The sequence below is a fragment of the Schistocerca americana genome, chromosome 7, assembly GCF_021461395.2.
Source record: "Schistocerca americana isolate TAMUIC-IGC-003095 chromosome 7, iqSchAmer2.1, whole genome shotgun sequence".
NCBI classification, from domain to species: Eukaryota; Metazoa; Arthropoda; class Insecta; order Orthoptera; family Acrididae; genus Schistocerca; species Schistocerca americana.
This window is the reverse complement of record NC_060125.1, coordinates 391,282,930-391,355,018: the sequence shown is the minus strand read 5'-3', so window position 1 is coordinate 391,355,018 and position 72,089 is coordinate 391,282,930. Positions and strand designations below refer to the sequence as shown.

Sequence of the window (72,089 nt, the reverse complement as noted above, 5' to 3'; positions counted from 1 at the left end):
ATGATTTAATCCTTGATGTACACTTGACAGCAAAAAAAGTGGGTCACTGCCGAATACAACCAACATAACGTAGCTGTGTTGCAGGTCCTCTAAACACCAAAACCTCAAGGGGTACAGTCGTTTGACTACACACAATGGGTACCGCAAGAGACTACTAAGAGACCAAGGGTCTTTATGGCAGTCAGTCTAAGCGTCAACTAATATCGTCATACAAACCATATTAGAAAACACGTTCTTAGCGATGAGACACCCCATAACACTCATAAACTAACCTTAATTACAACAAGTGACATTCCAAAAGTTCTGAGAAAACGAATTATTTTACATATATCGTACAGTAATCCTTAGTCAAAATTAAATACTTGAGACAATATATGGAGTTACAAAGCTGTACGGCAATTGGAAAAAAGTTTTTCGCTCTCTAAAAGGTTTTCCATCCACGTGCTGAAGGTCGCTCAACGGCGAGTGGCTCTGGAAACTGGATATTGGACGAACCAGTAGAAAAACGAGATTAACGGCAACAAGCACTCTAAGGAAATCTCAACATTAACAGTGAATCACCAGTATTATCATTGTTCTCGTAACACATCAACAACTATGTGTACACAAATTTGAACTTTAAATGACATGACCAACGTCGTCATTCTGGACCTGGATTCAAACCCAGCACCTATAGCCATTGCTAACTAAGCTAAGCTTCGTTTGTGCCTTATTGAGACCGGATCACTAGGCATAAAGAGATGTGAAGTATAGACGTTTGCACCAGTACCAATTATCAACTCAGATCCTGTAAATAAATGACGAAAATGTTTGTACTGAACTGGGAATCCTGTCATAACAGATACCGTCCTGGGAACTACCCCCAACGTCGTTTAATATGGTGTCATTCACAAGTAACAAGGTATGCTCATGTTTAAAATTGAAATGCCATCGTATAAAGCTTGTGACAGGGATGCGAACCCAGCACCTAATCGGAATGTTAACGAAGTACAGTCATGCTCAAAAGTATCCGAACGGCCTGGATTCCATTTAGCCTGATTCCCATGCAACCCACATAACGCAGCTGTCTAGTAGGTCCTCTAATCGCTCCTTGATACAGTCGTTTGACTATTGAAAATGGTTCCAACAAGTCACCACTAGAAAACACTGCTCTGTATCACAATAACTCAGGATGTAAAGTAATACCACGATACTAAAAATATCAAGGAACACCTCATCACGGATAAGACTGTCCTTAAGGCTTGTAAGCTTGCAATTTATTGCAATTACTGACATACCTGAAATGTTAGCACTCTCATTATTACGTCAGATAGGTAATGCACGTAGTAAGTTCGTCGTATTCATGATTTCCTTTTCAAAGTAACATACCATATACTTGTTATTTAACACAAAATGTCATTAAAAATTTACGTTATTCACGAGCAGCTAGTTGAGAATATGTATGAACTTCAAATGACACGACGAACCGACTCGTCCTGCATATGGATTCAAATCCAGCTCATGCAAACTAAGATTTCATGACTGACGGAAATTAACAGTCATTCCTGACTAGGCATAAAGAGAGTAATATACCTCGATTTTAGACAGTATCAGTTAACAAATATCAACCTTAAATTACATACCGTAATATTTTTAACAGACGCGAATTCCTACCAAGCATCTATTGTCCCTGTTAACGAACTACGAGAGATGTTAAATATTGCTTCTTCAGAAGTAACTTACTTAAAATGCTGAGGTAAAGCTTTGTGTAGGACAGGGATTCGAACCCAGAACCTAATCGGATTGTTATCGAAGCACAATCAACTTTGACATATCGAATTTTCTCGACAGTAGCTAGATGTATTAACTGAAATGACGAGACGAGACATTAAATTTTTCCTTCCCAGGACTCCAACCGGCACATATCGCAGTTATATTCTAGAGAAAAGGAACGTTAAGTATGGGTTTATTACACCAGCAGCGACATAAGAGCATGTTTGAACTAGAAATAATATCACGAAGAGTTCAGTGCTGACTAGGAATCGAACCCCACACATATCGTTGTTGACTACACACAAAGAGACGTCAGCTACCGAATTTTTCTCCACCAGCAGCTCGGAATAACTTCCTTGAACTTACAGTGATCTCGCAAATAGTTCTGTGTTTCACTGGGAGTCAAAATCGTCAGATATCGTTGGTGTTGACAACGAATGAAAATGCATTAAAAATAAAAATTATTATCCACCAGCAGATAGGTGTTCTCATTCTAGAGCCTGATAATACATAGTGAAAATTTTACTGCTGGGCCAGGATTCCAACCCATTCATGTGCAATATGTGGAGATGTTGAAGAATCTGCAGTTTTGAACAAACAACAAGTTGTAGTCGAGCTGTATTGTCACGAAGGGATCAAATTCCGCGGTAGGGGCGGTCTGAGTTACATTCCCAGTTCAGAGCCAATTTTATCGACATACGGAAGCTCAAATAAAAGACGGAATAAGTGTCCTGTGACCATACACAGGGTTCTTTTCGTCACTAGAAATAAATAACTAGTATAAGAAAGGTTACTGGTGATAGTGTTTCTACATGTCGCCACTTCTTACTTTATTGTGGTTCCACCTAACTGGCCGGCCGAAGTGGCCGTGCGGTTAAAGGCGCTGCAGTCTGGAACCGCAAGACCGCTACGGTCGCAGGTTCGAATCCTGCCCCGGGCATGGATGTTTGTGATGTCCTTAGGTTAGTTAGGTTTAACTAGTTCTAAGTTCTAGGGGACTAATGACCTCAGCAGTTGAGTCCCATAGTGGTCAGAGCCATTTTCCACCTAACGTCTACTTGGCAGAGAAGGAATATCATGTTTAACGTGATTTTCAGACCACAATGTCATTATACCTTCTTCACTTGGCGTAGACAGAAGAGAATAGAATCTGCCTCTGCCTATCAAAAAACATCGGCAGAAGTTGGAATCGAAGCGAGACCATCGTCAGATGAAACTATCATCAGTCCAGCACACCACCAAACCCTCTTCTCCACGACTCATTTCTCTATCATAACACCGTTGCGCACACAAGATGAGAATTCTGACACACAGGTTCCCTGTAGTGGTTTGCAGGAGGTATCACCAAAATAAAATAACGTAACTGCCACCTACACAGAACTGCCAACAGTGTAGGATGCAGAAATTTAAATAGGAAGTGTTCCTTTCCATTTGAGCTACTCTATTGCGCTATCTGTTTGTTGAAACCATCGTGCAGTGCAAAAGAAATGCTGTAACTGTCTGTCTCTCAGAAGTCTAGATCCAGCCATATGCATTATCTCACAGCATTGTGGAATGCTGAAGTTCTGGAGGAACTGTTGTTTACTTCCAGAGGTGCTGTAGCTACGTCACAGCTAGTAGCGTAACGGTAAGCGTCGCGCACTGTTGGTAAGACGTCGCGTGTTCTATTACATTCGTTACTACATTTTCTTTAAAACGCAATTCTGCTGTCAGCTGAAGTTATCAATTTAATGGATCTTTGAACATAATTCTCTTCACTTCTCAACCCAAAATAGTCGAATGTGGAAAAAAGGCTAACTTCTGCGTCATTTTGTTCTTTTCAGGTTTAATAGGCGGCCAGGCAGCAGATGCGTCTCGAAGCTTTTGTATTATGTATGGAGAGAGCGCATAGTGCCAAAATAGTCACAAAAGTATTTTCTACATTATCTGTCGTCTGGTAGTGGCATTTTCTTCTTGTTCATACCTTGTTTGACAGCTTCAACTCAGAACAAGTTTTCTACATGCTTGTAATCAATAAACTGCATGTGCATTGTCAGACTGTTATAGATAACATCAGAGAATGCGCATATATCGTTAATGATTAATTTCTCTCTCATGTTTAGTATTGTTTTAACAACGCTAAAAGAAACCTTACGAACACTGTGCACTGTATTGTAAGAAATGAAATAAAACTACCCACGATAACCTTACGACGAAAGTAAGTCTGTTTTAACAAAACTGAGTACCTGTACACAAGCTTGCCTCTATCTGCACGAATTAGAAAGACACTACTCACTTAGATTTCGATTGGGTCTGTGTTTAAGTGGTATGCTGTGTCATACTCAACAGGTCTGCAAATGTGGCATTTCATAAATAAAGTTACGTATTCCTAGAAACCCAAAATTTGCTTGTCAGCAGCGGAAAGAGGCGTTATCTGTTGTGCAGCATTGTAAGTTTTTCACCATTGCACTTTGAGCTGAAAGTATTTTCTTACGATTTGCTTATCGATGTTTGATCTGACTGTATGCAGCTCTTACACAGAAGGGATAAAAACGTTACATTTATCGAGGGTGGAACCGTGAACCGTAACAGCCGCGGTTCCACAGGTCAGCACGTCAACACAGAGCTAGTGGATAGATGCGCTTTGCGCGTTCCTCTCAGGAGGCCAACAGCGGCTAGAACTCGTAAACCACTATTTACAGGACGAGATTAGTTGCGATTGCCACGTTCAATGACTTTGCTGGGCTGAAAACCGTAAATTTACAATCTTCTGTTACACCTCAAGCGATAACAACTCAGGTTATTCAATGGAAATGACAAGAGAAATCAAGTGAACTTTGAGGCTTAATTCCGTGCACACCAGGAAGTAACTCGTCGATCACAGAGTTGCCAAACACACCTTGAGTTGTTGCCAAATCTCAGTTACATTACCAGCAGGAAGAAGACGAACAGATGTGATCCTACAGCGGGCTGGGAAGTGACCATAGCTGGCGCCTCAAAGACGCGGCCGCTACGGCACCCGTAATGCGTCTTATTCGCATTTCTGTAACTAGGTTTAGGGACTGGAGCTTAGTTACTAATAATACTCAGAACTGACTGCTACTAAGCATCATAAATCAGTAAGTCTCATAGTTGTTTTTATATTTCTTTCGTAACTGTACTCAAAACTAAGAAATTCATTCACGGACGTTTTCGTGCCCCGCCGATAGTCGAGCGCAACAAACAAATAAAAATAAAAAGAGAATGTGGGTGTATGTGTGTGTGAGAGAGAGAGAGAGAGAGAGAGAGAGAGAGAGAGAGAGAGAGAGAGAGAGAGAGAGAGAGAGGGGGGGGGGGGGGGGGGGGGGGGTAAAAAATTCTTGTAAAGAAACTGAATACTGGTATGTAAAGAAATCTTTCATTAAAATGACTCGTTCCACATCATTACGAAATGCCGCATTCATGATCTATGGAACAAGTATTAATCTAATCTAATCTAATCATATCATATTGCTGACTATCCATGAAGAGTCATGAAGTACCGAAATTTTCGCCTACATCAGTAACCAAATCTAAACTTGAAAATAAAAGACGACAGTTTTTGTAATAAACCAGGACTCCTATCAAGACCCTTTCATCCCTGTTAACTAACCATGAAAGATGTCTGATATACCTCAATTCAGAAGTAACGACGTGTGTATGAATTTAAAGATGAAGTGCATGATGTGATGTTCTGCGACGGAGATACGAACCCAAGACGTAATCGGATTATTATCTAAGTAAAATCAAATGTTACGTATAGGTTTTTCTTGCCAGCTGCTAGGTGTTTAATCTAAAATAAGGACACAAATTTATGTGCCTGAGCGACAATCGAACCGCACTCCTATCGTTCTTCTTTATTGTCCACGAATATTGCTTAAGTATCAATTGCTTACTCACCAACAGTAAGATGTGTGCGTGTTTGTCCTGAAATTGCTGGCAACATGAACAAACATTAAAAATGCACGTTAATTTTCACTAGCAGGCCGGTGTGCACGTGATAGGGCTTGAAATGAAATTATGAATATTTTTGTTCTGGATCAGGGTTCGGACCCACATATTTACCTTTGGAGGAGACCTAGAGAAGATTGCAGTCTTGGGAAAAGGAATGAAATGATTGAACTATACTGTTCCGAGAGATTCAGATCCTCGAAAGAGGAAATACGAATTCGAATCACAGTGCAGCACCAAATTTTTCAACGTCTCTAGTTCAATCAAGTACAAGTAAAATAAGAGACCTGTTCCTTAAGACGGCTATCAGTTCATCAAATAAAATACAATTTTCTAATATAAGTAAGTTTACTGGTGACAGTACTTCTGTTTACCCTGACCTCCACCTATGTCATTTTCCAACGTAAAGCAGCTCTGCCCAGTTTGGAATGAAGGAACGGGATGTTTAATGCGGATTCTGGATTATAACTGCTTTCTCTTGAGGTTACCGAAGGTAAAGTAAATCTGTTTGTGCCTCTTAAAAGTAAATGCCTGAACTCACGCATTGGACTTGTGATAGTTCGTTCCACCAGACCATTGTGTTCACATTTCCCAGCGCCAGGAGTGTGCTGTAATGGAAGATGTGCTTAGCTTACTAAACTAGTCACGGTGGAAAAAAACGCGAGTGTATTAAATGGTTAAGTAGAAGCAAGCTTCTGACGTGGAGATTATGCTATTCTCATATCAGCAGGATGTAAAGACTTTTCTAGGCGTCATAGCCTCGATTTGAAGCCATTTTGAAATGTTCACTAATTCAGGAAATTTCTTAGTTCGAGAAAATCCACTGGGAAGTGTGAAGTTACCGGATAATTCTATTATCACCGTCATTATTACTATCATTGTCTTCATACCGCTGCTGGAACACCATGTGCTTGAAGATCATTTAAGTCCTTTTGGTCATTATAGAAGTAGTTGCCGAAGAACAAGTCCTTTCCCTGTCTACGGAATCCTTTTCATGTTAATATCAAACATCAGCAATTACTCGTAGATACCATTAAAACTAAAGTAATTGATGAAGACCTTACTTGATAACGAAAACACGCTGCCTTTCTTCATTTACTTGCGCCTAGAAATGGCTGTCGAATACTGCCAAACCAAAAGCCAAGCGATCTTACTGCCTTCCAATATACGTCGCTGTCGGTTCTTCCATATGATTTGGTCGACGTGACCTGTTTCAAGTTGTGTATGACGCAGAATGTTTTAGAAAATCAATTGTTTTCCTTTGCAATAAACAGATTTTCATTCTAAGCTACCCAAGTCCAAAATTTTCTCAATATTAGTTCAAATTTAATATTCGCTTCTATAATGTAGGAAAGTATTTCACAGTTGCAAAACCCGCATCCGACTCACTCTCCTTACACTTAGTCGCTGGCCATAAATTCTAGCTCTAAGTGACGCCAGTTTAAAAAACCTAATGTAGCGAAGACTGTTTGCCAGTGCTCTTTCTCACGGGAAAATACGCAATTCACTCATTGGGCTCCATAAGTACACTGTAACAGTAATTTCTGTGTGTATGCAATGCATACGGATTGTAGAATTTAGTGGTGCTCTCTCTTCCACTTCTGTGTACAATATGCCTGACCTAAACGGGCCCTTTATCATTACTGGCCCTGGGCGGTGCAACATCAGATTGACAACAGTAATGTGCTTATACTGACAACCTCATTGTTCGTTTTACCCGATTTTGTAATCATTTAAGTAAAACAACATGACCTTCGAGTGGGAGACATTTCGTCCCCATTTTCCTTCTGTGAAATTTGTCAGTAAGCTTCTTGGCTTCGAACCAGCGAAATGCGGCAGAGTACGGCTGGTAAAAGATTTACAAACCACGATTTAATGCCGTTAACACGATTTCTTTAAATATTGGCGTATCTGAAGGAATTTAGTTTCTTCTAAAAACGTCTGATGCAGTAACGTTCACAGATGTCTCAAATAGAAAAAGCTCTTTATCCAGGTACGAAGGTTGTAAAACAAACTTCCCACAGTTTGCGCCAGGTTCATCTTTTCGTCTGATAGCACTGCGTAAGTACTTTGTCTAAGAGGTATTGAAGTAGTGTTCCTGTAGCTGTGGGAATCATTGGTAGAAAACGAGTTTCACACCAATGGGTACAGTACTGATAAATATTCAAAATGGTTATCAACCTAAGTCTGCGTTCATCCACAAACTGAGGCGTATTTGTAATATTGAAGCAAGACTATGTATCCTTGTCTTCCTTGAATGGGCATTGGAAGGCTTTTACACACACGTATACGAGGGTAATCCCAAAGGTAAGGTCTCCTAAGGGACACGCAAGTGCCAACGCAGGCACAAACGAGAGATCGTTAATTTTAATGGTAAGCAGAAAGCACAGTGTTGGCTGCACGGTGGCAAGGTGATAAAGAGCAAGACTATGGATACGAAGGTCTCAGGTTCTATCCCTCACCAGTCCCACGATTTTTATGTGCCGTTTTACACATATTTCCCCTCGGGCAGTGTTTGTTGATGTAAAAAAAGCCGAGTTGCACTGTGGTCCGAAAGCCACGTACAACTGTAGGTTCCCCTATTAACTGGCTAGGTAAGTCAACTCAAAGGTTGGATGAAAGTAACAGCATACCACCTACAACACGACCGTGCTGTGGGGCGGCGGGTGGAATAATTGTTATTTTAAAGGTTTTATATTGTAGAAAAGATGCATTTCCCGGCTGATTAGTAACATATGTGGGGTGTCGGATGGATTAATTGCTAATGATTGTTCCTATTATTTATTTAATGCTTTTATTTGCCGTTCTCAACACTGGCTCTCTAACTACAATATTGGCAATCAGAAAGTGATTAGGAAAACGTGAAGCCTGTAATTAGAATTCTTAGTGCCCACTTCATCTGAGAAATACATTTATAGCTACAGCTTATAGCTCTGAGGAATTAGGAGATTGTCTGGGATTCATAATCAAAAACGATTCTCTCTAAAATGTTCACTATATTCTGAAAGTCACAGACCAAAAAGAATCCACACAATCAAACTACCAGAGCAGTTCAGAGTCTAATGCGCTGATGCAACTATAACTGTTCAAATTAAATGTTTAAATGAATGCTCGCCATAATTTGATGATAATGTTCATCAAACGCCACGCTAAATAATGGTAGAATGTCTGTCCCACGGCGGCACTTGAAAATACGACATACGCAAACTGAAGATAGATCATTAAAGTCATCCCAGAATTAACACTTCACTCGAAAACGATTTCATGGTTACGTGTATCCTGAGTAACTTATTACGGCATCCGAGGCTGTTTATAGCAATGATAGCGACGCGACTCCCGGCACAGGTGGTGCGCTAATCAGCGTCTGGAGAGAACTGGGGCCTTTCTCTCTCACACAGCGTTCTTACATATAAAGCCGCGGTGCGGACGGCTATGGGAACGCCTGATCAAATCCGCTCTCCCGACTAGCGGCTGGGCTAGTAATGCACCACTTTAAGTTATCGAATAAATCATTGCTTCCTTTGCTGATGGCCGATGAAGCTCTCAATGTAAATGTGCAATCAGCACACAGGTAAGTAATCATAATAAAAGTCTGACGTGGCTAAGTCACGCAGTAGACAAGCTCTGAACTTGCCCTTTGGAGAGACGCTATCGCTATAGTTTTATAGTTATTCAGTTGAAACTTCTCACATCTTTATGATTATAGCGGATCTACCTTCTACTTAAATTTAAACATCCTAGCTTTATTTATTCGCCTACTTAATCTATCTTGCTTCCTTAATTTCTAAGACAAAAACCAGAAAATCATGAATTTCAACTAAAATTTTAATTTGTGAGATCCAGAATACTGTTTCTACTAAATTATTATGAAAAAGTAATCTAAATATAAATTTTTAAGTTTCTAGCTCTTTTCTGTTGCGCCAATGACTTTTACAGAAAAACGTCCAAATTTCGAAAATGGTTAAAGTTATTGAACTGATATTCAACACATATTGATTTTGTTGTGGCGTAACAAGCTTGCTACGCCACACTGGAAAGGGAGCCGAAAGAAAGGCACGCGTACACACACGCCGACTGGCGTCAAGTCTGGAACAGGATAACTATTGAATGGTAGTAAGAAAAGTACGTAGCTGCTTTATACTTAACTTTTAATCTTTGTTGGTTTACACATTCTTCTTGAGACATTTATACGATAACTCTCAAAGTAGGTAAGGCTAATGGCGCCTTGCTAGGTCGTAGCCATGGACTTAGCAGAAGGCTATTCTAACTGTCTCTCGGCAAATGAGAGGAAGGCTTCGTCCGTATTGTCGCTAGCAATGTCGTCGTACAACTGGGGCGAGTGCTATATCGTATCTCGAGACCTGGCTTGTGGTGGCGCTCGGTCTGCGATCACACAGTGGCGACACGCGGGTCCGACATGTACTAAATGGACCGCGGCCGATTTAAGCTACCACCTAGCAAGTGTGGTGTCTGGCGGTGACACCACAGATTTAGTAATACTCCTGACATGCTAGATACGTTTCAGGTTATTTACTTGATGATTAAAGTATTGCGCAACATTTATGACGTCAGAGCTAGTTACAGCGGACTGGCTGGCACACAATGGAAAGACTGATGTGAATTTTATATGGTGTATGCTTCTTCCCTACAGTGCCTATTAAAGCACTGTGGTGTTCAAACCACTTTTGCGACTGATGACTGCTTTACTTTCTATGGGTTCCAAAACTAATGATCTTCGGGTTATTAACATTTTTGAGTTTTCATGCTGTAGCTTTGATACCAGTAAACGTAAGTAACCGGCCGAGCACTGTCACCGTTCGAGTTGTCAAGGTTGTAGACGACGATGCTGTCGATCGCAGTTACAATTTTGGTCATGGCTATGTTTCAGTCGAATACCTCAATGGGCCTTTCTGCGTATTTCAAGATATACTTTTATACACTTGGTACGCTTCCAAATTGATATCTGATAGAGCTGTATTTAGCAACATGAATCAGATACGTTTTCCGTGCAATATATCGGACAACATGTCAGTGCAGCGAGATTTCGTTTATGTGTTGCGCATGGTCCAAGAAATATTTGTGTTTTGCTTTGCTTCTGTGATAGATTTCACTCCACTGAATGTGAGCAAGCTCACGAATAGACTGTCAATAACTGGAATTATGCAAGAACACGCTTAAAAGTTGTATTTTTGCATTATGTATCCCGATGAAAATAACTGTAAGCAGGTTATATGCCTACTTGCTTATTATCGCGCTTCTCGATGCTTTCCTCAAAAAATAAAAATAAAAATAAAAAGAGAGAGAGAGAGAGACGGAGAGAGAAAACAGAAATGTATTTCAAGTGTCACTCAGTGACGCCATGTTCGTCTCGTGATGTAAAGCAACGATAGCTGATAGGTAATGTCGCGTTGTACTAGCGATATGTATGTCTACGGGGTTCTTTGTTTTCTCTCTGCAAACAATTAGAACAGAAATCGGTAACAAAGTGGTAAGAACACCTACTCAGTGCGCCAATTAAACACTCAGCCATTCTTGGTTATTTTGTTAATCGTCTGTAATGCAATAAACATCCTTGATCATTGATTTGTAATTACTACCATTGTTATTGTTATTCGTCACCCCACAACGGCTTTCCTATCACTCATTGCCGCCGATGCACGTAACGAATGGATCAGGATGAATGGAATGTGGGATGTTTCGTCACGGAGAATATACGCATTTATCTCGGCGTCTTGTGTCAGGGTAATATGAAAATCTCAATAAGAAAAGACGACAATAACACCCAACTATTTCTGTCCACTTAACACCATGACGACAGACAAATTGGCGTCTCACTTTATTTTGATTATAATTCGTTAGCCTTTTTGCGACCTCATTTTAATACCTCGTGGAATCAGGCATAATATTTTGCTTTTTGAACACCGAACAATAACACACAAAGATAGTAGATGGAAGGATACAAAGAAAAAAATCAGACTCATGGGTGTGGATCCAGTTCATCATAACAACACTAAACAAGAGGGAAACATTACGAAAGCAATGAATGCTCTGGTTAGTATACATTATTTGTATAGATCTGAAGATGAAAAATCGCAGATCTGCACAGTGCCCGCATCTGCACTTTAGTTTTTGTCTTAATGGGCTTAATTTTTAGTTTCTTTTCTTCTGAATTATCAAATGAATTGATTATTACGTGGTACAGAATAATTAGGTAACTGTGTTTCTTCCATTGGCACCAACATTTTTCCACAATCTCGTGCAATTCATGAAATTCTACTCGTATGATCACAAGACTGCACAGAGATGCAACCGATTTCGAGGTGCAAAGTGTTTGTTATCTTACTTTTCGTGACAGGTTGGCAAAGTTGAATTCCAAAGACTTTTTATTGTACTGAAATAATCTTTTGTAACAAAGTAACAAGGTAAGTGTTTTATTCGTATATATTTTGTGGGAAACTGTAATCGTGATGGAAGATTACACTACTGAATGTTTGACACAGCTGGTAGGAGAAAACGCTGCATATTAACCAAACCCTGCGCCTCCTCTCCGTATCCTCCTATGACACGAGCACAGGATTCTCCTCCTATAACGCTACAGAGCTGTTCCTAGCATAGCTGAGAATTGGCAACATCGTCACAAACATTTGGCAACACTGCGACAGTGCAATCACTTCCGGCTTGTGGTACTGAACTGACTCGCTAAATTCACTTAATTTCCATTTGAATGACTCGTGGTATATAATCCTCACTTAAACTAAGACACTGAGACAGAAATTTCAATTTTTTGGCTAAAGAAATGCTATTCTTCGCATAAGTGACAACTTTTAATATCTTTCACGATGCGTTATGAGGCTGAGCGACCAATACCATGATGAGAGTTGGGTGCTGGCAGCAGTGTGTCCGTAGCCCCGTGGTACCGCCCGTGTCTCGTGTTCCAAAGGTTAAGAAAATCGTCACTTCTAACCGTGGTAGGGGGGGCACGTGTATTATTTCATGGAGTTGCGAATTCCCAGAAAAAATTCTGTAACAAAATCAGAAGAAAACCTTTACACATCAAATCCTCTTGGCAGCTCGACTCAGTAAGTTGTGTTAATGGTCGTAGATCTCGGCTTTCTGACTGCCAAGCTGCTATACAATACAAGCGTATCTGAAGAAATTCGAATCGACCGTCAACGATGCGAAATTCAATAATGTTCCTCACTTAAGACTCCCATGCCAGGGTGATAAGTATGAAGGAAATAAATTGATTAGCAAATAGCAAAAAAATACTTTCAGCTCAAAGTGCAATGGTGAAAAACTTACAATGCTGCACAACAGGTAACGCCTCTTTCCGCTGTTTACAAGCAAATTTTGGGTTTCTAGGAATACGAAACTTTATTTATGAAATGTCACATTTGCAGACCTGTTGAGTATGACACAGCATACCTTTTAAACACAGACCCAATCGAAATCTAACAAGGGAACCTCCCCATCGTACTCCCCTCAGATGTAGTTATAAGTTGGCACAGTGGATAGGCCTTGAAAAACTGAACACAGATCAATCGAGAAAACAGGAAGAAGTTGTGTGGAGCTACGAAAAAAAAAACAAGCAAAATATACAAACTGAGTAGTCCATGTGCAAGATAGGCAACATCAAGGAGGGTCTGAGCTGAGAAGCGACGTGGTCCCGTGGTTAGCGTGAGCAGCTGCGGAACGAGAGGTCCTCGGTTCAAGTCTTCCCTCGAGTGAAGAGTTTTAAATTCTTTATTTTCGCAAAGTTATGATCTGTCCGTTCGTTCATTGACGTCTCTGTTCACTGTAATAAGTTTAGTTTTTGTGTTTTGCGACCGCAAGGCAAAACCATGCGATTAGTAGACGAAAGCACGTGCCTCTCCAATGGGAACCGAAAACATTTGATCACAAGGTCATAGGTCAACCGATTCCTTCACAGGAAAACACGTCTGATATATTCTATACGACACTGGTGACGGCATGTGCGTCACGTGACAGGAACATGTTGTCGACGCACCTAACTTGTACACTTGGCGATTGCGTAAAAAGATTCTTCTACCTTGCCCGATTTCGGTTTTCTTGTGGATGTGATAATCACTCCCAAAAAAGTGATGAAAACATAAGAGTTTGTCACATAAACTGCAACAAATGAATGCTACAGTTTCACTGTCGAACGGTTTTCCCTGTGCTCTGTCAAAACATATGTTTTTAATGTTTTCAAATTTTTTCGTGTGTAGACCGTCAAATCCTGCATATGTCCAAGCAAATCTGAACATGTCCTGGAATTTTGGAGAGCGAAGTTGATTATGTGTGAGTGCCTGAACTTTGATAATTGTCTGAAAATATAAAATTAAAGCTTTCGCTCGTGGGAAGACTTGAACCAAGGACTTCTCGTTCCGCAGCTGCCCGCGCTAACCACGGGACCACGGCGCACCTCAGCTCAACTTCTCCTTGAAGTTGATTATCTTTGCATGAACTACTCAGTTTGTATATTTTGCTTATTTTTTTTCGTAGTTCCACATATCTTCTTCCTGTTTTCTCAATTAATCTGTGTTCAGTTTTTCAAGGCCTATCCACTGTGCCAATTTATAACTAAATCTGAGGGGGGTGCGATGGGGAGGTTCCCTTGTAAGTAAGTGGTATTTTACTAATTCGTGCAGATAGAGGCACGCTTGTGTACAGATACTCAGATTTGTTAAAACAGCCTTACTTTCGTCTTAAGGTTATCGTGGGTAGTTTTATTTCATTTCTTACAATACAGTGCACAGTTTTCGTAAGGTTTCCTTTAGCGTTGTTAAAACAATACTAAACATAAGAGAGAAATTAATCATCAACGATATATGCGAATTCTCTGATGTTATCTATAACAGACTGACAATGCACATGCAGTTTATTGATTACATGCATGTAGAAAACTTGTTCTGAGTTAAAGCTGTCAAACAAGGTTTGAAGAAGAATAAAATGCCACTACCAGACGACAGCTAATGTAGAAAATACTTTTGTGATTATTTTGGCACGATGCGCTCTCCCCATACATAATACAAAAGCTTCGAGACGCATCTGCTGCCTGGCCGTCTATTAAACTTGGGAAGAACAAAATGACGCAGAAGTTAGGCTTTTTTCCACATTCGAATATTTTGGGTTGAGAAGTGAAGAGAATTATGTTCAAAGTTCCATTAAATTGATAACTTCAGCATACAGCAGAATTGCGTTTTAAAGAAAATGTAGTAGCGAATGTAATAGAACACGCGACGTCTTACCAACAGTGCGCGACGCTTACCGTTACGCAACTTTTTTTTTTTTTTTTTTTTTGGTTGGGTCTCCTTCCTCCCCTTCAACCCATCCTTACGCTCGCCAATTTCTGCCTTCTCGGCCTGGCTTCTATGCCGTTAAAAGAACGTTTAATACAAAGGATGCTTCTTCTGCATCAAGAAAAGAAACAGTGTTGCCACTGCAGTGGAAATTGCAAGATGGGTTGATTCTCCAGCAAAGGAAACATTTCATTCCTGTTGATGACACTTGCCTGCCAAACTTTTATTTTCATCTTGTTTAGTTTATTTTCTTTTTTTGTTTTTTTAATTATACAAAAAGTTTTTAATTTTTTAATTTATAATTTTTTTTATTTTTTTATATATATTTTTTAAATATTGCTCGCTTCCACTATTCTTTGCGTGAGATATCTCGGCTTATTGACGGCACTCAACGCCCGTCTTCTCGAGGGTTGCCTATTATGGTGTACCCCAAGCATATAGCTTGGTCTCGTTTCTTTTTCACCATTTGTATGTTATCTCCTATGTCAGCAGCTGTCTTCTCTTAGGACTGAGTGCCCAATTGCCGGACGCCACACGCTGGTTGTGATGTGGAATATATGGACGTGAAAAATAAATAAATGAAAACAATAGAAATAAAAAATAGTTAACACACTGCCATCAACGTTATTAACAGTCGGACGCAGTGCATACATCTACTTCGTCGTTCCTAGTTCGTTTTTTTTTCCTTTTTTTTTTCATCGTCTTTGTCGTTCATAGTGTCGTTATTCTCAGTGCTGGTATATAGTTCGAACTTTTGTCTGTATTTGTCATCTTTCGTCAGCAGTTGTGCTTGTGTGTCTAGATATACTCTGTAGCCCCAGTAAGATGGCGCATCTTCGGCTTGAATTAGGTAATGCAGAGTATGTCCTGTCAGCCATGTCCATATATTTTTCTTCGAGATTTGATAGTAAGTGCCAGCACGTTGCAACACCGATGTGATGGAGATTGTCTGTCTAGCTCTCCTGCAGATAGAGGCAAGGTTCATTCTGCACCATTCCCAGACCAATTTATTTTCCCCGCAGACACATCTGTGTTGCAAGTTGTCTATGAGGGCACACTCCACACATCTGTCAGTTGCCGACAATCGTATTCTGTGTAATTTTTCTTTCGTAGGTATGGTTTCATTAACTGCTTTATACCAGGTTGATCTGATATTTGTTCCGAGCACTTTGTTGTGGATGTTCTTCCAGATTTGAGCCCAATCCCGTAGGGGATATTTCGTTTCCATGCGGTTTACTCTTCCACCAGTATTCATTATACGGTATAGTTCGGCGGTTGTAAGGTCCTGTAGTGGTGCGCTCAGTTTCGCTCGGAGGTAACTAACTTCGAGCAGAAACATCATGATGTGGTTGGCTTTGTAGTGGGTTTCCCCCAGGTTTATCGGCATTGCAATATTAGTAGGTGTATACGTCCGTGGGGCCATATGGAGCGCGCTGTCTGGGCAGTCGTGACACAGCTGAGTAGTTCTCCGTATAAGAAGAGCCTTGCATTTAATTTCAACATCTATTAGCCCTAGGACCCTTTTCTCTGGTGGGAGAGCAGTAACATTAATTCCCACTTTGAATATTTCGCCCCTCCAAATATACCAACCAATTGCCGTCATTATTTGCTTGGAAATGCTGTTGACCACAGGGATTGTCTGCCCTACATACCATATTTTCGAAAGTATCATTTTATTGATAAACTGTACTCTTTGTATGAGGTCCTGTTCCCTGCCTTTATTTTGCTGGAGACAACCTCTCGTCATAGCCAGAAGCTCCTGCCAGTTGTCTGTAGTAGTTTTCAGAGGGCAGCGACTCATTCGTATTCCCAACAGCTTGATACTCTCGTGTACTCCATATGGGCAGTTGTCATCGGCATTAGTTTAGTCTTTCTATAGTTGACCTTTGAGGATGAGGCTCGTTCATACTCCCGTACACTATTAGTGACTTCTTGTAGGTCTCGCTCCGAACGTACGATGACACTTACGTCATCCACGTATGCCACACATTTTACAGTCGTCGAATACAAGGTTAAACCCTCAAGTGTACGGTTCAGCAAACGAACAAGTGGCTCAATGGCAATGACAAAAAGAGGCATTGACATTGGGCACCCTTGTCGTACAGATCGCTCAATAGTTATTTGCCGGGAGAGTTGCCAATTGATGACGATCCTAGAGCAAGCAGAGGTGTAAATATTTTCGACCATCGTAATAAACTGTCACCAAAACCTAAATGGTTCATAATTTGAAAAAGGTAGCGGTGCGAGATCCTCTCAAAGGCTTTGCATTGATCTAGAGCTAAAATTGCTTCCTCCGGTTGGGTAATAGCACTAAAAGAGATGATCTCCCTATAATCTGCGAGACTTTTAAAGGTCTTTCGACCAGGGACGGCTCCTGTCTGGCTGTCATGTAAGATTTTCAGTAAAACATGTTTAATTCTCGCTGCTAGAACGCGGGCCACAATTTTATAATCGGAGGAGGGAAATGGGACGAAATTTATTGACATCATCTGGTGGGTATTTTTTGGGGACGAGCACAATTAGACTATCACTGAATCCTGCTGGTAGTTGCCGACCTGCTTCAATTTCATTACATATGTTCAGGAAGCAATGTTCGAGTAAGTACCAGATTTATTACCCTGGGCCTCCCTCAAAGCCTCCCGAAGTTCTTCCTCAGTGACATCACTCAGTAATAGTTGTCTGTCCGTCTCGTCGAGGGTCGCTGTAAGGTAGTTTTTCATGGTCGTAATTGCCTCGTTATTCTTGGGCTCTGACCTGTACAGCCGTTGGTAATAGTCGGTTATACACTCCTGGAAATGGAAAAAAGAACACATTGACACCGGTGTGTCAGACCCACCATACTTGCTCCGGACACTGCGAGAGGGCTGTACAAGCAATGATCACACGCACGGCACAGCGGACACACCAGGAACCGCGGTGTTGGCCGTCGAATGGCGCTAGCTGCGCAGCATTTGTGCACCGCCGCCGTCAGTGTCAGCCAGTTTGCCGTGGCATACGGAGCTCCATCGCAGTCTTTATCACTGGTAGCATGCCGCGACAGCGTGGACGTGAACCGTATGTGCAGTTGACGGACTTTGAGCGAGGGCGTATAGTGGACATGCGGGAGGCCGGGTGGACGTACCGCCGAATTGCTCAACACGTGGGGCGTGAGGTCTCCACAGTACATCAATGTTGTCGCCAGTGGTCGGCGGAAGGTGCACGTGCCCGTCGACCTGGGACCGGACCGCAGCGACGCACAGATGCACGCCAAGACCGTAGGATCCTACGCAGTGCCGTAGGGGACCGCACCGCCACTTCCCAGCAAATTAGGGACACTGTTGCTCCTGGGGTATCGGCGAGGACCATTCGCAACTGTCTCCATGAAGCTGGGCTACGGTCCCGCACACCGTTAGGCCGTCTTCCGCTCACGCCCCAACATCGTGCAGCCCGCCTCCAGTGGTGTCGCGACAGGCGTGAATGGAGGGACGAATGGAGACGTGTCGTCTTCAGCGATGAGAGTCGCTTCTGCCTTGGTGCCAATGATGGTCGTATGCGTGTTTGGCGCTGTGCAGGTGAGCGCCACAATCAGGACTGCATACGACCGAGGCACACAGGGCCAACACCCGGCATCATGGTGTGGGGAGCGATCTCCTACATTGGCCGTACACCACTGGTGATCGTCGAGGGGACACTGAATAGTGCACGGTACATCCAAACCGTCATCGAACCCATCGTTCTACCATTCCTAGACCGGCAAGGGAACTTGCTGTTCCAACAGGACAATGCACGTCCGCATGTATCCCGTGCCACCCAACGTGCTCTAGAAGGTGTAAGTCAACTACCCTGGCCAGCAAGATCTCCGGATCTGTCCCCCATTGAGCATGTTTGGGACTGGATGAAGCGTCGTCTCACGCGGTCTGCACGTCCAGCACGAACGCTGGTCCAACTGAGGCGCCAGGTGGAAATGGCATGGCAAGCCGTTCCACAGGACTACATCCAGCATCTCTACGATCGTCCTCATGGGAGAATAGCAGCCTGCATTGCTGCGAAAGGTGGATATACACTGTACTAGTGCCGACATTGTGCATGCTCTGTTGCCTGTGTCTATGTGCCTGTGGTTCTGTCAGTGTGATCATGTGATGTATCTGACCCCAGGAATGTGTCAATAAAGTTTCCCCTTCCTGGGGCAATGAATTCACGGTGTTCTTATTTCAATTTCTAGGAGTGTATATTCCTTTATCTCATTCTGGGTTGTAGCAACACTGCCATCTTCTGTTTTTAATCTGTGAATCAATTTCTGTCTTGCGCGAGGTTTCTCTTTCGCAAGATGGAAGGAGGATGGGCTTTCGTCATAGGCTCTGTTACCATCGCGAGAACGTATTTTAATTCCTTCCAGTTGTCTTCGTTTTAATAGTGTTAGCTTCGCCTTAATCCTTTTGATCTGTACAAAGATCTCCTGTGTGACATGAGTAGCAGAATACAGCTCCCGGAGATATCGAAAATAAAATTCGAAAAGCTCTTTCTGCTGCCGGCTCCTTTCATAGCTGTAACCTTTCAGGCAATTAATAAGTTTGGGCTTTGCGCAGCGGCACCACCACAGCGTGACCGACAGGAAAGTATGTTGGCGGTGTGAGCAGAGATCCCATACTTGCTGCACCCGTTCTCTTAAACCTTGATCATTGAGTATTGAAACGTTCAGCTTCCAGCCTGCTCTGCCACGGTACGTTCCCTGCCGTACCATTCGGATTGTACAGTGATATGCCTCGTGGTCGGAGAAGTACAACGGCCACGTCTCCGTTGCAGAGATCTTGTCCCGCAGGCGTTTTCCTACATAAGTTCTGTCTATTCGGCTGGCAGTTTGAGCGGTAAAGTACGTAAAACACTGTCGGTCCCCGTTCAGGATTTCCCAGGTGTCTTCTAGGTCCATCAGTCGGACTGTTTCGGCAAGTGTCGCACAACCGTTAAAATGCGGCCATTGGTCTTTAGGCCTTAAAACACAATTAAAATCCCCGCCGAAGACCACGTCCTCCTCATTCCTCTGTAAAAGATACAATAAGTCATTGGCGTAAAAATTTGCTCTGGCGGCTCTATTTTGATTCCCCGAGGGAGCATATATGTATATGAATCGAACTTCATTAATAAGGCACGAGATTCCTCTGCCAGACTCTAGTCTTTCCATGTCAGATACAATAATACCCTCTTTGAATAGCAGAGCTGTGCCTGAGGAGCTATCTGGGATGGTATTTGTCAGTACGTCATACCCAGAAAAGTCAGGTAGAAAATGGTGAGCCACCTCTTGCAGCATCGCGATGTCTGCATCACAGCTATACAAATAATCGCGCAGACTGTGTATCTTCTGCTGTGAAGTTATTTTGTTTATGTTTACAGTGACTATCTTGTAGTCCTGAAAAGGAGGCATGAAGTTCTCTACGTTAAAAGTCGCTGACCAGTCAGCACAAGCATGATGTCGGTGAGGAAGTTAATACGTATCCGAATCATCATCTTTTCTTAGGTTCGTTGAAAGCTGTCGTGTCACAATTAATTCCGCTCTCCCGGTTTGCATAGCCTCCTTTGGTGGTTCAGATGTAGTCAGTCCTCGATCCACCGACGTGTCCTCGATATCATCAGCCCAGCTGCCTGCCTTGGACATGTCCATCTTCTGATCTGAGCCCTTTCCCGTTGCACACTATTCTTTTTGCCCCTCTCTCAGAAGCTGCTGAGAGACCCGATCTTCGGCTGCTGCAGCGTGATTTCCAACCCCAGAGTTCGGCGTGGTCACTGCTATCGCCTGGTCGTGGTCACTCGATTGCTTCGCATCTGTCCTCCCAAGAGCTGCGTCAGTTAATTCGCGGGCAATTTGCACACCTTTCTCGCGCAGCAGTGGAGCTGTTTTCGCAGCATCCTTGTGAGCGATCCGTCGCTTTTTGTGTTTTTTAGGAGAAACGTCCGCTCTTTCATTTGCCACAGTCACTGAGGAAGAGCTGCAGACTGGTAATCCGGTGTTGCCGTCGCTTTCCATTGATTTAAAATCCGCTCCTTTGTCGGTGCGTAGATCATTCTCGACATCTTGGGTTTTCTCGCCAACCTGGGCGCTAACCAAACACGTAGCCTCCGGATCGTTCAGTTTCATCGTCACGTCGGGGATGGTGTCAGCGTTGCCCTCTGGGGTGGCAGTATCCATTGGTGTCTGGTCAGCTTCGGTGTGTAGACAGTTGTGTCCATGTGAGTGACCTCCGTCGCTGCCATGGTCGAACGGACTGCCGCCACATAAGTTAGAGGCATTGATGACATCCTGTTACTAGGAAACTTTTCGCCTGGTGGCAACTGCGTCACTCCTCTCTGTACGCATTGTGCGCGAACATGATCAGTTGCACCACACCCAGAGCAAATGCGGGGCTGACCATCGTATATAACAATGGCCCTGTATCCACAGATCGTAATATATGATGGAATGTGTTTCTCCAGTTCTATTTTCACCCGTCGGACACCGTTCAAGACAGGAACTTTGAAGGACATCCACTTCTCCGCAATATTTCTGATAACCGTTCCATAATTTTTCAATACTGCATTTATTTCGTCGGCAGGAACTTCAAAAGGTAGTTCGAAAATTCTAACTGTGCGGACACTAAATCCTGCACGAGATACCTGAACTACGCCAATATTACCATCGCTGTGAGTAAATTTAAGGCTACCACCGCCTGAATGAACAATCTGATGGCATATTTCAGCGGTTTTAAACTTTATGTGCATCGTACTGCTAACGATCGAAAGATGTACACCAATTATTTCATCAAAAGATCGTTTCAAAACATTCTCAATCCATGCTTCGAGTTCGTAAGCTTTAGGTCGTGCATATTTCGGATCGAAACTTAATTTCAAAGTATCTTTTCGTGTTAGTTCATTCATAGTAAATTCGTGACATTTTTCACACAATAACCCTTAATTGTGTACGCTACAAGAGCGTCAACTCACCGTAAACAGCGCTCAGCCGGCAGCAGCAGAGACGTAAATACCAGCGCGCGTCCGCTCGCCACGGCCGCCGAGGGCCGACTGCGCAGAAGTTAGCCTTTTTTCCACATTTCGACTATTTTGGGTTGAGAAGTGAAGAGAATTATGTTCAAAGTTCGATTAAATTTATAACTTCAGCTGACAGCAGAATTGCGTTTTAAAGAAAATGTAGTAGCGAATGTAATAGCACACGCGACGTCGTATCAACAGTGCGCGACGCTTACCGTTACGCTACTAGCTGTGACGTAGATACAGCACCTCTGGAAGTGAACAACAGTTCCTCCAGAACTTCGGCATTCCACAGTGCTGTGAGATAATGTATATGGCCGGACATAGACTTCAGAGAGACAGACAGTTACAGCATTTCTTTTGCATTGTACGATGGTTTCAACAAACAGATACCGCAATAGAGTAGCTCAAATGGAAAGGAACGCTTCCTATTTAAATTTCTGCATCCTACATTGTTGGCAGTTCTGTGTAGGTGGCAGTTACGTTATTTTATTTTGGTGATTACAAAATAGAGTCGAATGTATGCACTGGGTAGCCAAGGCAGCTAGTACATGGTGATTCGGTCAACCAAGTAAATGAATGTACAGAACATCCTGCAACCACTACAGGGAACCTGTGTGTCAGAATTCTCATCTTGTGTGCGCAACGGTGTTATGATAGAGAAATGAGTCGTGGAGAAGAGGGTTTGGTGGTGTGTTGGACTGATGATAGTTTCATATGACGATGGTCTCGCTTCGATTCCAACTTCTGCCGATGTTTTTTGATAGGCAGAGGCAGATTCTATTCTCTTCTGGCTACGCCAAGTGAAGAAGGTATAATGGCGTTGTGGTCTGAAAATCACATTAAACATGATATTCCTTCTCTGTCAAGTAGACGTTAGGTGGAACCACAATAAAGTAAGGAGTGGCGACATGTAGAAACACTATCACCAGTAACCTTTCTTATACTAGTTATTTATTTCTAGTGACGAAAAGAACCCTGTGTATGGTCACAGGACACTTATTCCGTCTTTTATTTGAGCTTCCGTATGTCGATAAAATTGGCTCTGAACTGGGAATGTAACTCAGACCGCTCTTACCGCGGAATTTGATCCCTTCGTGACAATACAGCTCGACTACAACTTGTTGTTTGTTCAAAACTGCAGATTCTTCAACATCTCCACATATTGCACATGAATGGGTTGGAATCCTGGCCCAGCAGTAAAATTTTCACTATGTATTATCAGGCTCTAGAATGAGAACACCTATCTGCTGGTGGATAATAATTTTTATTTTTAATGCATTTTCATTCGTTGTCAACACCAACGATATCTGACGATTTTGACTCCCAGTGAAACACAGAACTATTTGCGAGATCACTGTAAGTTCAAGGAAGTTATTCCGAGCTGCTGGTGGAGAAAAATTCGGTAGCTGACGTCTCTTTGTGTGTAGTCAATAACGATGTGTGTGGGGTTCGATTCCTAGTCAGCACTGAACTCTTTGTGATTTTATTTCTAGTTCAAACATGCTCTTATGTCGCTGCTGGTGTAACAAACCCATACTTAACGTTCCTTGTCTCTAGAATATAACTGCGATATGTGCCGGGTTGGAGTCCTGGGAAGGAAAAAATTAATGTTTCGCCTCGTCATTTCAGGTAATACATCTAGCTACTGTTGAGAAAATCCGATACGTCAAAGTTGATTGTGTTTCGATAACAATTCGATTAGGTCCTGGGTTCGAATCCCTGTCCAACACAAAGCTTTACCTCACTGCATTTCAAGTAAGTTACTTGTGAAGGTCGGCCGCGGTGGTCTAGCGGTTCTAGGCGCTCAGTCCGGAACTGCGCGACTGCTACGGTCGCAGGTTCGAATCCTGCCTCGGGCATGGATGTGTGTGATGTCCTTAGGTTAGTTAGGTGTAAGTAGTTCTAAGTTCTAGGGGACTGATGACCACAGATGTTAAGTCCCATTGTGCTCAGAGCCATTTTACTTGTGAAGTAGCAATATTTAACATCTCTCGTAGTTCGTTAACAGGGACAATAGATGGTGGGTAGGAATTCGCGTCCGTTAAAAATATTACGTTATGCAATTTAAAGTTGATATTTGTTAACTGATACTGTCTAAAATCGAGATATATCACTCTCTTTATGCCTAGTCAGGAATGACTGTTAATTTCCGTTAGCCCCGAAAACTTAGCCTGCATCATTGGTTTAAATGGCTCTGAGCACTTTGGGACTCAACATCTGAGGTCATCAGTCCCCTAGAGCCTAGAACTACTTAAACCTAACTAACCTAAGGACATCACACACATCCATGCCCGAGGCAGCATTCGAACCTGCGACCGTAGCAGTCACGAGGTTCTGGACTGAAGTTCCTAGAACCGTACGGTCACCACGGCCTAGCCTGCATGACCTCGGTTTGAATTCATAATCAGAACGAGTCGGTTCGTCGTGTCATTTGAAGTTCATACATATTGTCAAGTAACTGCTAATGAATAACGTAAATTTTAATGACATTTTGTGTTAAATAACAAGTATGGTATGTTACTTTGAGGAGGAAATCTTGAATACGTCGAACTTACTACGTGCATTACCTATCTGACGTAATAATGAGAGTGCTAACATTTCAGGTGTGTCATGTATTCAATAAATGTGAGCTTACAAGCCTTAAGGACAGTCTTATCTTTCAATAGTCAAAAGACTGTACCAAGGAGCGATTAGAGGACCTTCTAGACAGATGCGTTATGTAAGTCGCATGGGAATCAGGTGAAATGCAATTCAGGTCTTTCGGATACTTTTGTGCACTACTGTACATAAAATCAGAAGTTAAATATCAAATGTTTTCACCAATAGCGAAATGCTGGAACCTTAATTGACGATAGAATTGTTTTTGCCTGACTGAGATTCGACCCAGCATCTAGCACCGTCGTTTTCTAGCCAGGAACAGACGATAAATAGCTATTGTTTTTTCACAAGTAGCGAGATGGGCGCATGTCTAGCTAGACATCAGGCGACGGAAAGTTCTATACTGAATGGAATTCAAACCCCGCACTCGTGGTCATGAAGAAACTTTAACTATCAAATTCTTTTCCAATAATAGCTAGGAATGGCATGTTTGTACTTTCAATGATGTGATGGAAAATATTCTGCTGGATAGAAGTTGAATCCACAACATGTCGTCGTTGATGATCACAACGAACAAAACGTCATACCCAATTCCGTTTTAACCAGTAGGATGGAGAGGAATGTTTGAACTTGAAAATATGTAAGGAAACGTTTGATTTTGTAATATTGTGATAAAAAGCTCATCATGTGGCTGTGAGTTAAAACGAACACGTTACAGCTGACAACGCACGAAGAGACGTTGAAAATGCAACTATTTTTCACCAGTAGTTCGGAGTGCACATGCTAGGGCTTGAAATGAAATAATGAATATTTTGTGCTGATCAGGGTTCGAAATCAGATAGGTGCCTTTCGAGGACGCCTAGAAGAGTTTGCAATCTGCGGGAACACAGTGAAATCGAATTCTAATCCCAGTCCAGCACCACAATTTTCAACGTCTCAGTTTCAAATAAAGAAAGAGCCTTGTGAAATTACATGGCCATTGGTTGATTAAATGAAATACGTTTTCTAGTTTACGACGGCTTGCTGGTGACAGCGTCTCTGCCTTACGGGGTTTCTCCATCTGTCACAGCTCAAAGGATTGCCCAGTCGGCAGGGAAGGGATGTTACCTTTACTGCGGATATTGAACTAGGAGCTTACTGGCGTTCTGCACTTGGCGTTACTAGGGGTGAAGGAGAGCTACCTGTGTGTGTTAAAAATCTACGCCTGACGTGAGATGTGAACCTACACGTTTTACACATCAATACAAGATTAATCCACCAGACCACAGACCCCCCCCCCTGCCAAGCACATAATTATGAATTGCAGAGTATTCATTTAGATGTAGATGCAGCTGTCAAGAGACGCGTAACAGGAAGGAGGGCGGGATCTGGGAATGGATAGAAGTGCAGAAGTGCAAAATATAAGCGTGAAATGCTTGCAAAGTATTGCTTACTCAGATGTGTGCCACAGTTCGTTTTATCTTAGGACCGAGAGATAAGGAAGGACTGTTCTCAGAACGAAGAAAGGGTTATAGGGAAGGGGATATCAAAGAACACGGTTTCATAGGTGGTGAGAGGAATGATAGAGAGTAAAGACAGCAGCAATTAAAAGATTTGTTTACAAAGTTTTGGGGGAGTGTAATAGAATAGCGCTTGCGGCGATAGTGTCAGAGAGAGAGAGAGAGTGTGAGAGAGAATAGAAGAGATATTAACAACGAGTAAACATAAACGTTCAGATGTGTGTGAAATCTTATGGGACTTAATTGCTAAAGTCATCAGTCCCTAATCTTACACACTACTTAACCTAAATTATCCTAAGGACAAACATACACACCCATGCCCGAGGGAGGTCTCAAACTTCCGCCGGGACCAGCCTCACAGTCCATGACTGCAGCGCCCCAGACCGCTCGGATAATCCCGCGCGGCGAGTAAACATAATATGAAATCGTTGGCGTATTGTGTGGAGGACGGAGGGTGTATTCATGGATGGAGGGGAAGAGAGAGACGTATTTGAAATAACAAAACTACTGTGACAGAGTCCATCTACGCGGATTAGTTTGTAAGTATGTAGACAGGGTATAAATGAAATCAAAATAGAATACTTAACAAACTGTATATTCAAAAGAAACCCACTTGAATTAAAAGGGCAACTGAAAGGAAAGTTAACCCCTATTGTATCTTTTCTGTTGGCACGCGATCTTCCATTGGCTCCCAATGAGGAAAAGTGACAGAAGACATAACAAAACATTTTAAGAACTGTAATATTTTATCCAGAATCCTTCATTATTTTGTACTTCTATCACGCGTCTTGGCATAGAATGTATAAGCCGCCGGACGTAACAACCTGAAGAAGCAACTTCCTCCCAGGCTTCCAGGACGCAGTCCCAAAGAGCGTCCGCAGTAGTTGGTTGGTTTCGTGGGCAGTTCTCTGTTAATGTTCTGGCGACCTCAGCCCACATGTTTTCCATGGAGTTCATATCAGCCGCCCGTGGCGGCCAGTCCATGACGCTGACGCCAATCGTGGAGAGCCACTGCTGAACAAATGCAGACTTGTGAATGGGAGAATGGTCCTCTTCCAATGTGACGCCCCTTCTGCGTACAGCATTCGCACTGACGGAAGCATCACATTTTCCAACATGTGGGCATATTGCGCGCTGTCCAGATTTCTTTCTATCCTGTGAAGAATTCCCGCCCCTCTCGCAGAATTCCAACCCCAGCAGGTAACAGATAGCCGGCCACTTCTTCTCGTCGTGGTTACATATTCGCGTCGATGGCGAGTCCCTTGCGACCTGTAAACGATTCGTGGATCGTCGTTATTGGTGGAAAACACCTTCTCATCAGTGAAAATGACGTTGTCCCACGACGCCCTCAGATGGAGCTCCGCAAATGCTAGCCGGTATAAAACGTTGTCTTCGCTTAGCTCTTGTTTCACGGCTCATCGTCGTGCATGCAGTCCAGCGTCCCTCAGCCTTCGGCGAATCGTGTCACTGGAGCCAGGGAAGTTGGTCTCCCGCCGCAACTGCTTCGCGTTCAGAAAGGGATTTTCTCTGCACTAGGTCCCTGTCTTCCTGCAGTGAGATCACTCTCTTCCTGCCTAAGCCAGGAGCCCTGTTGGTGGTGCCTCTTTCAAGGCAGATCCTCCACCATCTCGTTGTAGTGGTATGTGGTACGCCATACCGTCTGCCAGCTTCTCTGATGGAACATCCTCCTTCCACATTGAGAGCGACGACTCTACCTCAGCCGGCCGGAGTGGCCGCGCGGTTCTGGGCGCTTCAGTCTGAAACCGCGCGGCCGATACGGTCACAGGTTCGAATCCTGCCTCGATGGATGTGTGTGATGTCCTTAGGTTAGTTAGGTTTAAGTAGTACTAAGTTCTAGGAGACTGATGACCTCAGATGTTAAGTCCCATAGTGCTCAGAGCCATTTGAACCAATTTTTGACTCTACCTCGAATAGACCTCTCCCAGTGAGCCATTACGGCAGACAGCCTGATGTGTATTTCTGCTTGCCGCTCTTATACTGATTCCAGGAGAGGAGGTAAGCATATTTACGTCAAACGGAGCGGCAGAGGCAGAGGCATTTGCGTCTCGCCTCGGTCAGCCTGGCTGGCCCGTAGCTCGCGAGCCGCGGCTAATACAGACCCGAGCCGCATGGCCACGATCACCCCTTCAAGGATCAAAAGTTACACCTAACCTACCCAAGTCTGTAGTACAAACAAGCGCAGCTACAGCTATTATGCTATAACATGTGCAGGCACACTTACAGTTGACTATTTATTCAAATATTTGACGAACAATACTTTCAAATATACATTCATTTTAAACGTAGCTACCACAAAATGTTTCACCTAGCTAGCAATAGCATGGCGCAGGAAACTATACTTTCTTGTAAGCGCTGTGCATTAGATGTAGCCTTAAGAAAACCTGTATTCAACCGCGACAACTAAGCGGAATGTAAAAGTAAATAGGTTTAGGCGGCAGCTTCTACAAGTGATAGTATATGCTTAGTATATAAAACACGTTTTGTGCACTTATAACATGTACTCAGTGTCTCTGAAACAATATGTGCTGCACGACGGAAATTACTTTCTGCTGGGGTGCTTCATTTACATCTCAATGATACACGACTACTAGAGAATATTGCTCTTTACGGCAGTCAATCCACTTGTAAATTAACATCATGATATCGCAGATATGAGGCAACACGTTACTAGGGATGAGTAAGGCCGTAAGGTTTGCAACTAAACATGCTACTCCTAGCTACTACTGAATATGAAGTTGATTATTAACGTGTCTTCATAACCATGTGTGCGGCGTCCGACTCTCAGTAAGCATATACGTTTTCGTCACCTTATTTCTAGTTAAACGTGTGCACATCTCGCTGATGGTGGACCAACATTGGACATTTCTCGTCTGTTCCTGGTTAGACAACGACGGCGGTAGGCGCCGGGTTCGAATCCCGGTCAGGCAATACAACTTCAGTCGTCATTTAAGGTTCCAACCCCACTACTGGTGACAAACTGTGATATCTACATTCTGATTTTACGTACTTCAACAATCCGATTAGGTGCTGGGTTCGCATCCTTGTCCCCAGCATTACATGATGGCATTTCAATATTTAACATGTGTATCCTTTATTCCTTGACAATGCTACACTATACAACGTCTTTCGAGGTTAATTACCAAGAAGGTAATTGTCAAGTTAGGGTTCCTGCTTTCGTACAAACATTATCGTCATTTACGTTCAAATTGAGAATTGATAACTGATACTGGTGCAAACGTCAATATTTGACGTCTCTTTCTGCCTAGTGATCAAGTCTCGATAAGGCACAAAGCTTTGCTCGGTTAACAATGGCTTTACATTCTGGGTTTGCATCCGGATCCAGACCGAAGACGTTGGTCATGTCATTTAAAGTACAACTTCGTGTACAAGTAACTGTTGGTGAGTAATGTGAACAAAGATATTACTTGTGATTCGCTGTTAATGTTGGGATTTCCGTAGAGTGGTTGCCGCCGTTAATCACGTTTTCTTTTAACTGCTCAGTATTACATAAAGTTGATGGGAAACCACTCCCCATTGAACGTTGAACGACATTCAGCATGTGTTGAGTAAACCTTTTAGACAGCAAAGAACTTGTTTCCGACTGCCATACAACTTTATAAATCCATATACTGTCTCAAATATTTAATTGTGCCTAAGGATTACTGGACAATTTATGTGACAAAACTAGTTGTCCCATAACATTTGAAATGTCACTTATTGTAATTAAGTTTAGTTTACAAACGTTAAGGACTGTCTGATCTCTTCTGTACTGTCGTGGTGTTACTTTACATCTGGACGGACTGTCATGAAGACCGGTATTCTCTAGTAGTCTCTAGCGGTACCCATTGTGTATCTTACAATGACTGTACTGTGGAGGGTTGCGACTATGTGCAACACAGATATGCTATGTTGGTTGCATGCATTCAGGTGCAGCCTACATGTTGGAATTCAGGGGTGACCCACTTTTTTTGCTGTCGAGTGTACATACAGAATTATCTTTTCTCCCTAGAAAATGTGTAACATGCCGTCTTTATTAGTTATACATAAACTAGGAACCTTCAAAGAAGAAGAGCTACTAGCTGCTGCCCGTTCTAGTTCGGATGTCTAAAAGAATGTACCAGAAACAAAAACAAAAGTGCGCATTATGTTCTGGGACATATGCGAATTTTGGCTTCAGGTTTTCTCCTCTTTGCAGTCAACAGCGTTTAGTACAACTCCTTCCTATTGACGCCAAATGAATAATATGCGTCGGATGGAATGATCGAATATTCCTAGTGTGTTTGGCGCTACAAGTCTACCAGACTGCACGAATTCTGTTGCTTGTGAAACTAAAATCACACTTCGTTTAGGTTTTCTGTGATTTCCCTAAATCGCTCCAGGTAAATGCCGGAATGGTTCCTTTGAAAGGGCACGGCCGACTTCCTTCCCCATCCTTCCCTAATCTGATGAGACCGATGACCTCGCTGTTTGGTCTCTTCCCCCAAACAACCCAACCCCAACACTTTGTTTATTTTAGCTTGATGGCCCATTTCACAAGTTTGTCTGAACCTATTGTTGCACCCAGACAGAGTTACGTCAGAAGCAGCTTATGTTTCCGTTACCCTCAAGAGACAGGCTTGAGAAGAAGTTTCTCGCGACATGTGCTCTCAGTTCCCAGCTCCCCCAGCAGGTACCAGATGGTACCAGAAGCATCGTACATACAGGAGATCGTCCTATTCCAACGACGAGATAAATATTTATGGATGTAGAAAGAAAATTAACGGAAGCATTGATAAAACTCCACAGTAAAAACTACCTAGCTGAAGCCCAAATCACAGAAAACGTCAATTCTGTGCCTTACACTTAATGGGACGTTAATTTGTTGTTAATGATGAAAAATTTAATACCAGTTGTTTGCGTTTTTGGTTGAAGAATAGGTTATAGTTCCCAGAGAATATTGCTACAAGCAAATACATTTTTCGTTTTTTAAATTACGACAGATTAGATGTTTAACTTCTCTGGATTCTCAGAATGAATAATGTTCGATATCGAAATTCTAATGGCATAATTTGGATTCTCCACAAATTTCTTTGTATTTATAGTGTGAATTACTTCGGTACCCATTACTGTTACATCGGACAGGTGCCATAAAAGCAGATTCTGTTCCAAAAATATTGTATGTATATTCGTGTATAGGACGCAGTTTCTGATTTCAGTGATGTTTACGTATCTTCAAAATTATTTCTCGAGGGAGCAGATGTGGGAACATGCTTATCGTGCATTACAACTCTATGCAGCCTTTATGTTACATGAACAAAAATGTGGTGGGAAGATTATGTGTTCATTTAAACAACTTCGTGTGTTTTGATTTTTTCTTCATCTCAAATTTTTACTTTCTTAGGTCCATTTCCCCAAAATCTGTTCACAAGAGTTGAATGAAATTTTGAGATTGCCTTCCTGTAGCTACCAGCAATCATCTAACGAACCAGTAGAGAGGCCAACAAATTAAAAATTGAGAATTATTAATTAAAATTGTTTGTAGAAACATATAATTAAAAGTACATTTTGTTTTATTACACTGTATTACACCTTATGTTCCTTAAGAACACATTAACTGTGATGTACGAGCCGATATGGCAGCCGGCCAGGGTGGCCGAGCGGTTCTAGGCGCTACAGTCTGGAACCGCGCGACCGCTACAGTCGCAGGTTCGAATCCTGCCTCGGGCATGGATATGTGTGATGTCCTTAGGTTAGTTAGGTTTAAGTAGTTCTAAGTTCTACTGATGACCTCAGAAGTTGAGTCCCTTAGTACTCAGAACCATTTGAACCATTTGGACCGATATGGCCTAATACAGTAACCTATATGAAACAGACACTTACACTGAATAAAACGTAAGTTTTACCCTTCTGCTAATCAATCAATCATGTCCTCCTCGCCGTGTCCTGTGACAGCGACTCCGACAGTCGTTTAGTTCGTATTGTGGCGGGCTCGGATGTGGCTTGCAAAGCCGAGCTTTGCTTTGAAGATCCGGTCGCACGGAATGCAATACAGTTGCCCAGTGGAGTTCTACGTATAGATGGAATTAGGCTTGGGCTTAGATTTGCGGAGCTATCGTTTATCGTCCAGGTTCTTTAGACGGATATGCTCGAATTGTTCCACACTCTAGTGTACAGTTGAGTGACACACTGATCGGTGCAATGCAATCTCCACTCAATGTTTGCTCGGAATGCCACAGGCTGTGAGGTGGTGTTTGCTGGTGTCTTTATATCGCAGGTGTTGGCCACCTTTCCGCCACTTTCCACACGAGAGCTCTGAGTAGAACACCACTTTGGAAGTCTACTGTGGTCCATGCGTATGATATTGTAAGTAGGCTGTTTAGGTTTTTATATTGGTAACGCCACGTAGCGCTCTGTATGAAACTCACTGGCTGTGCTGTGTGCAGTCTGTGGCTAGTTGGCATTGTTGAAATATTCTCTATTGTAGTGTTGGGCAGTTGGATGTGAACAGCGCATAGCGTTGCGCAGTTGGAGGTGAGCCGCCAGCAGTGGTGGATGTGGGGAGAGAAATGGCAGAGTGTTGAGAGCGGATGATCTGGACTTGTCCATCAGAAAGAGTAAATTTGTAATATTGGATATCATGAACTGATATATATATGACGACTTTGGAACATTATTAAGGTAAATACATTGTTTGTTCTCTATCAAAATCTTTCATTTGCTAACTATGGCTATCAGTAGTTAGTGCCTGCAGTGGTTAGAATCTTTTATTTAGCCGGCACTAGTGGCGCTCGCTGTATTGCAGTAGTTTGAGTAACGAAGGTTTTTGTGAGGTAAGTTATTCATGAAAGGTATAGGTTATCGTTAGTCAGGGCCATTCTTTTGTAGGGATTTTTGAAAGTCAGATTGCGTTGCGATAAAAATATTGTGTGTCAGTTTAGTGTTGATCAGAATAAGTAAAGAGAGTAATGTCTGAGTACATTCAGTTCTGCTCAGCTGTTTGAAAATCAAATAATGTAAGAGGTTTACCAGCACCGTCATTCATAAATTTTTCTAAGGGGACGTTTCAATATGGCCACTCCATCTCAGTTGGTGTTTTATTAAGAGAGCTTCAGTGCCAGGCAGTTTCACGCGACGCAAAACCTCAGTGTTTGGAACACGGTCTTCCCATTTCGTGCGGAGAACTGATCTCAGGCTCTTCAGCTAATACAACGAGTGCGTAGAGTAATTCAATGCAGCATGAATCTGGAATATTTAGAAGCTTATACCTGTGAAATGTTTTGCACTGGGTTATTGTCGTTAATAAAACTCTTATATTCTTAGCATTGGATCAAAATTCCGAAGAAAATGGTAAACAGATTAAAGAGAACGTGGACTAGATACCGTACTGCGAAGTACTGATAAAAAATGCTGCTAATGTGATCTACAGTGATGCCTTCAAGTACACGAATTTATGTTGCTTAATAAATTATAATCTAATGCAGTAAGACGTTATGCTTGTTTCAGTCTGATCTGAGCAGTGTGAAACAGAACGTTGCTTTATATTTTCTCATAAATAGAAATGAACTGACGTCCGACAGGGATACTGCAATATGGACTTTTCTTCAGAGATTCGGACCGAAACCACTTTCTTATGTAATGTATAGGGTGTCCCAGAAGTGTTGCGACAAATTTTGATGGGTTGTAGAGTGTGTACAGAGGAACAAACCGAGCATAGGAGCCAGTGTCCAGAAGTGTTATCCAACGACGCTGCAGTTATAGGCGGCGGCGCCTGCTATTAGGCCACCCCTTCGGCAGCAAATGTTATTTTGTACACTGACGAACTGTAAGCGGAACGTCTCGCAATGTTGTTTACTATTCAGTTATCACTATTGATTGCCACGATCGCCAGAAGTGAAGAAGGAGCTAGCCGCGCGGAGTGGCCGCGCGGTCAAAGGCGCCGTGTCACAGATTGTGTGTGTGTCGTTCTTAGCATAAGTTAGTTTACTATAGTTTAAGTAGTGTGTAAGTCTAGGGACCGATGACCTCAGGTGTTTGGTCCCTTAGGAATTCACAAACACAAGAAGGAGCTAGCTACTGCGTAGTCAGGCCTTATCTCCCATGAATATGATGCTCTCTTGCCTTGGTGGATGGCAGCTACAGACACGCGTTTCCATTTGCATTTTATTTTTCTCCCTTTTACCGAAAAACATTGGAGATTTTAGAGGGTTCCAGGAGAAACGAGTATTTCGGTTCACGTCTAATAAACTGAGTCCTAGTTGCAATAAAACCTAGAACATATAGTTTCATTTTGCGAAGCCATCACTAACTACTATTAAAAAAGACTATTCAGCAAGCTACAACATATTTTATTATTTGGCCCTCTCAATAACTGAAGGCTGTTAGTATACTCTCAGACAAAAAAAAAAAAAAAAAAAAAAAAAAGACGAACTATGAAGGAATTATCCGAATGGGACAGAAATCGTTACATGTTATGTACATATATAGTCAAACAAATGATTACAAATTCAAAACAGTTGGAGATTTAGTCAAGAAAGAGAGCTTCACAAATTGAACTAGTGAATAACGCGTTCGTCCAGCGCTGGCCCTTATGCAAGTAGTTATTCGGTTTGACACTGATCGAGTTCTTGGATGTACTCATGAGGCATATCGTGCCAAATTCTGTCCAATTAGCTGTTAGATCTCAGAATCCCGAGGTAGTTGGAGGGCCCTGCCTATATTACTCCAAACGCTCTTAATTGTGGCAAGATACACTTTATTGGCCAAGTTGGGGCTTGACAAGCACGAAGGCAAGGAGCAGAAACATTCACCTTGTGCGGACGGACGTTATCTTACTGCAACATAATTCCAAACGGGGCGTAGGCCGTAGTCTGCGTACTGCTGTGCCGCGGATAACAATAAAAGGGGTCTTGCTGTGAAAAGAATAGCACCCAGGCCATCACTCTCATTAAATAAAGCAGCATTGTCTTCAGTGATGAGCCCAGCTTCGAACTGAGCTCCGATGACCAGCCATGACTTGTGTGATGAAGCCCCGGACAGTGGTGGGGTGCGAGCCAGATTGTCGCTCGCCATAAGGCACAACACACAGGAATGATAGCCAGGGTGCTATTTCTTTTCATAGCTGGATCCCTTTGGTTGTCATCCGCGTCACTCTTAAAGCACAGAGCTACGTCGACGACATTCTATCCCCCGCTTTGTTGCCCTTTGTGGCAAGCCATCCTCACTTACATTTCAGCAAAGTAATGCCCGTCCGCACACTGCGATGGTTTCCGTTGCTAGTCTTCGTGCTTGCCAAACCGTACCTTAGCCAGAAGGTCGCCTGATCTCTCGCCAATTGAAACCGTTTGCAACAATTTGGGAAGGACCATCCAACCACGTCATAATGTTGACGTTCTAGCTCCCAGTAGGACAGAATTCGGCACGATGTCCCTAACGAGGACGTCCAACAACTCTGTCAATCAATGCAAAGCCGAATAACTTCATGCATAAGGGTCAGAAGAGTACCTGTGCGTACTGACTTGTTCAATTTGTGAACATCTTGCTCTTGAACAAATTATCCAGATGTTCTGGACCTGTTATTTTTTTCTGTCTGCACATGTGCATCACACTGGTTTTCGTCCCATTATTTCTTCGTGATCGGCCGGATCTTTTTTTTTTTTGTCTTAGAGTGTAATAAACCAGATTTCCAGCCTCAATTTCAAAACTTATCTCCTGCAAAACTCACTATTTTCCCTGCAAGATTACATCATATACAATCAATTGTGTACTTAGAATCTTATTCGCTTAAATGAATGGCCCATTACATAATATTTTATAAAAGACTACAGTAAATCACTAAAATGAAATGGTAAGCAAAAAAGCTGTTGATGTAATGAGGCATTGTTTCCTTAGTCTGAACCATAAACCTTAATTCGTAATTAGCTTGGTTCCTGCTAATTACCCATGGCTATCAAATCCTTCTTTCTTTCTCAAACTAGTAAAACATGTAGTAAATTTTCCTGCTGTAATTTTGTTATTATTACTCTTTTCATTGTTATAAGCATTTCCAACTCTGTCTTCCTTCCATACTCACCCTCAATACACAAATAATAATACATTGCTCAGAATTTCACCCAAGCCCGGTTAAAGGCCCAAGAGAGACATGGTCGCTTGGGGCGTCAAGGTGAGAGGGCCACCAGAGACGCAAAAGCGAAAAATTTGTGCACAGGAATATCAGAATTAGTGGCTGACTAGATTTAAATTTCGCTTTAAAGGTCTTAGGAAGAGCTCAAGGAGGGGCAACTAATGTCTGAGGGGGGGGGGGGGGGGAGGGTGGAGGGGAAGGTAGGGAGGTAAGGGGTGGGGTGTCAAATAGTATGTCGCTTTGTGATATTTCTGGTTTGACAGCCATCATATTCAGGTACAAGAAGCTCTTCTTAGAGCAGTTGAGAAGGCAGCAGTGGGAAGATGACGTAATGTGTGAGGCACGGATGAAAAATAGTTTGTTCGGTACCGGTATCTTGAGACAAACCGCCAAAATTTTGGTCCTTCTCCGTGATTGGCTGCAGCGTTCGGATGTTGCGCGCTAAAACGATAATCTTCTATTTTTGATATTAACAAATCTGAACAACGTATTTACTTCCATTTCTTATTAATGCATCTCTCAATAGCGTGCTATCATTTCATTATTTCACAAGTAATAATAACCCGCAGAATAAGAAAACAGTAGCGAAACGAAAAGACAGACGTAGCATTTCGGAGATCTTCGTATCGCGCCTAACTTGAGTGGCGGGCGAAGTGGTTCGGCTGCAAGATCAGAGCGGTTCGGCAGTCTAGGAAGACAGACATGTTGTCTGCCGTGGTCGATACCAGTTAAGACTTAAATAGCAATGTCTTAGTCTGTAAATGAGAGCTGGACTGACAGTCTTGGAGAACAGACACGTTCTTTGCCGCGATCGGCATCAGGTTAATACTTTATTAGTAATTTATGGTTATGTGGTCATGTAATAATGGATTCACAGCCTACGTGTTGTTTTCTGCGCATGGAAAAACTACAGAAGACTGCAGGTTGCTGAACATTAATTAGAACTTATGCATTCCACGTAGGACGGTGGAAACAAATAAGCATCTCGCATGTGTTGCAGTCTTAGTACAAATGAGAGCAGTGATACGTCAGCAGTAGTGACACAGAGGAGGTATGAAGAAGAGAAGTTTTCGAGGGAAAGGGTTTACCACGCGTATGTAACGCCACCTTTCTCTCTCTCTCACTCTCTCGTTCAACTTGCCATACATGGCATCCCTGGTGGTGATAATCGTTGAATTCGAAGTGCTTTGGAATTATGAGGCTAGAATTTACTAGCGAGAACTGTGAACTATAACCGACCAGCCAATTGTGTAATACGGGTGAACTGTGAATGACCAGAGAACTGCATGAGAAGTGTGTTAAGTAGTCTTTGAACTGTTTTTGAACAGCTTTTGAACTTTAATTGAACTATATCTGATGCCGCAAAATCAAATTTTCCGTTACAATGAAAGTAATATCGGTAACTGAGGAATAGGAAGTGCTGAAGCGATATGAGAATAAAAGTTAACATTGCGTGCGCGGTCCATGGGATTGCGTTATTAATTATTACTTCAAGATTCTTAATGCTACGAGAATGGTCTCGAAGTGGCCCTGCTTTCACATGTCATCTGGACGATACACATGCCTTCATAACTGGCAACAACAAATTGCCCCGACTAAGACCTTTCCTACAAAACAACGTAGAATGTCCCACTTTGTCGCCATTATCAATAGTTCCTACGTGGATACAGACAGCGACAGAGTCGATACGACTGATGACTGTAGATGTTAAGTCCCATAGTGCTCAGAGCCATTTGAACCATTTGAACAGAGTCGATACAAGCTAGAAGTAACCGCCTTTAGCATTGCTCCAGTTTTTGGCTGGCATGTTTTCCAGGAGAAAGCAATCTCAGTTGGTTACGAGGTCCTCCTTAAACCCTTCTCATTGTTCACTATTCTCATTCTCGTACTAAAACTATTTTTGAAAAACATGAGTTTATCAGACAATGTAATGCTAATTTCGATAGGCAAACCGGGAAATATGATACAGCTTGCACAATGTTAAGTCCCGTAGTGCTTAGAGCCATTTGTACCATATGAACAGCTTGCACACTTGTACCGATTTGGTCTCCATAGCTGCGTTATGACATAAACATGATGGTTATTTTCTGCGCAGTATATTCTAAATATCGTGTAAACATTCCAAGAGTGGTAATGCCATTATTCAAACTCGCTGATGTGTTCCTTCCATTTTCACATTGATATTACTTAACTCATAACCATACGTTATTCGTTAAATTTTTTGTTTTGAATCAAAATATTGCAAAAATTTAATGTAAAACACTTACGGTCGTATTCTTTATACGAGGAAAGAGTGCTGTCGCGTTGAAATACAGCCTCTGGTCGACCAGTGCCCTCATCTTCAAATCCTTCGGACAGAGGGAGTCATCCTTTCCATAACGAGACACCAGGTACGTAGGGATCACGTGGCCACCGATATTCAAACACTACTGTCACAGTGTTACAGAGGTTAAGAACGAATTATATGAGACGGCGTAGACATTCACCACTGGATTTACCTCCCATGAAGAATAAAACCATTGTCGTCGATTGCTGGTACCGTGTGTTCTGGATTTATCTGGAACAAAAAGTGAGTATCAAAACAGAGTAGTCAGTTTCACTATGTAGACTAACAAGCTCAAGTGAAAAAATGTATTATGTTCCATGAGTACTTTTGTTTTTCGAATGCAACAACAGTAGGTTAAGATTGATCCGAGAATACAGGCTTTTGCCAACCAGTCACATTCACAATGTGGCCCACCGAGTAAGACAACATCTGGCGGGCCGCTTGAATTTGTGCGCGCAAAGGCCTGAGTGGCTAACTTCAACGCTAATTAACTCTGAGTCGGCGCAACGCATCGAATTTTTTGTTAACAATTTTTTGTCAGCACAACGTACCCTGCAACGCTCTTACAAGCTTTTCTGAACACCGTGTACATCATATAACGTTTTCGTGCACGTGATCTGAACCGTTGGTGATCGATAGGTCGCGCTACGGTTGCTAGGATAACATTTTCGTCTTAGTGGGGGGGGGGGGGGGGGGCGTGGTTTGCGCGGAGATCGGAGGCGCTAGGGCAGTGACTAAGACCAGGAAGTTGAAACCGTTCGCTCGGGGTGAGGCGGCAGAGTAGGAACCAGGCGGCGAGGCCAGTAGTGTGACGGCAGTTGCTGAACAGGATAACAGTCACAGACTCTGAGCGTAGCACGATACCAGGAAGAGACGCTCAGGCGGGCTCCTGGATTGCGAACCATTACCACCTCGATTGCGGCCGGCTGCATATCTTTGAAAACGTGGGGTGCGTACCAAGGGCAGAGGCGTGTTGTGTGCTCCAGCGACCGACCGGTCGTGGAGACGGACGGCGGACCGCAGCTGTGTTGAAGTTGTGTGTCTGCTGCACGTTGTCCTTCCTTTACCGTTGTACGGATGCGTCTGGTGAGTTGCCGATTTGGCTTATCGGATGCAAGTGAGTCTAGCATCTAGTTCGGTAGTTTTCTGGTTGTTTTTCGAGGTTCACGTCCGATTCCATATCAACATCTGGTTAGTGATCCCGCTTCTGTCTCTAGACAGGAAAATTGTGTGAATACTCCTATAAAACTACTGAATATGTTTCTTTATTAGTGCTCCAATAGTGTTATTTGCTGTAAGGCGTCGGATTTATGGCGGCGCGCATTTATATTTTGAGTGGTTTCATGCCATGTGCCACGTGCTACTGGTGCGCACAACTTGATCTGTTGTCTTATTGGGTGTTTATACTACCAAGTTTGACTGTGTTTTTTTAATTGTTTGTAAGGGTGGGGCCTCTTAATATTATTTATCAAGTCTCTCTCAGTGAGAACTTTATTTTGCGCCTGTTACTACTATATTACACGCGGCTGTAATGTCATTCAAAATGTTGTGTTCTGTCTGCTTTTAGTCAGTGGTGCGTAAGCCAAACGAATGCGGTAGCATGTGGCTTAGTGGTCCGCTCCGCGTGGCGGTTACTTCTTTACCCCTCGCCCACGTAGGGCCAGTTTGGTACAATTTGCGGGTGGCAGTCGAACTTCCTGCTTGGTAACTGTATTTAGATTTTGGCCGCCTCAGAGGTTTCGTTGATTTGACTCCTTTAACTCACTGAAAAATTATCAACTTTTATTTTATTTATTTATTCATTTTTATTTAATTTTGACTGTCGTGCGGCGGGTTCGGTCTATAGTAGAGGCCTGACCCAATTTCTGTACTAGATTTTGTATTTCTCTGTTAATTAGGTTACCATTTGTGTTTGTTTCGGTGGGACTTAGGTTAAATCTACCAAGTTGATAGAGCAGGCGCAGCGTCCGAGAGCGGAGCCTAGTCCGCGCCCGACCGAACGACCAACCGGATGCAGGTGGTCCTTACCATCCCACTACATCTTGCCTAGACGGCGTTGTATAGCAAATCGATGTATTTATTTGTCTCTCAATCATTGCGTGCCTACTGCAGCTCTCCCTTTAATTTTTATTTTATTTCTACCTCATCTATGCTGTTGAAGTGTTAACCGGCTAATTTTCCAACAGAGTAATTACTAGGTTCATTTACTTAAATGTTTTAATACAAGAGTGGTTCGGCCAACTGAGTAGGTATTATGCACTGTTGGCTTTCGAGCTGGCCATATACTAGAAGATTTATGTTCTATTAATTTCATGAAGGTTCTCACTGACTATTTATACGAATCAAGACGCAATGCTTAACACCAATTGTGTGTTTATTTCTTTAGCGTGCCTTTTGCATCTCCGCTGTGCGGTGGTATAGTAATTTTCTTATATGGAGCTTTTTCGCGGAGCGTACTTCTATTTAGGATTGTAAATCTTAAAGTTTCTTTCGAGAAAGGATTTTTACCGCTTTTATTCCACTGCTACAGTTTTTAATATTGTATTTAATCTCTTTGCTATTAATCTGTCTGGTACAGATTGATTGTAAATTATTCTGTTTCTTAGTAGTCAATACAACTGGCGGTGCCTCTCCAATATATGTTTTATAAATCTAACTTAATATGTTGTGTTAAAATAAAGACAAAGTATACAATACGCGTAGTGTTCAATCTCCCTTTGGCCCTGTCCTTCCTACCACAGACAGCCTCTCACCGGTTTTGCGTATCATGATCTATAAAACAAGAAATGAGCCTTTTAGCATATGTCTGATGTAAGGGATTTCTGAATACTGTAAGAAATTAAGATTATTGAATTCAGTACTTGCGTCTCACCTTACGCTATTCCTCCGACAACTGTTCTTTCTTATACAGCTCGACGTGTTTCACCGTGGCGTCAATCCAAATGGCCTTAGAAACAGCTAAAACTGTTCTCGATGGTGGGCTAATAGGCCAGTGGTACAGAACGACGGACATGGTTCAGAGGGCCGTCTGAAAGCAGAGGGAAACAGTTACGAGTTTAGTCAACAGCTCAGATAATTCAGCAATCGCGTTACATCGCAATCTTTCATCTTTTCTTTCTGAATCTATTCTTTCGCCTATGTCCGGGAAGAGGGTAACCCGCAAAGTGGCATATTTTAAGTTACCATGTATATATATTTAATACTTATCGAATTAATAAGAAAAACTGTGAAATTTGTGAGACCCGTGGATTTTCGCAGCGGCACTTAAAAAAAAGAAAATAAATCATCCTTTTTATGCAGCTTAACAACACTCCATTCGCTATCTCCCCTCCATTGTCGGAAGTAAAACATTTAAGTCCTCTGGGATTTCGAGCTGATCTGTTCACTCAGCGATTTTTTATTGTAGTGGGTGGTCACCAATGTCCGTGCCAATGTCCTGGTTTATACACACATCAAAAAAAAGTTTTCTATCATCTCGGTTCCGAGAGTTCCGGAACCTGTAGAGAAAACTGGAATAGAGATCAACATAAACATCATTTCCGCTATTTTTATTGCTCATGAAAACCACACATTGCATGTTATACCACTATACAGCGAGATCTTCAGAGGTGGATGGCATTCAGCCGTTACAGCGCCCTAGATGAGCACCAGCAACGTACGTCGGCCCCACATAATGCCACACTGAAACAGCAGGGAACCTCCACCTTGCTACACCCACTGGACAGTGTGACTAAGGCGTTCAGCCTGACCAGGTTGCCTCCAAACACATTTACAACGATCGTCTGGTTGAAGGCGTATGCTATACTCATCAGTGAAGAGAACGTGATGCCAATTCTTAGCGGACCATCCGCCATGTTGTTGGGCCCATCTGTACCGCGCTGCATGGTGTCGTAGTTACAAAGATGGACCTCGCCATGGACGTCGGGAGTGAAGTTGTGCATCATGCAGCCTATTGGGCACAGTTTGAGTCGTAACACGACGTCCTGTGGCTGCACAAAAGCATTATTCGACATGGTGGCGTTGATGTTACTGTTCTTCCGAGCCATAATACGTAGGTAGCGGTCATCCACTGCAGTAGTAGCCCTTGGGCGGCCTGAGCGAGGCATTTCGTCGACCATTCCTGTCTGTATCTCCTCCATGTCCAACAACATCCCATTGGTTCACTCCGAGACGCCTAGACACTTCCCTTATTGAGAGCCCTTCCTGGCACAAAGTAACAACGCGAACGCGGTCGAACCACGGTATTGACCGTCTAGGCCTGATTGAACTACGGACGACACGAGCCGTGTTGGAATGACTCGAACTGATCGGCTGTCGGACCCCCTCCATCTAATAGGCGCTGCTCATGCATGGTTGTTTACATCTTTGGGCGGGTTTAGTGACGTCTCTGAACAGTCAAATGGACTGTGTCTGTGACACATATCCAGTCAACGTCTACCTTCAAGAGTTCTGGGAACGGGGGTGATGCAAAACGTTTTTTGATGTGTTTATACCAAACCTCATTGCAGGGTCTCATGAAATGAGGGCATGTCACACTGTCGATGGTGATCTATCTGTCGGGTGGGGACATTTAGTTCGGCTGCCCCCTGATGCTATTCGATAGGTGTGTAGGAGTAGGCTAAGTACTGGCGCCGGATTTCAACCTCTCCCATCATCATACACAAACATAACACTACATGTACGGGCGTCCATAACACTCATCTACACTCTAAAAATACCAATGACACAACACTCACATATTCGGAAGAAAAGGTGCCAGTGTGCGCGGAGGGAGAACACCATTTCCGACAGGCGGCTGAACCCACACCGTAAGCAAACTTTGCAACGTCCAACATTATTGCCACACATTAGTTCTGCTAGTCTGAAGGAAAGGACAGTCACTGACAGGCATCGACCTCCTTTGCCTAATTTACGCAGCCAGGGACAGAATTTTTCAACCTGTCAGGGAATCAGTGTATTTTTAGCTGAGTTTCGATAGTTGGTACTGTCTGTTTCAGATGACACAATCAATATTTATTTTGCGGGGAATGATAATGGAATACATTACGCAATGTTTTCTCCAATCTTCTACATTACTTCAAACACCAAATGAAGCTTTGGACCTGCAATCCTGGAAAAATTCGCGACACAAGATAAGTATATCCATGACAGTTTTGGATTTCAGAAACTGTCAAATGGGGGCTCGACGCTTAACCTAAAATATTAGTCAAAGATAGATCTCATACTTTTCCTCTAGTTTCCAGTTGATTCCACGCAGTGTGAGGTTCGCTACAGAATTCGTTCTCAATGGTTTGCCTATATCCTCCTATATCAGAAAAAAATCTCACCTACAGATTTCGAGAAGAAGACCTGTCACAGTAGATCTGGGATTCTATCACATGTAGCCGCATATGTCGGATGAAATACTGCTGTATAGCCGGCCGGGTTGACCGAGCGGTTCTAGGCGCTACAGTCTGGAACCGCGCGACCGCTACCGTCGCAGGTTCGAATCGTGCCTTGGGCATGGGTGTGTGTCATATCCTTAGGTTAGTTAGGTTTAAGTAGTTCTACGTTCTAGGGAACTGATGACGTCAGAAGTTAACTCCCATAGTGCTCAGAGCCATTTGAACCATTTGAACTGCTGTATAAAGTTGGTATCCCTCAATCGATCCAATATAAATTTACCCGAAAACCTGCCATGCCATGGGAGATTTGTGGGCTAGTACAAGAAGATTTAAATAAAAGTATCGATTAAGTAACATAAAGTGAGCCCCTCTGCCTTGTTCTTAAATGTGCTCGATGTTGAATCATTCTTATAGACTTTATTTGATTCACATTTTTAAGTTCAGTTTTCGAGTCACATTATCGTAAATTACCAAGCTGCTCACAATCGACAGACATTCAAGTAACAGCCCACTTACACGACAGTGGTATGGTCATTGTTGGGGTTGCAATTCCACATACAAAAACACCGAATCGTACACCTACCCGTTTCAACTTCTCGACCATTGTTGCTCCTTTACCACGAATTCGGAAGCCTGTTTAAATAGCCGTACCGTTCGACGTGCTGCATCTGTTGTCTATTGGAACAGTGAATGGTATATGTCATAGATACAGAATTCGTTCTCACTGACATCTGGAGAACACGAAGAGATAAAAGCTACTACTGCAAACCGTATGTTTTTGTAGGACATGGCGTGAACACTTCGTTACCGTGCAGTCCAAAGTTGCGCCACTGTTACATCCAAATACCCCACAAATCCTGGATATTGCACTATTCGACCCGCCGGCTGAATGGAGAAGCACAATTCGGTCCCTTTCACACGTCAGCGTGCTGATAACGCTTTTGTACACGATTACACGGCTTCTCTATTTATCTTACTTATAATGATCACGCAACATCTGACGCTACCACCTGCAGCTTCTACGCCTGGTAACAAAACTAAAGACAAACACTAATGCACTCTGATGGTGGCCGTTCTACTTGTCACAGAGAATTGCAGTTGTAATCATTTACATACCGGCCGACGGTGTGAACATGTATGAAGTTATTGTGACCGCCCATCATGTCTTCTGGGTGTTTCACATTTTTGTCAGGCTGTGTATTTCTACACTAGTTACTTCCAAACATGTGTATGAGACTACTGACTCTAGATGAGACTCAATAATCCTCTAGTCGGAGTACATCACACTTTTCACTTTACGTGAGGTGAACAACTACGCATTCTTGTACATTAAGGAAAACTGCCATTCTTTGTACAGGACTCGTGGTGTCTAGATCTGACTGAATGCTACAGCAACTTAGGCCGACACAATGTCCTTATAGACAACTGCTCCATCTGCGAAAAGCCTGAGATTGCAGTCAATAATTTCCACTAAGTCCTCACGTACAACAGAAATAACATCGGTCACATTCCATGCTAAAAGACGTCAACAAGTATCGAGAACTATTCTTAATGTGAGAAAAAAATTTCTGAGAAATTACGGATGAAGTACATCGCTGTATGAAAGGGATCATGAACTATTAGAAAACCTAAAAGGAAGAGAATCGTAGCGTTTGGGATTTGGTGTTACACAAGGATGCTGAAAATGAAGTTAACCAATAAGATAAAAAAAGTGGGATGTTCTACATAGAATAAGTCACGCAAAGAAATATGTGGAACACACTAAAGGTATGTTCAGGGTGATAGGAATTCTTTTTTCAGATAACAGAGAATAGCTACAACGATATTAGAGAGAACTCTAGAAGACGAATGTTGTAGGGAAAGGCAGAGCCTGGAATATATTACACAAATGGCTGAGTGCTGCTCTGAGAAGGCCAGCATTACATGAAATGTTTGAGGGCAGCATCAAAATAGTAGAAAAACAACGACTTGGTGGGAACGTATGAACAAATAAAAATATACGCGGCCCTCCTAAACTTCTGAAAATTTAAAAAAAGTTCACATTATTACACTACACTCACTAACTTTCAATACAATGATGATGAGAAGTAGCAAGCAGCACATGCTGATGGTGTATAAGACGCTGGGACGTAGAATTTATAGAAGGAATTCTCGGAAGCAAAATAAAATTTGACAGCCAAACCTATTGGAGTGAAATACACAAATTTGAAATAAGATTTGCCGTACAGGAAGTTTGGAGAAACTTTATACGAGCATCTGTTTTAACTTGAGACAACTAAATAACTCGGAAACGACACATCGTACGATAAAAAACGTTGTAGGTGAAAAGGTGATGCTAGTAAAGGGGGTCTCTGTCCGTGCAACAACTGGCCATCTTCTAACCACCCCTGCTGCGTGGGTGGGGTCAACTTTGTATTTTGAAATGGATTGTAAGGATATTCAGATTGCCGGCCAGTGTGGCCGAGCGGTTCAAGGCGCTTCAGTATGGAACCGTGCGACCGCGACCGTCGCAGGTTCGAATCCTGCCTCTGGCATGGATGTGTGTAATGTCCTTAGGTTAGTTAGGTTTAAGTAGTTCTAAGTTCTAGGGAACTGATGACCTCAGAAGTTAAGTCCCATAGTGCTCAGAGCCATTTGAACCATTTTGATATTCAGATTGTACGCAAAAAAATGTGTACGGGTTCCTCAAACGATTGTGTCCCATTCGTGGTAGATGGCGCTGTAATAGTGAAATATCATATGTGCCTGTTTTTGCTATTAAGAACTGGCGCATTTGATTGTACATTTCATTTACGACGTAAATGTAAACCACTGTGTTCAAACATTACTTGAGTGTTGAACATGTGATTGTACAGCACACATAATACGAGTAGGCATAGATATTTGTGGCAAATAAGGTACTGCGTGAAGAGTTTGACAGAACACTGAAAGACCTAAGTCGAAACAAGGCCCCAAGAGCAGACAACATTCCATTAGGACTAATGACAGCCTTGGAAGAGCCAGGCCTAACAAAACTCTACCATCTAGTGAGCAAGATGTATGAGACATGCGAAATACCCTCAGACTTCAAGAAGAATATAATAATTCCAATCCCAAAGAAAGCAAGCGTTGACACATGTGAAAATTACAGAACTATCAGTTTAATAAGCCACGGCTTCAAAACACTAACATGAATTCTTTACAGACGAATGGAAAAACTGGTAGAAGCTGACCTCGGGGAAGATCAGTTTCGATTCCGTAGAAATGTTGGAACACCTGAGGCAATACTGACCCTACGACTTATCTTAGAAAATAGATTAAGGAAAGGCAAACCTACGTTTCTAGCATTTGTAGACTTAGAGAAAGCTTTTGACAATGTTGACTGGAATACTCTCTTTCAAATTCTGAAAGTGGCAGGGGTAAACTACAGGGAGCGAAAGGCTATTTACAATTTGTACAGAAACAAGATGGCAGTTATAAGAGTCGAGGGGCATGAAAGGGAAGCAGTGGTTGGGAAGGGAGTGAGACAGGGTTGTAGCCTATCCCCAATGTTATTCAATCTGCATATTGAGCAAGCAATAAAGGAAACAAAAGAAAAATTTGGAGTAGGAATTAAAATCCATGGAGAAGAAATAAGAACTTTGAGGTTCGCCGATGACGTAATTCTGTCAGAGACAGCAAAGGACTTGGAAGAGCAGTTGAACGAAATGGATAGTGTCTTGAAGGGAGGATATAAGATGAACACCAACAAAAGCAAAACGAGGATAATGGAATGTAGTCGAATTAAGTCGGGTGATGCTGAGGGAATTAGATTAGGAAACGAGACACTTAAAGTAGTAAAGAAGTTTTGCTATTTGAGGAGAAAAATAACTGATGATGGTAGAAGTAGAGAGGATATAAAATGTAGATGGCAATGGCAAAGAAGGCGTTTCTGAAGAAGAGAAATTTGTTAACATCGAGTATAGAGTTAAGTGTCAGGAAGTCGTTTCTGAAAGTATTTGTATGGAGTGTAGCCATGTATGGAAGTGAAACATGGTCGATAAATATTTTGGACAAGAAGAGAATAGAAGCTTTCGAAATGTGGTGCTACAGAAGAATGCTGAAGATTAGAGGGGTAGATCACATAACTAATGAGGAGGTATTGAATAGAATTGGGGAGAAGAGGAGTTTGTGGCACAACTTGACAAGAAGAAGGGACCGGTTGGTAGGACATGTTCTGAGGCATCAAGGGATCACAAATTTAGCATTGGAGGGTAGCGTAGAGGGTAAAAATCGTAGAGGGAGACCAAGAGATGAATACACTAAGCAGATTCAGAAGGATGCAGGTTGCAGTAAGTACTGGGAGACGAAGAAGCTTGCACAGGATAGAGTAGCATGGAGAGCTGCATCAACAACTACAACATCGAGAAACTGATGGGGCCCAATGTTTACAAGCGATAGATGAAACACGATAGATGAAACACATTACAATGCACTTCAACAGTAATGCGTCGAACTTGGCAGGTTGCTGCTAAGTGGTATATGTCAGGCTTTGGATACAATAAAGCTTTTTAAAAGAATCGTAATTTTATTTCTGTTCTTGAACAGTAGCCTAACAATATTGTACGATACGATACCATACGATATTGCAGTGCCCGTGTTATTCTAAATTACAATACAGTGTTCCTTCAGACATGTATGGTTGTGGACACAAGGCTGATGACATTTGGAATTTGAGTCTAGCAAGCGGGAAATTCGTGTTCGAGTCCCGGTCCAGTGCAAGTTTTCATTGTCGTCATTCCATTACACAGCTGATGGTTGTCCATATTCGTAACTGAGAATACATTCCATGTATAACAATATCTTGTCCCTTGACGAGACATATACAAACTCATATTTTTTCACTTTATTTTTAGCATCTCGAACGGTACAACAATTGGAGACATGGCTAGCGAGATAGAGAAGAGGTGCCGATGTAAATCGAATCCGAAGAAAAGACCAGTTGTCTGTTTCTCCAACTAGTATGAATGCGGTATAAAACTTTTCGCCTCAAAAACATAGCACACAAACCATTAAAATGAACTATCCACATCCACATACGGTGTCTTCTGGAGCATAGAAGTACACGATTTGCAGACGGGTGACGCACCCAGTTTCTCCTTCCATCTTAAGACAACACTGTCCCAACAAAGGAATGAAACCATAACAAATCTAGGACAAATTAAGGTCCATTTCATACCTACTTTCAAGGAGAAGGGTAATAACTGGAGTTGTTTTGTTTAATTTTGGCCAATAGAGATGAGATACTCGACAAAATACGCGATGATTCTGGCCGTAGCAACAACTAAACTTGATGACGTGGCTCGACATGGTTACATTCCTGTGGGAACTACTATAGGTTTTGACATCAGACTGCAGCATAAATGACCATAGTGATAATAATTTTGCTTCGTAAGCTAAGCCTGTAGCTTTCTTATTTAATTTTTAGCCTATTATTCAACTTGGGGTTTTCGAACAATACAACCAATAACTTGGTACAAATATTAAAAGAATCTGTATGGATATATCATGATAGAATTAAACCACACAATAAATTAATGTAATTCTACAGCCACAAATCTTGAAATGGTACTAACTGTAGCTAGAACGGAATACAAAAACAGACAGATCGACAGAGTATGGAGAATACACAGGGGGAATAAAAAAGTAGCTATTGCTAACATAGAAGTATTTCTAGAAAAAAACGTTATTGTCCCACTCAAAACTTGAAAGGGGTTTATAAATTTGGATATCTGTATGAAGCAGTAGGATCGGCGCATTTGTGTGGATGAGCACTTTCATTTTATTAAGATTTCGGGACAAAGTTTTCGCTGAGCTACGAAAAAACTGCAGAGAAGCAACAAATGTTGACGTCTCATTGTTCTTTCTTCTTGTGATATTCCCACTGCATATTGCAGTGAAGCAAGCGAAATAATCAAAAGGACTGCTGCCAGACGTTTTACTATTCTTAGAGCTGCACTGCGAAGGAGATTAAAATAACTGTAGGTAATCACCAGACATTTATGAAATCTCAGATGGGATTTTTCAAACCAATATTTTAAGAAAATTGCGAAGAAATTCTTTTAGCTCACATGAGACATTTAGATTCCAGGTTAATGCTGTTAGCTAAGATTGAGTTTCAAATGTCGGTTTACAATTTGGTAGAAAATTTGAAAGTGCCTCACAGATTAAACAGAGAAAAGAAATTAGTAGGTAAAGATTTCTATCAAAATTTTATGACGAAGCACCCAGAATTCTCTTAAAGAAGACCTCAGCTCACAGGTTTAATTCGTTGTTAGATTCAATAGACCACAAATTTAAAGGTTTTTAACCAACAGTTTTTTTACTAGTGTGCATTTTATATATAAACAGATTAATTTGTTTGTGAACAACAAAAACACATTTTTATTTTAAGAACTTTGTTTCGTTTTACTACCCATACTGCTCGAAACTTTTCTTAACATCTCGAACTGTAAGTCTTTGAAAATCTCTTTTTTTACTATCGAGCCTGCAGCACATATTACTGCAGTTGGACATCATTCAAAGAATTGGTAGACAGTATGCTGCTTGATGTTTTTATGTGGTATGTAAGCTTATTGCGGCTTTATTGTCTTCAGAGTACGTGACCTGACGTAGACGGACGTATGTCAACTTTGAGTAAACTATTACTGCTGTCCATAATATTTCTATGTGGTAATGTTTTAAAGTTTTTCGATGATTTGATGTTGCCCGTATAATACTTTTTTTATTATTTTGGCAGTCGTTGAAATTAACATTTGACATCAAGTTGTTTACTACGGACAGCAGTAATAGTTCAGTCAAAGTTGACATATGTCCGTCAAAACCGTCAGGACGCGTACTGATGAAGGCAATAAAGCAGAAATAAGCTTATGCACTAAAACAAAATATCAAGCTCCATACTGTCTACTAATTCTCTAAGAGAATCACTTCTTGCTGTGTGTTGCTTCACTTAGAAATATTTATTTCACCATTTGTACAAAAACAAATGTTCAAGTAAACGTTTTATGCGGTAATATCTTATTTCAAGAAAACAAAAGTTTTATTCAAATTTCGGCTTAAGTGGCACACTTAGTTGCCTGTCCCAAAATACCAACATTCAGCACGAGTAGTCCGAAATAATCCAAATGTCGGAGAACGTGTACCATACTTCCGAGGAGTAATTGAAGGTGTATATAGAAACTTATTTATTGACCGGGAAAAGCATTACTACACCAAGCTCACTCATTTGTGAGTGATGAAATGATCTGTAAACAAAGCAACTGGTACCATGTTTAAACGATGCGAAAGGGAACACTATGGCACCAAGCAACTGAATTCAAAGGGACAGAGCGATAGGTCTTATGGTAAGGGATTTGTTATACTGTCACGTTTCAGTTGGTGCAGGGTATGTTATTACGACAAGTATGCATATGAGAAACAAGTGGATAGAAATGTGTGGTATGTGGCAATGAGTTGAGAGTAGACCTCACTATATGACAAGAGTTTTACAAGGTTTCTATCTTGTTTGCATGGCCGTTAAGGGGTAGTCACCTGTAGTGACTCCGTACACGAGCAAGGCAGACGTGTGCACCTAAATGAGTAGGTGATTAGGAGAGGCCTTACAGAGAAGACCGATAAAATAGTTACGTCTTTTAGCATTTCAGACTAGAGATCAGGAGCATCTCCCACACAGCTGTAAACGAATTCTCATTTAAATATTACAAAATAATAGTAATATCACCGATCAATTACGATCTGTTGCTCCACATCATTACTGCAGCCGGCTATTGCACATTATACTCGATGGGGAGGTTGATCCCGAAAGTCCCTTTTTGTGATTAAGTATGATCTCACAGAACAGTCGACGATGGAGTTCATAAATTTCCCACCCGTGACATCAGGTCTCTTCATGAAGTGAAAATAAACTCCCAGACAAAAAGTGAACACCCGGATCAGGAAAAAAAAAATGAAACTTCAAAGGTTGAGATTGTATGTGATGTTATTTCAGTGATTACAACATAGAGCCAAATTAAAAAAAAACTGCACGGTATGGGACCACTTACCACTAAGATAATGCACCCCTTTGGTCTGGAGAGATACACTGATTCGTTTGGGAATAGTTTCATAAAGCCGTTGAATCTTCTCTTGAGCTGGTCCACAACTGTGTTAACTGGAAATGGGAGAGAGTTGACGTCCGTGCTGGTCCCACATACATTCTGTCTAGGACAGACCGGGGTATCTTACTGCATACAGGAGTAACTCGACACAACGTATAGTTCATAGACGCATGCAGTGTGGATGAGCATTTTCCTGTGTAAAAGAGACACAGCGATACTTTCACATGAATGGCAACACATGAGGACGCAGGATATACTGCCTGCTGTACCGTTAGAGTTCCCTCATTGACTACCAGCCGTGACCTACAGTCGTACACCATGTCTCTCCTCAGAAGTAACACCGCTGTGACTCTCGGAAACACTGGAAGAATGGGACGTCTCCCAGTTCACTCCCATATGCGCCGACGACTGTCATCCAGGTTAGTGCAGAACCGTGATTCAATGGTGAAAACAGTGCGATGCCCTTCACGAGTAGACCATGGCAGCCTTTCACGCCACCACTACCACTCGAAATGTTGACCTTTGTTTTGCGGTGATAATGGCAGACCGCGCATGGGACGGTAATTCCCTAGTTCCGGTGTTCTAGTCTCCAACCAATGGTGTGGGATGACTCACAGTGTAGCAGGAAGTGGATTAATTGGCTGGTTCAAATGGCTCTGAGCACTATGGGACTTAACATCTATGGTCATCAGTCCCCTAGAACTTAGAACTACCTAAACTTAACTAACGTAAGGATATCACACACATCCATGCCCGAGGCAGGATTCGAACCTGCGACCGTAGCGGTCGCGCGGTTCCGGACTGAGCGCCTAGAACCGCGAGACCACCGCGGCCGGCGAAGTGGATTAATTGTTCTCGGATTGCAGGCGGAGATGTGAAGCAGTGCAAATTTGTTTGGTGTACTATGAAACGTCCCCTTAGAAAAATTTATACATGACAGTGCTTAAACTGACACACAATATTTTTAGCGCAACGCAATCTGACTTTCAAAAATCCCTACAAAAGAATGGCCCTGACTAACATTAACCTATACCTTTCACAAATCACTTACCTCACAAAAATCTTCGTTACTCGAACTATTGCAATACAGCAAGCGCCACTACTGCCAGCTAAATACAAGATTCAAACTACGGAAGGCACTAACTACTGATAGGCATAGTTAGCAAACGAAAGATTTTAATAGAGAATAAACAATGTATTTACCTTAATAGTGTTGAAAAATCATAATATAAATAGCAGGTCATGACATCCAGTCTTACAAATTTCAAAACTACGCCACTTCTCTCCCCACATCCACCACTGCTGGCGGCTCACCTCCAACTGCGCAACGTTACGCGCTGTTCGCATCCAGCTGCCGCTGCCCAACACTACAATGGCAGACAACAATGCAAACTAGCCACAGACTGCACACAGCACAGCCAGTGATTTTCATACAGAGCGCTACGTGGCGTTACCAATAAGAAAACAGAAACAACCTACTTACAGTACGTACAGCGATATTTCTTTGTGGTGGACAGAAGTGGTCCACTGGAACCACGACGGCGAATATGCCTGCCCTCACGCTTGCATGTTGTCCAACATCGCGCCACTCTCACATCTGAATGCCCCACGAAACTGGATACAGCAGTTCGCCACTTGGAGACCTATAGTGACGCCCCGTTTCAAACTACCCCAACGTGATGATAACGCTGTCTCACACGCTTACATGACATCTCCATGTACTTTAATGATCTCTCAACGTCTGACGCTGTCCACGCATCTTATAGTCTCCAGGCATGGTAAAACCACTAAGACTAACAACACTAATACTCCCTGGTGGTCGTTCTATTTGTTCCAGAAATTGCAACTCCGATCCTTTACATATTCGGCGATGGGGCTATTTTTATTCACATTTTAAGCTGATTTAATTGGTCACATTAGTACCGATTGTATTCTGAGGTGCAAAATTTTTATTTAACATTTGTGTACACCGACAAGTGCGAGAATTGTCGCACAACCAGCATAACAGCTAATGCAACCAAGTTTTTGACAATAATTATATAATACACAAGAATAGAAAAGGAAATTGAGAATTTGTTGGATGACAATCAGTTTGGCTTCAGGAAAGGTAAAGACACCAGAGAGGCAGTCCTGACGTTGCACTTGATAATGGAAGCAAACAGAAGAAAACACCAGACACTTTCATCGGATATGAGCACTCATAAAAAAAGTTCGAAAATGTAAAATGGTGCAAGATGTTCTAAATTCCGAGAAAAATAGGATTAAGTTATATGGAAAGATGGATAATGTACAATATGTACAAGAATCAAGAGGGCACAATACGACTGGAAGACCAAAAACGAAGTGCTCAAATTACACAGGGTGTAACACAGGGTTGTAGTCCTTCACCCCTGCTGTTCAAGAGTGGGATTAAAAATGAAGGGGAAAGGATATCAATGTTAAGATTCGCTGATGACATTGCTATCCTCAGTGAAAGTGAAGATTTACAAGCTCTGTTGAATGGAATGAAGTCTAATGATTTCACAATATGGATTGCAAGTAAATCGAGGAAAGACGAAGGTAATGAGAGGTAACAGGCATGACAACAGCGGGAAACTTAACATCATAATTGGTGATCACAAAGTAGATGAAGTTAAGGGATTCTGGTACATAGGCAGCAAAATAATCCATGATGGAGGGAGCTAGGAGGACATAAAAAACAGACTAGCACTGGCAGAAAAAATGGTTCAAATGGCTCTGAGCACTATGGGACTTCTGAGGTCATCAGTCCCCTAGAACTTAGAACTACTTAAACCTAACTAACCTAAGTAAATCACATACATCCATGCCCGAGGCAGGATTCGAACCTGCGACCGTAGCGGTCGAGCGGTTCCAGACTGTAGCGCCTAGAACCGCACGTCCACTGCGGCCGGCCGCACTGGCAGAAAGGACATTCCTGACCAAGAGAAGTCTGATAGTATCAAACATAGGTCATAACTTCAGGAAGAAATTTCTGGAAATGTACGTCTGTAGCACAGCATTGGATGGCAGCGAGACAGTGGGAAAACAGAAACGGAAGAGAATAGAAGCATCTGAGATGTGCTTCAGAAGAATGTTAAAAATTAGGTGGACTGATAAGGTAAGGAATGAGGTGGTTTTCGGCAGAATCGGCGAGGAAAGGGGTATATGGAAAACACCATTAAGAAAGGAAAGGATGGTAGGACATCTGTTAAGGAATCACGGCAATAACCTCCATTGTACTAGAGAGAGCTGAAGAGGGTAAAAATTGCAGAAGAAGACAGACACTGGAATACATCCAGCAAATAATTGAGAACGTAGGTTGCATGTGCTAGTCTTAGATAAAGAGATCGGCACAGGAGAGGAATTCGTGGCGGGCCGCATCAGACCAGTCAGAAGACTGATGATTCAAAAGAACGATACATTGATATCCACCAAAGTTTGATTTCTCGAATAAAATTAGAACTCCCATTAGCAGTTTGTCAAATCCACAAATCCGCTGTATATACTTACATTTGTCTTGTAGTTTTGTACAGAGTTGCAGATACATGGCTTCATGATGTCTGAGCTGATTTTAAAATTATGAATAACAAGCAGAAACTTGTGCATAAAGTTTCATTCTTGTTATGAACGTCAAGCAAAAAATAAAATATCTGTTCCACTTCACTTTCGTCGCCATCGATGTTCCCGCCACAGCACTACTCCCGACTGAATATAGACAGTGTCATTTGAAACTATGAATACAGTCCACAACTGTCACTCCCATCAGTATGACAATTATACAGTTTCAAATCTTAGTGAAGATCAATTTTAAGCAAGAGTTAGTGACTCAAAATCTAATTCAGGAGTCCTTAGCAGATTGATAATTCTGTTCACAGGCAGATCATACTTATAATAACTTGAGTGACCCAAGCTGACAAGAGGATGGAATGCCTAAAACATACAAAAACCAAAATCATTACAAAAATGCCAAAATAATAGTAGAATGATGTGGTAAATGTCTGTATCTAATGAATGTATGTTACTAGTAGATTATAAATTTAGGGTCGGATTTTGTCAAGGCAAATTCTGTAGCCTTATGCATGAACCTGATAATAAATATCTAAGAAAAATGCCATTACTGGTAATGTGTACTTGTAACAAATAATTCTCTAGTGCAATAACCTGACAATCTTTAGGAAATGGCCAAACAAAAGAAGAGATTTTCTGCTGCAAGAAAGCCTGACTTACACTGGATTTAAAATATTGAAATATTTTGTTGATTCGATAAACATATGAATAACATGTTAACAGTTTCAACATATATGCAATTATTGTTGAAGGTGATGATGATAACTGCTCTGTTGAAACCTTTAGTAATTTGCGTGACTGTACAGAGTCCGGTAATGAATCAAAGGAAAATATTAAATATAAGGTAGGTATAACATACTTACAACTTGTAATACTCAGATATTTATAAACATACTTAGATTTCATTAACAGAATACCAGACTACAGTATTCATTACAGAAGGAGACATAATCCTAATAGAAAATACATGTCTCCGTAACTCTCTGAAAGGAAGCTGTATGACTTACGTATGGAGAGTTGAGCTGATAATGCACAAGACCGCTCAACATTCAACTTCTTCACATACATATTCAGAACTGTATGTAATTTACGCTTTGACGACCCCAGCTATGTGACTGGCTAGAAATGTCTCCAGGAAGAACTAAATCAGAAATACAGCAAAGGAGCATTTTAAGAGACAAAGAGCTGCATCTTCAGAAAGCTGAACAAGCCCAAACACAAAAGAAAAATGGTATTGATAACGCTGCTGGAAGTGAAACACTTTTCACAACAGTATTTGATAAGTAGCAAAGCCTACCACTTTCCCACATGCATGCCAGTGTCCCGTTTTATTCCAGGCGATTGTGGACGCAAAACCTTGGAGTCCATGACTCTAAAAGAGAATCCCACCTACATTTGTGGTCAGAGGGTACTGCTGGATGTGGATCACAGGGAGTATTATCAAGGTTATATGCATGCCTCAAATATTAGATGGGTCAAAAGAAGCCAAACACTTGATCACTTGGTCATGCTGATGTGGAAGCCAAAATAAAAATGTGACTTTGGTATCCTTCTGGTACTATGCTGTTGATGTATGCAAATTACTTCATGCAGTGGGACATAAATTTCCTATACCTCGGCATACATTCTTATCTTGTGACGTGACTTCGCTGTTATAGAAAACAAGGAAATAAAAATCCCTGTTGTATATACACCAGAAGGTTGGTATAAATTACTAGAAACACGAAAGAAGACACAGCCTTTTCGTGTGAAACAGTCGGCCTAGTAGACTTAGTGTCGGTTGAAAATATAAAGAACTATATAATATTTAGGAAGAAAGACGCTGATAACAGCACTGTGAGACTACAGAAGGCTGCAAGCTTCATCGTTACCCAATGGGTACCAGTAAAATACCGCATTGCATATTCAGGAAAATTGTGCATTGCATATGCACACTAACCAGATATGGAGCAATACAAAGAAGTAAACACTGCAAAGAAAGGTAAGATACCAAGAACATGCCTAAGAGCTCTCCACCAACACCGCCTACTTTATTAAATTTTCGGAAGTAACATTCTGCTGATTATCAAGTTCATGAACCAGGCCACAGCTTTTTATTAATAGTTATAGATGCAATTTTGTCGATTTTTCGATTAATTAATAGTAATTAAAACTCCTCTTGTATACGCATAATGTTACCTATATCGAGGTATTTTGAGCTTCTACTTTGGCTCAGATACCGCAGTTGCTTCTAAATAACAAGTTCAGCAGTCCACTCCTAACCGATGCATGGTATTTGTTCTTGGAAAATACCTAGTACGTCACTAAGAATAAGTGGTAATTTTCACTTTGATGAAATGTTAATAATATTGGAGATAATTTCTAAAGCGGAAACCAAATGCGAAACTATGTAATTTGAGTTTTTTTGTTACGAACTGAACTAAACTGAACTGGTTTCGTATTCTTTAACTTTCGTGTATGTCTGTGTTGTAATCCTGAACAATGCAATTCATGTGGTTACGTAAACGCTATCTAATGAAATGAGTCGCCAAAGTCTATTTAATATTGTATGGCTGTATCTGAATTAATGTTTACCAAAAGAATTAGAAAATTCAAAACAATATGCTAAAGAAACTTAAGAAATTCTGTATTGTGCGATGCACTGAACAGTGCTACAATGCGTGACGTCACAGTATGTGACTTGCAGCTCCAACACACATAGCTAACACAATAAAAGTTCTACATAAAACTCCAAATAGAATATTGAAAGAATTACTGACCAAAATGCTTATGTGAAAATTCCATGTGAATTTACATATGCAAGCTGACTAAATAAAATTTTAAAGATTAAATGACACACATGCGAATGTAACACAACACTATAAGAATTAGACAGTCTGGTAAAGTAAATGAAATCTGAACTAATCTTTGCTTAACTGAATCTGATAATGATTCTGAAATTCAGTGCTTGATTGTCAGTGCTTTTTCTGTGTCCTAACTACAACTTTAAACTGGTCCTAACAAATTTTCATATCTCACCTTGTCTCAACGGAAACTTGGTACTGTTTGGAAGTGATGAACATCAAAATACAGCGCATCAGCAAACCAGCTAAACAAAAGGCCTTGCACGAGTGCAGTGCAAGGACGTGGAGCTATGCTAAACAGCTTAAGCTTTACTTAGAGTGTCAATGTTCCACCTCAGTGCAATGCAGCGACACACGATTAGTGAATAAAACTCCGTGAGACGGTGGTAAAAACTCGACTTACTAAATTATTGAAAGAGACTAGAGTTCAAAAACTGTATTGCGAAGCTCTGTTTGCTCAAAAATGACGACTATTTTTACAAAAAAATGTACTTCTTATTAAAAAAATAGCACTCTTCTATGAGATTAGTTACTGAAATGGTAAGTGAGTGGTGCATCAACATCTCTGAGTGCAAGCTATATGAGGAGTTTGTTTAATCATGTATGAACAATCAAACTAACTAGCCCGAGACAACAACGAAAAATCCCTCTAAAACTTTTCTTTTCTTAACGTATAATAAAATTACGCACAAAGAAGCAATGCAGCGACAACATTACCCGAATATCTTCACACTTCTCAAATAAATCTTTGCAAAATCATATTGCCAAAATTCAACATCCGCTCCATTTGTATCTCTGTATTCTGCTAGCTGTTTTCAGACCAATCAGTAGCGGAACCAACACGCGACTTCCCTGACTGAACTTCTCAGTGAATGTTATCGGCAATGACAATGTGCAGTGAAATGAGCGCTGATATGAAACTATCTGGCACATTAAAAAAGTGTGCCCGACAGAGACTCGAACTCAGGACCTTTATCTTTCGCGGGAAGGTGCAAGGTCACGAGTTAGAGTATCGGTCTGGCACTCAGTTTTAATCTGTCAGAAAGTTTCATAGATCACGTTGCTTGCACTTAAAACTTCTGTGGAGTAACATATCGACTATTGAACACTTCTGTTTGAATTGTGTCCAGAGTACAGACATGAAGTATGACACATCGAATAAAAATAGAGCTCACATCACTTTCAATGAATATCAAAAAATAAACTGGTAACCTTACAAATGTAAAAAGAGACGGATATTATATTAATTTTGTGATATAGCCAGAAGTGCCTTTTATGCTACATCACAACCAACTTTTACTGCTAGAAAATTTAGTGTATGATGAATAAAGAGTCTTTGGTCTGCAGCAGTGGATTAGATGTAGATTGACGAAAAAGTGGAGTTCGGAATGGAACTATATGACAACGCATCCATATTTTTTCACACAAAACGCTTAAAACTAGTGTCCAACGTCACGTTTACTAACGATTTCCAGAAAATGATTCAAGAGGTGTGCGAGAAGGGTTTTGTCCTTGTCGCGCATTTGCTTATCTTTGGGAACATGCTGAGTGTGAACTTATCAGTTGTCTCGTTCAGCATTGCGCGTACGTTATGTATGCTTGATAATGGTGCAGTGTTAGTTGCTAATATGATAAATTGTTATGAAAGCAACGCTTCTGACGTAATCTTTCAGAGGGTGTGTGTTATCTCTCGCAAGTCACTGATGCTCGGCACCGCTTCTCAAGTGCACCTAATTGCTTGTGTAAATACGTAGCAAGAAGTAGGAGCCCTGTTTTAAGATTTAAGGAGTCTTTAATCGAATTATTTTTGGTAAAGTAAGCAAAAATTATAAGAGAAACGAACTTGAGGACAATATTGTAGAAAGAGAACAGGAAGTAGGTGAAGGTGAATTGGGAGATATGATACTGCGAGACGCAGTGAAAGCACTGAAATGCACTGCAGGGCCTAAGTCGAAACAACGCCTTCGGGGTGGGCCACATTCACAACAACTGAGAGTCTTGGGAGAGCCAGCCACGACAGAATTATTCCACCTGGTGTACAAGGAAAAATGTAATGATTCTAATTCCAAAGGAGGCAGGTCTTGACTTGTGCGAACAAAAGTTTGATTAGCCATGGCTGCAAAATATTGACAAGATTTATTTACTGGTGAATGGAAAAACTGGTACAGTCACATTTCCAGGAAGATCAGTTTGGGTATCAGAGAAAGGAAGGAATACGCGAAGCAATACTGATCTTGCAATTTGGAACATCGTTAATTCCTCTCGTGTATGAAGATAATTGTATTTAGCCTTTTTGGTGGTAATTGGAACAAAATACATCGGTTTACACACAGAGCAAATAACTTCCCAAACCCCAACCAACAACGTACTACGTACAAACTGCCAGTATCAGGCAGCGGAAGTCTAACAGGGATGCATTACTCAGTTTCAAAGAATACCTACCTCTTGGTAGTGCCTCCTCGAAGTGCTTTCTCACATTCCCATCCTGTAAACTTACCTGTAGTTCAGTTGCTACTACGCTGCACTCAAAATATGAACTCCGATGATGAATTTGTTGTATCTTCTTTGCCACTGTAGCGTCCTCGTCGACACTGCAGAGTCTTGCATCATAGAAATAAGGGAGAGGATGTTGTTTGGTGGCCGGAATACCCTTTCTACAACACAACTGCACACAGGGTTCTTGATTAACATGAACAGGAAGCTACTTAACTTTAAGAGTAATGTGTTGTGGTACAAGCTCTTCAACATTATTCCACGTTAGCCTCACTGTTGTTGAATTACAAGTCCCATTACGCGATGAATGACAGATGCCAAACTATAATGCGAATTAGTGTGCCAGTGACTGAGAGACTGCGCTGTTGACTGAGACTGAACTAGTAACAGAGACTAAGCCCTCTGGTCAGGAGCGGCGATCTAAATTCACTATGTGATCAAAAGTATCCGGACACCCCCAAAAACATAAGTTTTTCATATTAGGTGCATTGTGCTGCCACCTACTGCCAGGTACTCCATATCAGCGACCTCAATAGTCATTAGACATCGTGAGAGAGCAGAATGGGGCGCTCTGCGGAACTCACGTACTTCGAACGTGGTCAGGTGACTGGGTGTCAGTTGTGTCATACGTCTGTACGCGAGATTTCCACACTCCTAAACATCCCTACGTCCACTGTTTCCGATGTGATAGTGAAGTGGAAACGAGAAGGGACACGTACAGCACAAAAACGTTCAGGATGGCCTTGTCTGTTGACCGACAGAGACCGCCGACAGTTGAAGAGGGTCGTAATGCGTAATAGGTAGACATCTATCCAGTCTATCACATAGGAATTCCAAACTTCATCAGGATCCAGTGCTAATTCTATGACAGTTATGCGGGAGGTGAGAAAACTTGGATTTCATGGTCAAGCGGCTGCTCATAAGTCACACATCACGCCGGCAAATGTCAAACGACGCCTCGTTTGGTGTAAGGAGCGTAAACATTGGGCAATTGAATGGTGTAAAAACGTTGTGTGGGGTGACGAATCACGGTACACAATGTGGCGATCCGATGCCAGGGTGTGGACATGGCGAATGCCCGGTGAACGTTATCTGCCAGCGTGTGTAGTGCCAACAGTAAAATTCGGAGGGGGTGGTGTTATGGTGTGCTCGTGTTTTTCATGGAGGGGGCTTGCACCCCTTGTTATTTTGCGCGGCACTATCACAGCGCAGGCCTAGATTGATGTTTTAAGCCCCTTCTTGCTTTCCCTGTACGTAAATGAAGGATGGCTTCGGCTATATGTTTACGAATTATATTATAATATACAGAATATACAGTATCTCACTGTTAAATCCGTAAGCTTTCCATGTAATTTATCTCTATGTGAAATATGGAATATTCTTTTTTCAAAAACTTTCTCCACGTGTGACGTGCGCAATGGATATCGTATTCGAATTCTGATTGGCCCTGTGTTGCGCATGTGAACAATGTTGTCAAATAAAACTTAAATCTTAATAAAATACTGAATTCCAAATAATTTCAATGAATCTAATTAAATGCCAAAAGAAAATCGTTATGTCGTCAGTGAAAACTATTTAAATGACACTCGATACTGAAGTATATTATGAAAGTTACGTAATACGGAGTGCAATGTCTGACTCGAAATATTCACGAAATAAAATATTGCTCAACACGGAAGAAAATAACTGTTTGATATTACCTTCACTGTTCACTATAAATTATTTTGCTTACTTAGTGCCAACCCTGAAAATTCTGACGACGTAGTGCTTGCTCACAAGAACATAAAGTGAGATCTCTCTAGGAAGAAAAGTAACTTACCTCTTGCTCAGGATGGTACTTTATGTCTGGTGTACCGGTGTTCTCAAAGCAAATTGAAACTAGCAGAATGCAGTAGCTAAGAAAAAATAATCTAAATTTTTCTTTGCTTTTCAGAAACAAAATTTTCACGACAAAATATTCAAAACTTTACTATGAATGATGGAGGAGAGTTTTACTTTAAAGGAAAGCGCTCTTGAATATTTAAACTCTGATTATTGCAAAAAAAGACCGTACAGGATAATAAGACTCTAACAACTACGAAATGCACTCATTACAAAAATTACAGACATTTAAACCAGTTGCGTTATTTGTGACAAAATGAAAACAGAGAGATCAAATGAACACAAACATGAATATTATTACTTATCTAAAAGACAAATATTTTCTTCAACTCATAGTGCTGACAAACAAACATTTCATGAATACTTGCTTCGTAAATAAAACCGCTTTTTCTTGCTGCAACTTAATTTATTTTTTCCAGACGCGTTTCGCTTTTTCTTACTCTAAGGCATCTAATTTCTGCTATTTTTAGATTAACAAACAGTTCTCATCGCGTTTTTATGTAAATAAGTAATTACTTAAAGTCTGTTGGCATCTGCGTCTGCTCTCATCACATCTGGAAGTTCCACTACCACTTCATTTCCGAAACATAGCTTCAGTTTTATATTCCGAACTTTTTCTTTGACATTGTTCACCATCTTTCTTCTTCTTCTTTGTGGTACACACTTTTGCCACTAGTTGTAGCCATTTGTTCGAACATTGTGCTTTTAGCGACTAAATATTGTGAGTTCATTATGTGCTTCCTCCTGTTTGGTTTGTTTACCTACATGTCACCAACCCAACGAAGTACACGTTGAAAACTAATGTCTATTCATTATGTTTATATCTGTGTGTGTGTGTGTGTGTGTGTGTGTGTGTGTGTGTGTGTGTGTGTGTGTGTAAGAGAGAGAGTGAGCTGAAGAGTGTGTCCATGTTTCTTTTTTTAGTGTATGTGAGTGTGTGGTTGTTTGGAGGGGGATGGGTGGTGGTTTGATTTGTTGAGTGTTGAATACGAATGTCAGAGAGTGGTTGATAGCCTTGGTGATCAGATGATCTGAGTTTTGGTTTAAATGTTCTGTGAAGGGGTCGATGGACGAGTGAGTGAAAAGGTTTTGAGTGGTATTATTATTATGGTTATTGTGATAATAATCGTCTTTTGGGGTGTTATTCTATTATTTTATCTATTAGTGTAAACAGTGAATTGTTAGGCATGTGTACTAGGGTTTCCCTTTCTGCCTTGGTTTTCTGTTTGTGGTAATTTTCTTGCAGGTTTAGGAAGTGTCTTTTATGATTGATTCTAATTATTTTCATGTCTTCATTCTTGCGTGTGCATGGATTACTCTGAAATATTCCTATAAAAATCTTCTTCATCAATACAATCAATAAAATCATAAAATTACCTTCCGTTAGGAAAGTAGAATGCGCTTCATACAGTGATATACTTTCAAAATGCTACAGAGTAGAAATCAGTCGTCGTTTCCGTTCTAGCTTTATTAGAGCAGATTCAGATTTCGACTAGTTACTAGATTAGTTAAAAGCCGTAAACTGCATCTGCTCTGATAAAGCTAGAACGGAAACAGCGACTGATTGCCGATCTTTAACATTTTGAAATCAGTAAAATAGCTTTATAAACTAGTTTCCATCTCCATAATAGATTATTCTAGATAATTTCTCCCAGATTCAGAAATATCAGATCTCCTTCTCTAAAACTGCTCGCTACTCTGCCTCTAATAAGAATGCACCAGAACAGCACAACAGACTGGGAACCAAGCGCTCCGCAGATTACAGTAAACACAGAGTCAAGGATCTTATTCACTACTCGCCCAGCGCGCACATGCAACTTTGTCCTCGAAAAACAAAACGTGATTTATTTACAATGGCAAAAACCTCATAAACCTTAATCCGTTTTATTAGTGTGGAATCCCTTGTCCATCTTCCTAAGTCTCCTAATAAATTGGGACCCTTTGTAAGTACGGACGAAGTATATCACCTCCCATGAACGAGACTGAGTTAGATGTGCAACTTGAAACTTTCCTCTCCAAAAGGCAGAGCCTATTGCTCCCGCCTGGCAATTAGGTCGCGAGCTGTTTACAACTTGCTGCTCAATCTTTAAGGGCGCACCGTAAAACGTGTGATTGGCGTTACACATACACCCAGTCATACTATCAAAAGCTTTGCAAAAACACTGAATGTTATGGCCATTCCTCGAAGCACTTAACCGTTTTTATCACTACTTGCCTGCAAGACATTTTCCACTGAATTTGTTTTGCCTAATTGCTTTGCACCACACACGTTCTGGAAAGAACCCAATACATTTACCTTCGCCATTAGACATTCCACCAGGAAATTCTATTATTTCTCTTGTCCTAACAAAATCTTTGTAATTTTTTAATCTACGCTGTTTTTGCTATGTTTATGTAATATACCTCGTCCCGCCAGAATTACTTTGCAGAGATTCAGATTTAAGTCATCCACGGTTTCTCTACGTTGATGAAGGTGAATGCTGTTGTGATTCTTTTGAAAAGGACGAGTCCAATTTCGTTCTCTCCCTGTCCGTAATCTGAGACTGTGCTCTGCCTCTGCTGATGGGAAGTTAGACCACACTCATCCTTCTTTAACCACGTTGGCAAGCACCGCAGTCAGTTACGCCTGACGTTGACGGTGGAACAAGTCGTCGAAATCTCGACTTCTTACTCGAATCTGATGCCACAGAAAGACCAAGAATATTTCATTTGATGATGTCTCTGGCTGTAGTCTGTTCAGCAGGCCGTTATGGCCGAGCGGCTCTAGGCGCTTCAGTCTGGAACGACCTCAGATGTTGTCCCATAGTGCTCAGAGCCATTTGAACCACTTATAGTCTGTTCACATATAACTGAAGTCCTTCTCATTTCTGACTGGTGATTCTTGGAAAATAATTCCTGACACACAAGTACGACAGCATGGGATTATAAACAGTCGCTTTTTAACACTGAAAGCAATTAGCGGTTTCCCTTTCCAGGATGGCAAATGGTTCAAATGGCTCTGAGCGCTATGGGACTTAACATCTATGGTCATCAGTCCCCTAGAACTTAGAACTACTTAAACCTAACTAACCTAAGGACATCACACACATCCATGCCCGAGGCAGGATTCGAACCTGCGACCGTAGCGGTCGCGCGGTTCCAGGCTGAAGCGCCTAGAACCGCTAAGTCACTCCGGCCGGCCCGAAAAGTCTCATCAGCACACTGTGTACCACAATCTGCCGCAACGTAGGGGTGTATTTTCGCATGAAAACAATCATTAAGGTGCCATATTATAAAAAATGGTTCAAATGGCTCTGAGGACTATGGTACTTAACATCTGAGGTCATCAGTCCCATAGACTTAGAACTACTTAAACCTAACTAACCTAAGGACATCACACACATCCATGCCTGAGGCAGGATTCGAACCTGCGACCGTAGCAGTCGGGCAGGCCATATTACATCCTGCGATATATTGTCCCAAGCATATTGTGCCTTTTGTTGCAGTTCAGCAATGGTTCTTGCGGGTCCTGGAGAAAGTGTACACTCCCTCTTCATCATCCCCGCACACATGTGCAACTGGCGAGAAATCTGGTTATCTTGCTATCCAGAGCAGCTTTACAGCACAAAAAGCATGTTACGTGGCAACAGCCGTATATAGATGTGCATTTTCCTGCTGGAAAAGCCCATCACCTTCCAGTCGAAGAAATGACAGTAGCGTAGGGATGACAGGCTGTGCAATGTAGCAGGCATGGTTAGTTGACCCTGCAGCAACTCTAAATGTGACCGCGAGTTGTTAACTGTTGGCCGCCCCTCACTATAAAGTCTGTGGTGGGGACTGTGTTTCGCGAGCGAGTGCATTGCGGGATAGGCCACCCACCAGGTCTACGCCACAGATATTTATGTCCATCACTTGCATACAGACAGAATCTACTCTCAATACTGAAGACAACAGAGTGTCATTCCACTCTCCAGTCGACTCTTTCACGACACCAGAGTAGCCAGCCGTGTGTCAGCGGCAGCCTGACACACGTGATCTTAATGCTGCTGCAAGCAGACGGTTCCCATTGGTGCCTGGTGACATAGCAGGTGCAGCATGTGTCGGGATTTGTCCCTGGATGATATCCTGTGGACCACCGCTTCTCGCCTATTGCGTCCATCTGGACGTGCCTCCATCCTGAACGAATGTCCGGAACTTAGTCTACAGGTATGGTGACGTTCCACAGACCACTTCTGAAAGCAGCGACACACTGCCGATACGTTGTGCCCGCCATGTGTAGCAATCTGAAGACACGTCTATTCAGCTTCCCGTGTGTCCACAATGTAACCCCTTTTAAACGGATGAAGCTGTCCGACACGTGTACGTATTAGTCGGCGAGTATTGGTTGTACACTAGAATGAATGTTGCAAACACTGTTCTGTAAACTCAGCACAACTACTGCCTGCAGAGTCACAACAGAGGGTGCACATATAGGCCTCCTGAGCGCCATCTGATAACCTATGACTGTGGAAAATGAAACAATAACACTACAAACTCCCGCGACTGCTACGGTCGCAGGTTCAAATCCTGCTTCGGGCATGGATGTGTGTGATGTCCTTACGTTAGCTAGGTTTAAGTAGTTCTAAGTTCTAGGGGACTGATGACCACAGATGTTAAGTCCCATAGCGCTCAGAGCCATTTGAACCAACTACAAACTCTCTGGCAGTGAACACAGTCTTTGAGAGTGTTGCATTTTGTTTCTAGCAATGTATCTATACACACTGAAGCGTCAAAGAAACTGGTATAGGCATGAGTATTCAAATACTGGAATAACTAAATAGGCAGAATACAGGGCTGCGGTCTGCAATGCCTATGTAACACAAGTGTGTGGCGCAGTTGTTACACCGGTTACTGCTGATACAATTGCATCAAGATTTAAGTGAGCTTGAACGTAGTGTTACAGTCAGCGCACGAGTGATGGGACACAACATCTCCGAGGTAGCGATGAGGTGGGGATTTTCCCATACGACCATTTCACGAATCTACCGTGAATATCAGGAATTCGGTAAAACATCCAATCTACGACATCGCTGCGACCAGAAAAAGATCGTGCAAGAACGGGGTCAGCGACGACTGAAGAGATTCGTTCAACGTGACAGAAGTACAACCCTCCCGCAAATTGCTGCAGATTTCAATGCTGGGCTATCAGTAAGAGTCATAGTGCCAGCCATTCAACGAAACATCATTGATACGGGCTTTCAGAGCGGAAGGCCCACTAGCGTTGATGTGTGGCGCCTTATATCGCTCCTGTCTGGAGCCTGTGCATTGGAAGAATGCCTCATGCATGCACTTCGACGGATGGTCTGAAGCGGGTTCAGTCGAGTATGTAGTTCTAAGTTTCATCTGCTAGAGGACAGTAGGGGACAGGACTAAACAGAAAAAACTATAATGTAGTTAAGAATTTTGACCAACGGAGTCCAGCAGTACATAGACACATTCAAGAAACAGGTCAAAAGAATGTTTTTGTGAATTGTTCTGTTTATTTCTTGAGCGCTTTTTTGTTTCTTTATGTCTGCACAGTTTTTTATATGCTTTTAGTAGCGTGAATGATGCGTGAACGTGATCTAAAGTAAATATGTAGATCGTTGTTCTACTGATGGACGCTGTACGAACTAGTGTGAGAAAGTTTTAAGACAGAGTGAATGCAGACGACGGGGAATTTTGTATCATAATATGTTAAGTAAGTTTATGGTAAAAGGAAAGCTAATTCGATTGCAAACGAAAATATTTAATAACGTTAAGTATAAACAAAATATCAGACTATTAAATATTTATTTCCGGAAAAAGTACAGTTCGAAAGTGTGTTATTTGTTGATTGGTTAGTCATGAAAAGCTCGGACTAACGCGGGAGAATAATATTTTTCTATTGGCCTTAAAGAAAACTGACCAATCAGAACGGAGTATTCTTCGCGTGTCTTCTCTCTTGGAGATATAGAATGCTTGCAGCAGTATAACGGAGTCAGAGTCCAGCCTTTCAATGGTACGGTCGTGTGTAGTATGAGATAGCAGGAAGTTATAATTTGCCGGTTTTAGTTGTGCTACATGATTCAAAAGGGTTTTCAAGTGAAAGCATATTTATTCCGATCTTGTTTTAGAAAGTACAGGTTTTTTAAAGTAATTTTGGTATGAGAAAAGACTAATTTCTCGTTGCATATTGAGCAGATAGAGGACCAAAACCTTGAGTGCATTGGACACCGATAAACTTAATAGTATGGCGAGCATTTTCATTTAAGAACAATCCGTGTTTAGTAGCTGTTTAGATTTCGGGATATATGTTACCATAAACTTGCTAACGTGAATGAAAGGGTTTGTGCGTGACTGCGTTAAGATTAGCACGGGCTTGGCAAAGTGTAAATTATCAAGATTCAGAATATACCAAAGTTATGCCAGTATTTCCACATTTCATTCAAAATTAAGACCTTTTCCCGATTCTTGGAATAGTTTAGTTGTATGCAGACTGGCTCGAGTTGCAGTACGGTAGTTTTCTGCTCGGTTTTCCTACCGGCAATATGCTGCACTGCTGCAACGAGTTCACAGATAGGTGCAGGTAATGGACGAAAGTAATCGCGCCCCCGCAGTGTACCCTTGACTACTGCACGACACAAAGCTTTACGCCTCGCCTGAGCTCGTCAACATCGATTTTGGACTGTTTATGACTGGAAACATATTGCCTGGTCGGACGAGTCGTGTTTCAAATTGTATCGAGCGGAAGGACGTGTACGGGTGTGACGACAACCTCATGAACCCATGGACCCTGCATGCAGCAGGGGACTTTCAAGCTGGTGGAGCTCTGTAATAGTGTGGAGAGTGTGCAGTTGGAGTGATATGGGACTCCTGATACGTCTAGATACGACTCTGAAAGGTGACACGAATGTAAGCATCCTGTCTGATCACCTGCATCCATTCGAGTCCATTGTGCATTCCGACGGACTTGGGCAATTCCAGCAGAACAATGCGACATCCCACACGTCCAAAATTGCTACAGAGTGGCTCCAGGAACACTCTTCTGAGTGTAAACACTTCCGCTGCTCACCAAACTCCCCAGGCACGAACATAATTGAATATATCTGGGATGCCTTGCAACGTGCTGTTCAGAAGATATCTCCACCGCCTCTTACTCTTACGGATTTATGGACAGCCCTGTAGGATTCACGGTGTCAGTTCCCTCCAGCACTACTTCAGGCATTAGTCGAGTCTATGCCACGTCGTGTTGCGGCACTTCTGCTTGCTCACGGGGGTTCCTACACGATATTACACAGATGTACCAGTTCCTTTGGCTCTTCGGTGTAAAAATAAAGGAGCTATGAAATCAGCAGCAATCATTTAATATTTTTTGAAGAAATTGCGTAATTTTTTATTTCATCAGTCTCGATATCAGTCATATAAAATTCAGCTGTATTGGTTACCGGTTTCGTGCTCACACATCCATTCTGTAACCACTCATCTAAAATTGCAAAATACTTGTCTTACAGTAATGTATTCAAACAGTATGTATGTCCATATTATTGGTAGTCATTTGGTTTTAGACATACCTTGCTATTAACCGTAGTTACTCACACAGTATGGTGTCAAAGGGCTAGATTAGCTTCTGTACAGCAAAGTATACAGTGGGCACAAGTACCCTCATTCACATTACTTGCAACTGAGTGACACAACCAGACTGGCAAATGTTACATACAGCAGACAACGGGACATCTTCACAGGTATCGTCCTCATACATACTCGCATGCATATATGGCTGCGTGTTAGCTGTCAGTGGTGCTGCCGCAACCATTGTAATTTATTGATAAAATTCTTAGAAGTAAAGAAATATCAAATTTACGTTATAGAAAACGTTGACAATTCTTTTTTTACAAAATATTATAGCATCCAAATGAAAATATAAATATTACATTACTAGAAATTTAACTTTTTTTTTTTACAAAATAACTTAGCGTCCAAATGCAACATACAAAGCCAGGAGACAATGACATTCCGCGGCCCTCGGTATTCTACGCTGTATTTTTGTAGCAGGTTATAGTATCAGCCATTACTACCTTGCATTCTGGGAGTCAATGCTAAAACTCAAAATATGCTGCTCATTATTACATGTTAGCCACATACTGTCTAAAAATAAAATAAGCCGAAATACATAAAACAGTTACAGCTTTACAAATTACATTATTAGTGTAACCTTTGGTACCAAATCCACAGTAATGCATTAAACAAACATTACACAGCATCATATCGCACATCATCCGACAAGTCATCATACTTAGCGCGAAATAAAAAATTATCCAGTTTTCTCACTACTAAACTGTTGCGGACATACCATCCCGCGGCAACATGCCTCGAATAAGCAATATTTTTTTTTGCGACATAAGATAATATGCCTGCCGTAAATAGTATAGCTGTTCCCCATTCACATTACACTGAGTCATTTCTCCCCTCTGTCCCATTCTTTTTCCCTGTTCGTGACATTCACCACTTACTTTGTCCATATTACTTAGTAGTCAGTGCTAAGACTCACTCGTGTACCATGTCTGGTCTGTACCTTCTTATACTTTAAATCTTTGAGTGTAGAGTAATATATATTCATTATGCTTGTGTTTTTGTGCAGACGTAATATATACATGGTAACATACACATGGAAAAACAATCTTTGTACTGATATAAACTCTGGCTATAGTTGAGTGCAGCAGCTGTATAGTTTTAATTTGTCTGAGAGCGGCCGAGAAGATCGAGAGCTGATTTACAACGAACTATTAAATAATATTATTGTGGAACATAAATACTGTGTATTGCAGTTTTTCTTATGTCTATGCACCTACAAGTAGCGACGGAATATCCCGCAAATGTGGAAATATTTTCACACGCATAAACGTGGAAAGAATGACTCTTCATTGAGAATGAACATCACACATACACAAACAGTGGCTACGTTCAGTGAAAATGACAACAACCACTGTGGGAATGTCAAGGTCCTTTAGCATGTCCCGCCTGTGAACTGCTTTGTCACCCACAGCCGTCCAGCTAAGATCGCTGAGTCAGTTGTTGCAGTGAGAGATACTACGGCCTAGTCATAGTGACAGAAGAAAGGAAATACTGGGTACCCTAAAATATAACTGGGCACACATTGTGAAAGCCGTAAGGTCGAAACAGAAGTAGTCATTTTATGCATCCATGGATCGCATTTACGAGGATACTGAACATGTCGTTGCACTGAAGTTTAAGGAGAAAAGAAATTCATACTCACAAATATTTAC

General features: G+C 41.8%; 1 protein-coding gene across 1 annotated transcript; it reads right to left on the bottom strand.

Annotated features, from left to right (window-relative positions):
* Nucleotides 1-17,581: 17,581 nt before the first annotated feature.
* LOC124622968 (glutathione S-transferase 1-like) lies at nt 17,582-41,557 on the bottom strand. Its single transcript, XM_047148755.1, has 3 exons — nt 41,471-41,557; nt 38,486-38,644; nt 17,582-17,791 (listed from the first exon to the last, which is right to left on the bottom strand). The coding sequence occupies exons 1-3, from the start codon at nt 41,555-41,557 to the stop codon at nt 17,582-17,584; spliced, it is 456 nt and encodes a 151-aa protein (XP_047004711.1).
* Nucleotides 41,558-72,089: the final 30,532 nt, after the last annotated feature.

What these genes read in the sequence shown, in the direction of transcription:
- LOC124622968 (XM_047148755.1), bottom strand. Translation starts at nt 41,557, where the DNA reads ATGTCCGTCGTTCTGTACCACTGGCCTATTAGCCCACCATCGAGAACA. An exon ending in CCATTTGGATTGACGCCACG is followed by an intron (nt 38,645 to 41,470) that starts GTGAAACACGTC and finishes CTGTGACAGTAG; the next exon opens with TGTTTGAATATCGGTGGCCA. An exon ending in CTCGTATAAAGAATACGACC is followed by an intron (nt 17,792 to 38,485) that starts GTAAGTGTTTTA and finishes TTCCATTTCCAG; the next exon opens with GAGTGTATAACCGACTATTA.